Raw genomic sequence first — 60,948 nt, forward strand, 5'->3', positions numbered from 1 at the left:
CTAACCAGGGTCACAGGGATCTGCTGGAGCCTATCCCAGCTCTCTTTAGGTATAAGGCAGAGGTACACCCTGGACAAGTCACCAGTCCATCACAGCCTAGTGAGATTCAATTTTCAAATAAATGTATGTTTTTATTGAACCTACATTACAACAGGTGGTTAGCATCGTTACCTCACAGCAAGAAGTTTCCTGGTTTGAATCCTGGTTGACCCAGGGCCTTTTTATGTGGAGTTTACATGTTCTCACTGTCTCTCTGTGGGTTTTTTGGTACTCTGGCTTCCTCCTCCAGTCCAAAAACATGCAGCTTAGGTTAATTGATCAGTCTATATTGTCTGTAGCTGTGAATATGAACATGACCGGTTGTCTTCCTTTATGTGTCAGTGTTATTCATTTTGTTTTACACAGTAGTAAAGGCTGACCACAGTAGCTTCTCAAATTAAAGAGATAAATTTAGATCAGATTTCCCAGTATTATTTACTCCAGTCATGCCATGGTTTCTGAAGCAAAAACATACATATAATTTGACAGCCTTAGGTGATTTGTAACAGTAAATATTTTCATAGATGCCTAAGTTTTTTACTGAATTATCATCTGTTAATCCAAGTCAAGTCAAGATCTATGTGTTCTCTCTGATAATAGATGAAAGTAGATGAGCTGGGATATTCTAATTCCTCTGGAGAGACATATGGAGATTATTGAAACTGCATCAGAAAATATACGTTTCTGTGGCAAAGGCAACTATGCCAGGGAGCAACTGTTAGCTCTCAAGAGAACAAGTCTGATTCTTGGTATAATATCTGAAGTTCCCCAAGACCTGAGGAGGCGTAGGAGGGGCTGCAGAGCAGGAGTGAAGCATCAAGAAAAACCTAGGAGATTTAAACCACTTCTCCCAAAAATGTGAGGTCACTCTGCAACAAAGTGGATGAACTTTCTGCTTTAGCCAGCAGCCAGCGAGAGTACAGAGAGTGTAGCTTGCTTTGCTTCACCGAGACCTGGCTTCATGAAAATATACCGGACAGCTCGCCTGAACTGCCTGGGTTCTCACTAGTGCGAGTGGACAGAGGGAAACAGAACGACAAGAAAAGAGGAGGTGGTCTCTCTGTTTTTGTTAACTCCAAATGGTGAAACCCTGGACATGTAACAGTGAAGGACTGCATCTGCACTCCAGACATTGAGCTGTTGGTGGTTGGACTGAGGTCATACTACCTGCCCCGTGAGTTTTCACAAGTTATTTAATTAATATAATTTAAATAATATTAAATTTAATTACTTTAAATTAGAATAATTGCTGTAACATTTGAATTTCCCCTTGGTGATTAATAAAGTACTTCTTCTTGTTACTTTCTGATGTGAGTCTGGATACAACAGTTCACATCAGTCAGCTGTGTCATTAGTATAGGTTAATATTTATAATGATCCCAGCTGCTACCTGTTACGTTTTGCCAAGTGTCAGACCCAAGTGCAGTATGGAAACAGACAGGGAGATGAGAAGCAGAGTCAGCAACATGTTTAATACTGGATCAGGAGCGACGTACAAAGCGATTGTGAAGGCAGGACTAAACTAAACACAAGGAAGGTAGGCTATTTCCTGATAACTAAGCAGGACTGATTCACAGGTCGTTCTGATATCCCTGTGTGATGAGGAAACTTCTCACACCTGCTCTCTGTCGTGCCGAGATATAAATGGAGTCAGATGAGTAGCAGGTGGGATCTCAGGTGTTGCTGGTTACCTGATTCAGAGCAGGAAGAGGACACACCCACACACACATGCTCATTCACTCAGGAGGGGAGGAGAAAGAGAGCGCAGAACCTGGACAGACAAGGCTTTAATCATGGCATGACCAGACCCTGACACTACCATATCTAATGTCACATTTGTTTGTCCTGCAGAATTGTTATCTCAGTGGGTTTTCCAATGTCCTTCATGATGAATATTTTTATATCTTCCTATGTTTTGTCTTTATCATGACTGTTATTGGGAATGTTCTTCTTCTGTCAGTGATTTACCTGATCAAGACTCTTCATACTCCTAAATACATGATTGTGTTCAACCTGGCTTTGACAGATTTGTGTGGGAGCACTGCTCTCATCCCAAAAGTCTTAGACACATTTTTGTTTGACAACAGATACATTGTCTATGAGGCTTGTTTAAGTTATATGTTCTTTGTTGGGTTCTTTCTTAGTGTGCAGTCATGGACACTTGTCACTATGGCACATGACAGATTTATAGCAATTTGCTTCTCTTTAAGGTACCATAGTATTGTGACCAAACCAGCTGCAATTGCTGCAATGCTGCTGTTTTCATGTTTTTTATGTTAGGCATAATATCATGCTTGATTGGGTTACTTTTAATTACCTCTTCTTCTGTGGGGCTTCAGTAATAGAAAGCTTTTAATGTAAACATTTTCTTGGTCTGCAATGATTCGTCTTTAAACAGGAAGATGGCATATGTTGTCTTAATTGTAATGTCTTAATTTTCTCCTCCTGTTTTGATAGCAGCAACATATGTTTGCATTTTCATTGCACTTAGCAAACTTACATCAGGAAAGAAATGATTAAACAAACAATGATGCAAAGTGGCTTTTGCATTTTTACCACTCACCAACATAAGCATACTGACCTCCAACATACATCCTAATGCCCAGACCATAAACTCAGCTGTATCAATCACAATACTATCTTTGCTCAGTCCTATTGTTATGCCCTCGGGTATCGGCGGTGCAAGAAAGAGTGGTGAGGACCCAAATGCAGGACACTGCAGGCTTTTATTCCCCCTGGACTGTCCAGGGCTCAGGCAAAACACAAGACACTCTCCGTCACTCGGCGGGCAGGCAGACAGACAGGGAGACAGAAACTAACACAATTCCTCCAACGAATGTAACTAACTAACTAACGAAACTCCTCGAATGACTGTAACTGTCATTGGCATCAGCAAGGTAACTAACTATAGCAGGGGTAACGTAACTAGTGTTCCGGCAGAGAACAAAGGGAACCGGAGAACTTAAATACTAAACACAAGACACAGGTGAAAGCAATCTACTAATGACAACTGAAACATAAAGCCACCTGGAACTAAACACAGAACAGAAACAGGAAACTAACCAAAATAAGACGCCAGGCAGGGCTCAGAACCGGAAACCCGTTTCAGATCCTGACACCTATTACAGTATTGTTCAAAATAGCAGTACAATGTGACTAACCAGAATAATCCAGGTTTTTAGTATATTTTTTATTGCTACAAGGCAAACAAGTTACCAGTAGGTGCAGTAGATTCTCAGAAAAACAAGACCCAGCATTCATGATATGCACGCTCTTAAGGCTGTGCAATTGGGCAATTAGTTGAAAGGGGTGTGTTCAAAAAAATAGCAGTGTGGCATTCAATCAGTGAGGTCATCAATTTTGTGAAAAAACAGGTGTGAATCAGGTAGCCCCTATTTAAGGATGAAGCCAGCACTTGTTGAACATGCATTTGAAAGCCTGAGGAAAATGGGTCGTTCAGAAGAACAGCGTACTTTGAATCAAAAGTGCACTGATTCTCCAATCAAAAAAGTTGATTGGAGAGGGGAAAACCTATAAAGAGGTGCAAAAAATTATAGGCTGTTCAGCTAAAATGATCTCCAATGCCTTAAAATGGAGGGGAAAACCAGAGAGATGTGGAAGAAAACGAAAGACAACCATCAAAATGGACAGTGAACTACCTGTAAGTACTGTGACAGTTAGAAGACGTCTGTGTGAAGCTAATCTATTTTCAAGAATCCCCCGCAAAATCCCTCTTAAAAAAAAAGGCATGTGCAGAAGAGGTTACAATTTGCCAAACACCACATCAACTGGCCTGAAAAGAAATTGAGGAACATTTTGTGGACTGATGAGAGTAAAATTGTTCTTTTTGGGTCCAAGGCCCATAGACAGTTTGTGAGACGACCCCCAAACTCTGAATTCAAGCCACAGTACACAGTGAAGACAGTGAAGCATGGTGGTGCAAGCATCATGATATGGGCATGTTTCTCCTACTCCTGTTGGGCCTATTTATCGCATACCAGGGATCATGGATCAGTTTGCATATGTCAAAATACTGAAGAGGTCATGTTGCCTTATGCTGAAGAGTGTCAGGGTTGGAGGTGTTGGGGAGTTAGAGAAGACAGACCAAACAGTGCCCACTCTGGTACTTCAAATTCAAACAAGTCTTTATTTCAAAATACAGAACTCAAAGAAAGCCAAAGCAGGAACACCGGGAACTAAAGGGACATAGGCAAACAAGCCAAAGGGACAAAACAAGAAGGTCAAGGTCACATTACAACAAATACACAAAGGTCGGAGGTCTGGGATCACACAACTAGGGGACACGCCAGACTTACACAAACTAACGAGGGTCAAAGGTCTGGGATCACACACACACCTTGAGGATACACCAGACTTACATACAACAAGACAAGGTCAAGGGCCTGGGGTCACACACACCTCGGGGACACACCAGACTTACACACAAAGGTCAAAGGTCTGGGATCACACACACCTTGGGGATACACCAGACTTACACACAACGAGGCAAGGTCAAGGGCCTGGGGTCACACACACCTCGGGGACACACCAGACTTACACACAAAGGACAAAGGTCTGGGATCACACACACCTTGGGGATACACCAGACTTACACACAAGGGTCAACAAGGACCAAGCAGAAGACATATGGCAAGACTAAGACATGAGGGAGGCTAAATGTGAACAAGACAAAACGTGAGCACTAGAGGGAACAAGGCATGAACAAGAGGACGAGACATGAAACCACGAAGCTAAACAAGAACATGAAATGACGAGAACACACACACATAACAAAGGCCGAACTTAACTTAAGATTGAAAGAACGAGAGGTAGTCCATAATCAAATCCAAGAACTGAGGGGGAAAAGGCAAAGCAAATCAGGCAACATATCTTGATCAGGGGAGTTAGCGTAGGCTGAACAGGGATCGAGCAAATGATCTGGCAGAAAAGGAGCAGGTCATGAACAGATGATCTAGCAAAGGAATTGTGACTGAACAGAGGTATAAATAGGGAAGAAACACAAACGAGGCAAGGGTGCAAACAATCAACTAATTGGGTCAACGTAAAGTGGAACAAGGGAAAACAAAACCATATCCTAAAGGAACTACAAAATAAAAGCACAAAACAGGAACTCAGAAACAGAGATCCTGACAGAAGAGGACATGCCCTTGAAATGGTCGTTTCAACAAGACAATGACCCCAAACACACTAGTACACGAGCAAAGTCTTGGTTCCAAACCAACAAAATTAATGTTATGGAGAGGCCAGCCCAATCCCCGGACCTTAATCCAATCGAGAACTTGTGGGGTGATATCAAAAATGCTGTTTCTGAAGCAAAACCAAGAAATGTAAATGAATTGTGGAATGTTGTTAAAGAATCATGGAGTGGAATAACAGCTGAAAGGTGCCACAAGTTGGTTGACTCCATGCCACACAGATGTGAAGCAGTTATAAAAAACTGTGGTCATACAACTAAATATTAGTTTAGTGATTCACAGGATTGCTAAATCCTAGAAACAAAAACATTTGTACAAAATAGTTTTGAGTTTGTACAGTCAATGGCAGAATAATAAGTAACTTTTTAATAGTAAGTATCAGAATTTTAGTTTTACAATGGTGGTTATTATCAGGTATTTTGTCTTCAGTGGTTTCTGGTTAAAGACTATTCATACCTACTACATACATTAAATAGGTTAAATCAACTCAGACTGCAATACATGGATCAATAAACTATCCTATTTCTGCATCATTTAAGCAGCATGTTGAAAACCTTGTAACTATGCTTAGTGATGTTTTTTTTTCCCCAACACTGCTTCATTTTCTTCAGAAGTCAGGAAAAGGCTGGTTGCTGCCTTCTTACAGAACGAAAAATGACAGCATGTATTTTGTTCTTGTTAACTGTCACAGTCTCTTCAATGTCAGTCTTTTGTGCCAGAAAATAAAGCAAAAACAAGAAGACATGAAAATGTGTAATAGAGGGGAGATTTTCTTCAATCTAAATCTCAAATCCTAAGTATTCATGTGTCTCAGAAGAGGACAATGGTTTAAATTGAATAGTTTTTACACTGTGCCATAAAAAATTATTCCGTATTCCACTGACAATTGTAACAGCTGAGTCAGAGCTGATTGTATTGAACCACATATTGATGAAAGATACTATGAGGAAGTTTCATATAGAATATTTTAGTATATGATTCCTAATCATGTGATGCAGCTTCCTGCCTTTCTGCTGTCTCTCAATGACAGAAGAAAAGTATAAATGATGAGGCTCTTATAGTACAGCTCATTTTAGGGAACTGCACACTTGATAGTATCTGAAGTGAGTTTGGTTAGAACAGTTTCCATCAGTCAGCTGTGTTATCTCTTATTATAAATTGTATTTGCTCGTTTTACATCTACTCAAAGTGATAATGGTCCCAAAAGTGAAAGCTGCTACCATATCTAATGTCACATTTGTTCGTCCTGCAAAATTTTATTTCAGTGGATTTTCCAACATCCCTCATGTTACATATTTTTTAATCTTCCTGTGTTTTGTCTATATTATGACTGTTGTTGGGAATGTTCTCCTTCTCTCAGTGATTTTCCTGGTCAAGACTCTTCATACTCCTAAATACATGATTGTTTTCAACCTGGCATTGACAGATTTGTGTGGGAGCACTGCTCTCACCCCAAAAGTATTTGAAACGTTTTTGTTTGACAGGACCGACATTGTCTATGAAGCTTGTTTAAGTTATATGTTTTTTGTCTATTTCTTTACAGATGTGCAGTCATGGACACTTGTCATTATGGCATATGACAGATTTATAGCAATTTGCTTCCCTTTAAGGTACCATAGTATTGTGACTAATCCAGCTATTGCTGCAATGCTGCTGTTAGTGTGGGTTGTTATTATGAGTATAACAGCATGTACGGTTGGGCTACTTGATCGTCATTCTTTCTGTGGCTCTTTGGTGATACAAAGCTTTTTCTGTGATTCTGGATTAATATTGGACCTGGCCTGTGGTGACATATTTTTAGATGCAAAATTTCTTTTAGTTTTCTTTTATTTAACTGTCTGTTTACCTCCTGTATTGATAGCATTGACATATATTTGCATTGCCATAGCACTGAGCAGGATTGCATCACGAAAGGAAAGACTGAAAGCTGCGAAAACCTGCACTTCTCATCTGATTCTAGTGGCTATTTGCTTTTCTCCTGTCTTGTTCGTCAACATAGCTTATTTGATTTCTGACATTGATCGTGATAGCAAGATCATAAGCATAACTTTAGCACACATTGTACCACCTTTACTCAATCCTATTTTATACTCTTTAAAGACAGAAGAAGTGCTGAACTCTATCAAAAAACTTTGTAACAATATGCTGAGTAACATAACTATGTCCAAAAAGGTATTCACTGCTATGCTGACAAAGTGGAAAGTGTTAAAATAGCATACAAAGGTTTAGAATGTTTTACTATTGATTTCTTACTAGCCAGTTGCAGTCATGATGTGGTATTTTGTCATTTATTGTATTTTGCTGCTGCAGTGGCCATGTGTTTATCTGTTGTGCAAAATGAAATCAAACATGAATCTGTTAAGTCTGCACTGCTTAAGATATCACATATTTCAGAAACATTCATTTTTACCTTGTCATCATTCACTGTTGTTTAACAATACTTCAACACCAGAGATGTACATATATAAAATATATGAAATATATTTAATCATATATGGTCAACATTTAGAAATTGGTTTTGAGGCATTTTGCCTTTATCTCAGTTGGATATCGACAGGCTGCTATGAAATGCCTCCATGTGCAACTTCCATGTGCATTAACACCTAAATGACACTCCATGACAACAGTCAGCACAGGAAATAAGGCCACACTTCATGTAGCTGAGACAAGGAGAGTGACTTAAATTTAAAGCTGCAAGTGGGAACAAAATATCCAATGAAAAACCACAGTATATTAGGGCTCTGTAGCTGTAGCTGAATTTACCAAGTGCAGGAAGGTAAATCAAGTTTTTCTCAGCCTATAAAGATTTAATTGATTTCTAGTCCTTTCTGGTTTCAGAAATGATAGACAGTAGAAACACAGAATTAATTTTCAGATTCAGCATTTTTGATATTAGAACTACATTGATTCCTCATTTCCTGAAGTGGATCCAGTTTAATTCAGAGCCCCTCTTTCTTGCCTTAACCCCAGGCCTTTATTTCTCCCCCTTTCTGAATCCACACAGTTGTGCAAATGTAAACACCAACTTGTAAAGTGATTGCCTGTACACCCTGTCAAATCAATTTGTTTGTCAACAAAGCTTTTCCGAGCTGGAACCTCAGGACCTTGATTTTGTTGATTGATTGGTGTCGCTGTAATTTTGTGGATCCCAGATGTTTTAGAAGTCATTGTGAGCTATTCTCTTTCTGGAAAACCTTAATGTTAAGTAGACTCATTAATGTTTTTCTCTTCATATGCTAAATATACTCAACATATTTGGTTAATTCTTTTTAATGTACTTATTGCTTTCAGACTGTAGTCGTGTTTCCTTTAACCTTCAAATTGAAACTGTGAATAGAAAAAAAATACATTTTTTCAGAAAAAGCTTTTAGAGAAATGGAGGAGATACAATGTTTTAGTTGCATATCATGACTTAATGGAAACACTGTCATGTCAATATTGTGTTTTATCAACATTTGGAAAATAATAAAGTTTTGCACAAATCTGTGAAAGAAAATGCTTTTAATGAGTGTTTACTACAGTGACCACAACCAACCAAAATGTACATCAGTGGTTTTGTTTGGCAATGCATTTCAAATTTAAAAAATTTAAATCTCTTCAAATTTTGTTTTTCAAAAGAATGTACAGAAAGGTCAAATTAAATTGTTTAGTCAGAATAGGGTTAGGCAAACAGTTGGGTTTTATAATTATAGTTTAGGATTGCACAAGTAAAAAGTAAATAAGTAATTATAATTCATTTGAATGTCTGTGTGTTGTTGTTTAAGCAGCTGTCAGTCTAAACATTTATTAGGGACTGGGGACTATGATGCATAAAACCTGATCAACAGATGTGCTTGAAATCCACAGGTTGAAAGTAAAACATTAGCATTGGAACTAATTTCAACATCTAAATGTAATGAATTTGCATTGTTTTTTAATGACAAGATTGAGGGTATTAAACAAGCAATAAATTGCACAAGGCAGATACCAACTCTGCATCCATCCAGGAGACACTGGATGTGGAACTGACACACTTTACACCTGTAAATGACAAAACAGTTGAAGAGATCATCTCCAGTCTGAATTCATCCACCTGTTGCCTCGAGGTTTTACCCACTAGATTTCTAAAATCAGTACTAAGCTATTTACTACCACAATTCACTCAATTATTTAATAACTCATTATAGTCTGGAATGTTTCCAAGGCCCCTGAAAATTGCTCCTGAAGAAGAGCAGTCTTGATGCTATGGTACTGAACAACTACCAGCCCATATCAAACCTGGCGTTTTTAGGCAAAATCCTTGAAAAAGTTGTTTACCAACAAACTTAACTTTCTCATGCTAAACTACTGCTTTGATGATCTTCAGTCAGGTCTTAGGCCCCATCACAGCACTAAAACTGCACTCATCAAGGTGACAAATGACATTCGTCTGAACACCGACGCTGGCAGAGTCTCTGTCTTAGTACTGTTGGATCGAAGTGCTGCTTTTGACACAGTGGACCATGTGATCCTGCTACAAAGGTTAGAGGACTGTATAGGCATCTCTGATACTGGCCTTGAATGGTTAAGTCCGATCTTGAAGACATTAAGTATTTCATTGAAGTTGGTAACTGTGTCTCAGACCAAATGGCGTTGACATATAGGGTCCCCAGGGGTCCATCTTGGGACCCCTTTTGTTCAATCTTTACATGTTTCCTTTAAGCCAGTTAATATGTAGCAATGTTCGACGTAGAAACATCATTCAAACGCTGCCACGTCCAGCTCGATGAGGAGAGGGTTGCCTTTTCTTTTTTCGGCGATTTCTTTTATAATTCCCGAGATATTCCAGGTTTTGTCGGAATTTTTTCCCATAGAAATGAATGGAGAGAACGTTAAAATCCCCTTCAACTTTGTCCTCTTTCAGCTTTAACTGTGTCAGCATACTTTCAGCTAGAAACACCATTCGACCTTTAAACGGATCAGAAGGCATTAATCTATAAGTCTTGTATTCAGCTTTTTGACATCTATTACAGTTTTTCTTGAATCGTAGTTTATGTTTTATGTTTTTTTCACGCTTTTTCTGAATTTTACATTGGTTTCTATGGGAATGGAATGTTCACATCTAGAGTCGTGACATCATCGCTAGAGTGGGAGAAGCTGTTAAGTTTTTTGAAAATGTTTCTCTAACTCGCCGTCACGGCCGCAATTTTGCCTCTTCATACACCATTTTCTCAAAAGTAGTAGAGATTTTTGTCTTCTTTCAGGTAATGCTGTTCTCATTTTGATAGGACCTATGGTTCTTCCACCGGGTGGCAAAACAGAATGAGAGTGACTGCTCAATCTGTCATTCACTCCCATTATAAAAGATCTCCAGCACTTCTGGTAAAAATCACAAATGAAGGCTGTTTTTAACTTGCCACCAATCCTTCATTTTTTGGAATATCTTCACAAAAAGTGAATCAGTCTATTTGTTCAAGCCTCCCCTTCCCACTCTGGGCTTAGGTCACCATAGCAACAGCTCACAAAGCAATAGCAGAACAACAGCTGTCTGTGGTTGGTAATTAAGAATGACTGGCTGCCTAATGTCCACTGCTGTTACACAGGGGGACCATTCTCATCTATTTAGAGTTTTTATTTACTCTGTGGCTTGTTTTAATATCAGCCATGGTGTCGTTTCCCAGCAGCCCATGTTCAGACTTTCAAAATAAAAGCCTTGAAATAGCATTTTCTCTGCAGAAAAGCCCTGGAACAGCAACTCAATATTAAAACGGATGTTGCCTATTGCCATACGGTTTCAGACACTATGTGAGGCCATTTTCCATGTCAGCCATTGTTTCTGACATGGTCAGACTTTCACAATAAAAGTCTACAGTTATTTATAGGCAGATATTAAATTTTTGTAAATTATAAGGAATATTCAAAATAATGTCCGGATTCTAGTATAAGGTCCCACGAGTATCCTTCAGCACCTTGTCCTTTCAAAATAAAAGCCCTGAAATAGCATTTTCTCAAAATAAAAGCCCTGAAACAGCAACATGCTCTTAAAATGCTTGTATTCAGGCACTAATTGACGTCATTTTTAATGTCAGCCATGGTGTCTGCTCCCAGGACATTGTGAGACTTTTACAATAAGGTGTACAGTTATTTATAGGATGATATTACGTTTTGGTAAAGTTTAAGTAATATTCAAAATAAAGTCCAGATTCTAGTATAAGGTCCCATATGTCTCCTAGAGATCGCTGTCCTTTCAATATAAAAGCCCTGAAAGAGCATTTTCTCAAAATAAAGGCACCCTTGCTACAGTTCGTAGTTCTCGATTATTCCAACTGCGTCAATGCAGTCGATTATTCCAACTGCGTCAAACTGCAATTCCAATTTCAGGAATTGCATCGTTTAGTTAAATTTGTGTTTCCAAATGTAATTGGGGGGAGGGAGGGATATGAGAAGGGGGGCATGGGAAGGGTGTTTTTGCTGGGTGGGATATCTGAAGGTATGTTTTCCATTAATGACGTTTTAAACACTTGGCTGTCATCTGTTGCAATAATGTACTTTTATTATATTGTAAAACGTGATGGCCAAGTGTTTAAAAAGGAATAAATTGGAAACATACATTTTTTTATGTTGTCTCTGTAAAACATAGCCAAAGTTGGTTCATAGGGGGACCCTGAATTGAGGGATGCTATCGGCCTGGAGCACTTCCGTTGTGTTTTCTCTCTTGCGTGTGTTTTGGCCATTGCAGCGCAATGGCCCTTGATGGCCACCGTAAGTTATTATTTACACATGTATCAGTACCATGGTTACAATATTTAACTGAATTAGTTGTTTCAGCACACTGACTATAATGACAATGACTAATTTCTAATTTGTGGTCATGTGACACAGCTACCTTCATTTCTTCTGTCTCACAATGACAGAGGACAAAATATAAACAGTGGGTCTCTCAGAGCACAACTCACTTCAGGGAACTGCACACTGGTTACTGTCTGAGGTGAGTTTGGCTACAACAGTTTGCATCAGTTATCTATGTCATTAGTATACAGTACATTGTGTTAGTGTCTCCTTTTGCATTAAGATAAAATTTTCATAATGGTCCCAGCTGCTACCATATCTAATGTCACATTTGTTCGTCCTGCAAGATTTTATATCAGTGGGTTTACCAACATGTCAAACGTTACATATTTTTATATCTTCCTGTGTTTTGTCTATATCATGACTGTTGTTGGGAATGTTCTCCTTCTCTCAGTGATTTTCCTGGTCAAGACTCTTCATACTCCTAAATACATGATTGTGTTCAACCTGGCTTTGACAAATTTGTGTGGGAGCACTGCTCTCATCCCAAAAGTCTTAGACACATTTTTGTTTGACAACAGATACATTGTCTATGAGGCTTGTTTAAGTTATATGTTCTTTGTTTTATTCTTTGGAAGTGTGCAGTCATGGACACTTGTCACTATGGCATATGACAGATTTATAGCAATTTGCTTCCCTTTAAGGTACCATAGTATTGTGACTAAACCAGCTATTGCTGCAATGCTGCTGTTAGTGTGGGTTGTTTTATTGAGTTTAATATCATGCATGGTTGGGCTACTTGATCGTCTCTCCTTCTGTGGATATTTGGCTGTGCAAGGCTTTTACTGTGATCATGGGCTAATATATCGTCTGGCTTGTAATGACACATCTTTAAATAAGATAATGGCTTATGTTGTGTTTGTTGTAATCATCTGTTTACCTCCTATATTAATAGTACTGACATATGTTTGCATTGCCATAGCACTGAGCAGGATTGCATCAGGGAAAGAAAGACTCAAAGCTCTGAAAACTTGTACTTCTCATCTGATTCTTGTGTCTGTTTTCTTTCTACCATTTTTGGCCACCAACATAGCTTCATTGACCTCCTACCTCCATCCTAATGCCAGGATCATAAACTCTACTTTAACACACACCATACCACCTTTACTCAATCCTATTATATACTCTTTAAAGACAGAAGAAGTGCTGAACTCTATCAAAAAACTTTTCAAAAATAGGCTGAGTAACATTACATCCAGTAAAGTATGCACTGCTATGATGACAAAGTAGGAAGTGCTAAACTAGTGTTTTAGAATGGTTAACTATTAACTAGCAAGTTTTACCATTTTACTCTGCAGTGGCCATGTATAAATCAAACATGAATCTGTTAAGTCTGCACTGCTTAAGATATCACATATTTCAGAAAAATTAATTTTCACCTTGTCATCATTCACTGTTGTTTAACAATACTTCAACACCAGAGATGTACATATATAAAATAGATGAAATATATTTAAGCATATATGGTCAACATTTAGAAATTGGTTTTGAGGCATTTTACCTTTATGCCAGTTGGATATTGACAGGCTGCTATGAAATGCCTCCATGTGCAACTTCAATGTGCATTAACACCTAAATGACACTCCATGACAACAGTCAGCACAGGAAATAAAGCCATAGTTGAAGAATAGCACCACCATTTTACTGTGAAGAAAAGCAGTAAAATCTACTGCAGCTCTAGAAAATGAGAATTTGTTTAGCCTCAAATTTGTTTAGAGCAGCAGGATTTCTTTTATCTGATTTCACCAACACCTCTTGTAGCTGAGACAAAGAGAGTGACTTAAATTTACAGTTGCAAGTGGGATCAAAATATTCAATGAAAACCCACAGTATATTAGGGCTCTGTAGCTGTAGCTGAATTTACCAAGTGCAGGAAGGTAAATCAAGTTTTTCTCAGCCTATAAAGATTTAATTGATTTCTAGTCCTTTCTGGTTTCAGAAATGATTGACAGTGGAAACACAGAATTAAATTTCAGATTCAGCATTTTTGATATTAGAACTACATTGATTCCTCATTTCCTGAAGTGGATCCAGTTTAATTCAGAGCCTGTCTTTCTTGCCTTAACCCCAGGCCTTTATTTCTCCCCCTTTCTGAATCCACACAGTTGTGCAAATGTAAACACCAACTTGTAAAGTGATTGCCTGTACACCCTGTCAAATCAATTTGTTTGTCAACAAAGCTTTTCCAAGATGGAACCTCAGGACCTTGATTTTCTTGATTGATTGGTGTCGCTGTAATTTTGTGGAACCCAGATGTTTTAGAAGTCATTGTGAGCTATTCTCAACATTTGGAAAATAATAAAGTTTTGCACAAATCTGTGAAGGATATGCATTTAATGAGTGTTTACTACAGTGACCACAACCAACCAAAATGTACATCAGTGGTTTTGTTTGGCAATGCATTTCAAATTTAAAAAATTTAAATCTCTTCAAATTTTGTTTTTCAAAAGAATGTACAGAAAGGTCAAATTAAATTGTTTAGTCAGAATAGAGTTAGGCAAACAGTTGGGTTTTATAATTATAGTTTAGGATTACATAAGTTACAACGAGTAAATAAAAAGTAATTATAATTCATTTGTCTGTCTGTGTGTTGTTGTTTAAGCAGCTGTCAGTCTAAACATTTATTAGGGACTGGGGACTATGATGCATAAAATCTGATCAACAGATGTGCTTGATATCCACAGGTTGAAAGTAAAACATTAGCATTGCAACTAATTTCAACATCTAAATGTAATGAATTTACATTATTTTTTAATGACAAGATTGAGGGTATTAAACAAGCAATAAATTGCGCAAGGCAGATACCAACTCTGCATCCATCCAGGAGACACTAGATTTCTAAAATCAGTACTAAGCAGTTTACTACCACAATTCACTCAATTATTTAATAACTCATTATAGTCTGGAATGTTTCCAAAGGCCCTGAAAATTGCTCCTGAAGAAGAGCAGTCTTGATGCTATGGTACTGAACAACTACCGGCCCATATCAAACCGTTTTTAGGCAAAATCCTTGAAAAAGTTGTTTACCAACAAACTTAACTTTCTCATGCTAAACTACTGCTTTGATGGTCTTAGGCCCTTCAGTCAGGTCTTAGGCCCCATCACAGCACTGAAACTTTTACTGTTACAAAGGTTAGAGGACTGTATAGGCATCTCTGATACTGGCCTTGAATGGTTAAGTCCGATCTTGACGACAGGAAGTATTTCATTGAAGTTGGTAACTGTGTCTCAGACCAAATGGCGTTGACATGTAGGGTCCCCCAGGGGTCCATCTTGGGACCCTTTTTGTTCAATCTTTACATGTTTCCTTTAGGCCAGTTAATATGCAGCAATAATGTGTTCTACCATAACTATGCAGATGACACTCACATACATTTCGCTCACAGTAGGTGAATATGGGCCAGTCGATTCACTGTCACTGCACTGAACAGATCACTCTGTGGATGCAAAACAACTCTCTCCAAATAGACAGTGACAAGACTGAAATAATCATCTTTGGAGCACAGAAACAAAGAGAAAGTGTCAGCAGTCACCTTGAGTCTCTTTCTCTAAAATTTAAAAATTAAGTTAGAAATCTAAGGGTAATCATGGACTCAGACATGAATTTTAACAGCCACATTAAATCGATAACATCGTCAGCATTTTACCATCTCAAAAACATTGCTAGAATCAAAGGGATCATGCCTAAACCACATGTAGAGAGACTCATCTATGCATTTATCTCTAGCGGGTTAGATTACTGTAACGGCCTGTTCACGAGGCTTTCAAAAAAAGCTGTAAAGCAGCTACAGTATATTCGGAACACTGCTGCTCGTGCCCAGAGTCAGGACTAAACAGGGAGAAGCAGCATTTCAATTCTATGCAGCTAAAACCTGGAATAATCTTCCTGATGATGTTAGACAAGCGTCATCTATTTTTAACCTGTCTTTTTTTTTTTCTGTAAAGCACTTTGAATTACTCTGTGTATGAATTGCGCCATATAAAGAAACTTGCCTTTCCTAGTTCTACATGTTTGCACCAGGAAACTAGAATTTAGAGTGGATTCATTTTGTATCCTTTTTACAAACACTAATCATACTGTGCAATTTGTACCATTCATTCTAATTTATGTGCAGCCACAAGTGCAACAGAAATATAATTCAGTATTTTGGTGACTAAAGTTAACAAATTCAAATCTATTAGCACATTGACGACATAAACTATGAGGCAGGCAAAAATGGCAGGTTTCTCAGAGTACAGCTGCACACTAGTTACTGTCTGAGGTGAGTGTGGTTACAACATTTCCCATCAGTCAGCTGTGTCATGTTTTTTTATATATTGGGTTATTTTTGCTGGTTTTTCATCTAGAGAAGAAGGTATTCATAATGGCCCCAGCTGCTACCGTATCTGATTTTCCTGTCCAAGACTCTTCATACTCCTAAATACATGATTGTGTTCAACCTGGCTTTGACAAATTTGTGTGGGAGCACTGCTCTCATCCCAAACGTCTTAGACACATTTTTGTTTGACAACAGATACATTGTCTATGAGGCTTGTTTAAGTTATATGTTCTTTGTTTTAGTCTTTGGAAGTGTGCAGTCATGGACACTTGTCACTATGGCATATGACAGATTTATAGCAATTTGCTTCCCTTTAAGGTACCATAGTATTGTGACTAAACCAGCTATTGCTGCAGTTTGTTAAATACAAACACCAAAAGAAAAATGATTATGTTGCATTATGTATTATATTTACTCACCATCTTCACTAAATCCTATTATATACTCTTTAAAGACAGAAAAAGTGATGAACTCTGTCAGCTGTGCAACATAACCTTATCTAAGTGAACTACATAACTGCTGTACTGAGGGATCAAATAGTGTTTAAATTGTGTAAATGTGTTTTATAAAATTTTACTGTGAACTTTTTTGTTTTTAGGTGACGTCATTTAAGTGGTGTCGTATTCTGTTGTGGTAGTAGCTCTATAATCTGCTTTCCAAAATGAAATCAGAGATATGAATATGTTCTGACTCTACATTGCCTAAGACATCAAATATTTGGCAAAAAGCCACCAGCATGAATGATTGTTTTTTCAAGAATTCATGGAGATGTAATTATTAAAGACATCAAATTTTATAATATATTTAATATAACAGTTTGAAATGAAAACATAGTACAAGATGTTGAACACTGGTACATACGTAATACGTCTCATATTTATCATACAGAGAAAGTAATTGAATCAATTTATGGATGAATGAACCAAAATGTAACAATATTATTACTATATAACAGAAAAAACTATGTTGTTAATATTTCATTGTGGTCAGTTGCCTCACAGCAAGAAGGTTTTCAGTTTTAAACCCAGAACCTGTGAATTTGTGTGAAATTCTCCTCAGGTCTGAATGAGTTGTCTGGTTTCTTTTTGTTGTAGTGGGTATATGTACAGGAGCTTGGGCCCGATGTTTTTGATTACAGAGACTCTTTTAATGAAATATCGTAAGAATATTTGGCACAATGAATGTGAAGGCTCAGTATCAGTATTTTCATAGGGGTTGATAATGCGATCGAACACAGTGAAAAAGCACCTGATTCATGCGGCTATTACTAGAGATTAGTTTGGACATAAATTGTGTCTTTCTCGTCCTTACAGCCTTGTGATGTGTAAGGCTATGTCTTAGTTTTTGTAATGAGACCTGGAGCTTGTCCCTTTTCCACTTTCACTCAGCACACTTGCGCCTGAGGCTACGTGTTCAGCCAAGGCTCAGATATAGGTTTGGGGTGCCTGATCGTGAGTGGAGCAATACAATCCAAGATATCAGATCCAAGACACCATTAAAGCGTTCCATTAGCTCATCAGCGCTGGCACCAGAGTAAATCAACCCAGAGTCATTAAAGGCAGCACAAAACTGTGACATAGTTAAAGCACTGACCACGTGCTTGCCCTGTGCTGCTGTAATGGCTGGCATTTGCTCCACTTGATGACACTTTTTTTCCCTTGTGTTTATTTTGTCCTGCTGCTGAAGACAACCGAACAATTACATACAAATTGTCTTCTCAGTCTGCATATCTGACCCTGTCAGCAATGCGTAACAGCACTGTGATCTTTTTATTTATAATAATAATAATTTTATTTCATGGCGCCTTTCAAAGTCTCAAGATCACCTTACAGAGAGATAAAAAAAAACAAAAAACAACATGGCGCATACAGCATGAAATACATAGAGTGATTACAGCAATACATAAACAGAGGGCCAAAATGTAAAGGCAAAGGTGTAGAGTATCTAAGAAGTGGACGATGTACAGTATAAAGTAGATTGAAACACGGAAACCCAGAGGACAGAGCGAGGTTAGTAGAACATCACAGGCTGGAGTTCAACAGATCAGAAGTTGAGAGAGTTAGGTGGAAAACGCTAGATGGAACAGATAAGTTTTGAGTGAAGATTTAAAAGTTGATAAGTCCGGAGACGACTGGCTGCCATAAGGGAGAACGTTCCAAAGGTAGGGCGCAGTGTGGCTGAAGGATGTAGAGCCCATTGTGGCCAGGCACGCAGTAGGGGTGCAGAGGAGAGTGGAACCGGAGGAGCGGATAGTACGAGGCGGAGAATAGATATGTAGTAGATTAGTGATGTATGGTGGAGGGCTTTGTAGGTGAGAAGGTGGATTTTATAGTTTATACAGAAGGACACAGGGAGCCAGTGATGTTGTTTAAGGATAGGGGTGATATGATGTGAGGATGGAGTTCTGGTGATGATACAGGCAGGAGAATTCTGGACAAGTTGGAGTTTGTGAAGTGATTTGAGATGTAGACCAGTGAAGAGTGAGTTACAGTAATCCAAACAAGAGGTGACAAAGACACTAACGAGTATGGCCATGCTGTCAGTGGTGAGTGAAGAACAGATGCGATTTATGTTACGAAGGTGGGAGTAAGCCGACCGGGTAGAAGTATTGATATGTTGAGTGAAGGAGAGAGTACTTTCTAGGATGTGATTTAATGTGGCTCTTAACCCACGAGGAGAATTCAGTTTTACAGGGGTTGAGTTTCAAAAAGTTATGGGTGAACCAGGATTTGATATTATATAAGCTGGTAAGGAGGGAGGCAAGGTGGAAGATGAAGCAGCAGAGTGTAGAGCTGGGTGTCGTCTGCATAGCAATGTAAATCTATGTTATGTTACCTAAAGATATTACCAAGAGGAAGGAGATAGATAATGAAGAGGAGGGGCCCCAGGACAGAGCCTTGAGGCATGCCAGAACTGACAGTAGAGGGAGTGGGAGTGGAAGTTCTGGAGGGGGATGGACTGGGTGCAGTCAGAGAGGTAGGAGGTGAACAATGCAAGAACCTTGCCGATGTAGGCAAGGCGATGGAGTAGAATATTGTGCGAGATGGTGTAGAAAGCTGCAGTTAGGTCATGGAGGATGAGAATGGCCATAAGGCCAGACTCTGCGGCCAATAGGCGATCAATGGTGACCCAGCACCAACAGTGCTGGGTGGAATGATAAAACTCGAGAGCAGGGAAGATATTGATAGACAGGGTAGGGTATAGTGGAGACAGTTCGCAGTATCACAGATGGGGGAAACTGCTGGTGTATATTTTGAATTTTTGATGAGAAGAAATCCAGGAGGTTGTTGTACAAGGTGGTGGAGAGTGAGGGGAAGAGAGGAGTATCAGGAGGGCGCAATAAATTTTTGACAGTGGAGAAGACGGAACGCGTGGAGCCGAAGTGAGGTGTAGTAGTCAGATTTTGCTTGAAAAAAAAAAACTTGTGGTTTAACTATAACTTGTGGTACTTGTGGTTTAAGTATAAGTCCTTGTGGGTGGATAAACCGTTTTTTTTAAATAGACATTCAAGATGACGAGTTGAAAAAATAAAAAAAGTAAATATGGTAAGTTAAATACAATATAAAATCATGTTTAGAATATATAGCTTGATTTTAGCTGCGTCTTTCCACGTTTGAAACCTGTTTTAAATTTTTAAAAACGTTAAACATATTGTCTTAAGTCTAATAACACTGTAATCAGCACAAAATTTGCTACAATAATATGTGAGCAGCAAGTTTATACATGATTATGTTTTGAGAAAAAAGTGTTTATGCATGGTTAGTGAAAAACTACAATTTTTTACTCACTGAAATAAGAGCATAAAACACAAACAGAACATTGGTTCACAAGACTTTGGAGACCTGCATGTTGTAGGCTAAACTGTTTACTTCAGAGTGCTGTGAATGTCATCTTGTTCACACATTCACAGTAAACAATACACTGATTTAAATTTTCTAAGACACTTTTTGTCCAGAAAGGCCATATGCAAGAGGGTGTGTCTGAGGATGAATAGTCATGTGATTTACCTGAGAACACAAAGGACGCACTGAACGACCAGACAAAGACGCGCATAATGAGCCTGTCAGTCAATGTAGATGGGACGGATTAGTGCAGCACAATACAAAACAATGAGGAGCCAAACGATCCTCATTTGAGTTAAAATCAGTGTTTTTACTCTGAGGACAAGCTAAACTCTTTGTCTCTGTGTGTAATACAAGAAGCGCTTCTTCACATCCGTGACGCGCCATCATCCAAATGCGCAGAAAAAGTAAGTAAATTCTATGATGAAGTTTGATATTTTGTGTCATTTCTCGGGGGTGTGCACATATTTACCTGGTTCACCTGAGATTATTTATATGTCAACAGTGGACAGTGTACAAGGCAGGACCGCATTACCTGTAATGAGGTGAGACAGGAAAAAACGGACTTCTCCTTACGTTCATACGGATTAAATAAAAAGTAATGATTTGTTTCAAGCTTTCTAGCCATATCATTCTTATTTTTATGAGCCAAGTATTCGCTGAGATTGTGGTTGTTTTATTTACGCATCTGTGAAGAGAAATGGCAGAGAAGGAAAAGGTCGAGAGTGCACCCTGTCGGCTTTCTTTATTTAAAAAAAGCACAACGTTTTGTTGTTATTATGATGGTATACCACTAAAATTAGACCCTTTGCAGATTTGAATGATATACTTCTTTTATCTGTACGATCAGAATTGACGGAGTAATTTAAGTTTGTTTCGGCCTTATCAGGAAAAGATGCATCAAAACGCGCCAGCGTGTGCGTCGACCCTATAAAATACCCTATAAAATGCTTTATTGACCATGTTAGAGTAAAAAAAAAAAAACAAACACACCGGGTCAACAAGGTCTGCATCAGGTGCTCGGAGACCAGGGCAACCTGATGAGAAATGGGCTATTGGAACAAGACATTCATGGACGAGGGCTGAGAATAGAGAACTGTTGGAATGCTACTACATGAGTAATTCCAGCGATAGGGATTACATGAAGAGGATGTGGGACCTATGTAAACTTCAAAACCCACCATCTATACTAGGGCCAAAACAACTAGTAGCTCAGTGTTCCAACATCCGGAAAAGGCAACTGTTATCACAACTGGAGATTGAAAAGATACAACACAAATGCTATGGCAACGGGGGGGGCAGGATGCTGACCAGGAACCAAGATTGAGGAAGACACAGTATCACAGTATGTTAGATGTTCTTAGCACTGTGCTCTTCTGGACTGAGAGCTCTGATGTTCTTCCTGGGATCTGTTGGAGCCACTCTCCCAGTTTGGGGGTCAGAGCCCTGAGGGTGCCGATTACCACGGGGACCACTGTTGCTTTTACCTTCGACATCTTTTCTAGTTTTTCTTTCAGCCCTTGGTATTTCTCAAGCTTCTCATGTTACTTCTTCCTGATGTTGCCATCACTTGGCATTGCTACAACTACCACTATGGCCTTCTTCTACTGTTTGTCCACCACTACTATGTCCAATTGGTTAGCAATCACCAGTTTGTCGGTCTGTATCTGGGAGTTCCACAGGATCTTAGCTCTGTCATTCTCCACCACCTTTTGGAGGTGTGTCCCATTTTGACCTTGGGACCTCCAGGCCATGCTCGGCACAGATGTCCCTGTACGCTCTCCCGGCCACTTGGTTATGGCGTTCAATGTATGCCCTGCCTGCTAGCATCTTACAACATGCTGTTATGTGCTGGATTGTCGTAGGGGTATCTTTGCACAGCCTGCACCTGGGGTTCTGCCTGTTATGGTAGACCCCAGCCTCTATCGATCTTGTGCTCAGGGCCTGTTCTTGTGCTGCTACGATTAGTACCTCTGTGCTGTCTTTCAGTCCAGCTTTTTCCCAGCCAGTGGTAGGACTTTTCGATATCAGCCACTTCTTGTATCTGTCGGTGGTACATACCGTGCAGGGGTTTGTCCTGCCATGATGGTTCTTGCTCCTCTTCCTCTGCATCAGGCTTCTGTTGCCTGAGATATTCACTAAGTATTCCATCGCTTGGGGCCATCTTCCTTATGTACTCATGCATCTTTGCTGTTTCATCTTCGATGGTGGCTCTGACGCTCACCAGTCCTCGGCCTCCTTCCTTCTTCTTAGTGGAAATTTCTTTAAGTTTGAGAGTTGCTAATTCTCAGAAACAACCACAAGTGTGATGAATCATCTCAGGTTTAATCACAAGCCAGAGAGGAGCCTTTGCAGAAATCCTCTAACTTAGTGCTACAACACCAGGTTTATATACACTTTGTCACAAGGGGTGGCCTCATGTTGGAGAAGACCCTAAATGTTTGTTCAGGTGTCCTCTTCTTCTTCAGGCCTGTGTCATATCTTTAGGCCTCTACCAGAACTAAACAAATTGTTGGCAGTTATTTACAACCCTCTACAACCATAAAACACTAACCCAATAAAAGAGACAGAACCACATACCAGAAATGGGTCAAGCAAACATTCAAGTGACCCCTTGACATGGTGTAAACCCCCCACAGTGTACAGTCTCAGGATGCTGGATTTGGGGTGAAGTCCTCCATGCTTTGTGAAGAGCTTCCTTGTCTTGACATCAGTGGCTTCTATGTCCTCTTTTGGCCAGCTTATTATACCAGCGAGGTATCTCATGACCGGCAGGGCGTAGGTATTGATGGCTTGGACATGGTTCTTCCCATTTAGCTGACTTCTTAGGACTTGCCTTACTTTCTGTAGGTATTTGGCTGTGGCAGCTTTCCTTGCGGCTTCTTCTTGGTTCACATTTGCCTGTGGGATTCCAAGGTACTTGTACAACATCCGCTATGCTGTCTTCTGGCAGTTCAACTCCTTCAATCCTGACAATCTTTGTTATCATTTGACCACACTTATCCAGTCCAAATGACAGTGTCGTTGCTGTATATCCTGGTGGTATCGATCAGTGAGTCGATGTCTCGCTCATTCCTGGCATACAGCTTGATGTCATCCATGTACAGGAGATGGCTGATGGTTGCTCCATTTCATAATCGGTATCCAAAGCCAGTCTTAATGATGATCTGGCTGAGGGGGTTCAGGCCAATGCAGAACAGCAGCGGGGACAGAGCATCGCCTTGGTAGATGCCGCACTTGATGGATACTTGTGCAATTGGCTTGAGGTTGGCCACTAGGGTTGTTTGCCACACCCCCATTTAGTTCCTTATGAAGGTTCTTAGAGTCCTTTTGATGTTGTATAGCAGCTGTATAGGCATTTCAGGATCCATGTGTGAGGCATTGAGTCATAGGCTTTCTTGTAGTTAATCCAGGTGGTGCACAGGTTGGTCTGTCTGGTCTTACAGTCTCAAGTGACTGCTTTATCTACCAGTGGTTGATGTTTTGCTCCGCTGGTGTCCTTACCCATTCCTCTCTGGGCCCTGTTCATGTACTGAGCCATCTGTTTACTTATCTTAGCCACTATGATGCCTGACAGGAACTTCCATGATGTGCAGAGGCAGGTTATCAGGCAGTAGTTGGATGGGACTGCTCCCTTTTGGGGGTCCTTCAGGATCAGAACTGTCCTACCTTCAGTTAGCCACTCTGGGTGAGTCCCATCCATTAGCAGCTGGTTCATGTGAGTTGCCAGGCACTCATGGAGTGCAGTTAGCTTCTTTAGCCAGTAGGTGTGGATCATGTCAGGTCCAGGTGCTGTCCAGTTCTTCGTGTTTGAGACCCTTTCTCGGATATCTGCCGTTGTGATGGTTACTGGTTCCTGTTCACGGTTCAGTGGAGAACATCCTGTTTATTCTCCTTGATTCTATTTCTCTGGTGTACCTCTTCAGGCATGTGGCCAGGGCTGTGAGTTGTTTGGCAGTCTCCAGGGCCTCTGGTATGGACAGCTTGCTGTACTTCTTACCCAACTTCATCCCACTTCTCTGCAGTTCTGATAGTTGGCTAACTACTCTCCGTGTTGCCCTTATTTTTGCCTCTAACCTCCTTCTCCATGCAGGATACTGCTCCTTGGTGGTGGTGTGTATTTTGTGGCCAAGCATCTCAAGGATCACTGTTGCCGTGGTGTATGTCAGCTTGTTGGTCACAGTAGGGATTGTTCGTAATGCTGCATTCACATCTTCTAGTAGACTTTCAGAGGGTACATCATTTAGTCTTGGTAACTGGCTACGGAGGTTGCAGGTGTCCATCTTACTCACGATCTTCACTCTCAGGTCAGCTGCTCTTGTGTTCAGAATGTGGGGGCTTGTTACTGGGACGTCCGAGCTGTTGTGACTCCAGTATACTCCAGTAGAATATATGTGTGTGTGTGTGTGTGTGTGAGGTCATATTGGCAGTATGCAGAAAAATGTGACATACACTGACATAGTAAACACTTTGTAGCTTGATACAGTATATGAGGATAAACAACATATACAGAATTTTCTTTTGGGGATCTGTGAAGTTTATATAATCTTATCTCAAGTATTCAGAATGACCAAAACAGTACAAGACTCCAAAGGGTTAAACTGTAGTTATGTGGTATTTTATAATTTACGCCTCAGAACAAAATCAGGAAGCAGGTCTAAAGCAGCAGTAACTCCTGCTGTTCATAATGCATTACTCCAAGTAATGTAATGTATTCCTTGCATCTGGTTACACTGTGTTTACACCAGTACACAATAGTTGGTTTTTAAAAAAAACTATAGAATATAGGCAGAATTAGTTTCCAGCCTTTTAAAAATCAGTCATGTTAGTCATGTTTGATAACTTGTGACCTTTGATGTCATTTATCTTCTGTTACCACGGATCACTAAAACAGATGTCAGTATACTGGTGACAATGCTTGGTGACAGTGTTTCAGCACGTTGGCAGCATAAACTATGAATGGAATACATGTGTATTCCATTTGTGATCATGTGACCCAGCCAACTCAATTTCTACTGGCACACAATGACAGACAATAAAATATAAATGACAGAGCTCCCACCGTACAGCTCACTTTAGGTAACAGACATGCACACGTTACTGTCTGAGGTGAGTGTGGTTACAACAGTTCCCATCCGTCAGCTGTGTCATCATTTAATATACAGTATATTGTCTTATTTTACAGCCAGATAAGAAGATATTCATAATGGCCCCGGCTTCTACCATATCTAATGTCACATTTGTGAGACCTGCAGAATTTTATCTCAGTGGATTTTACAATGTCCAACGTGCTGAGTATATTTATATCTTCCTGTGTTTTGTCTATATCATGACTGTTGTTGGGAATGTCTTCCTAATGTCAGTGATTTACCTGGTCAAGACTCTTCATACTCCTAAATACATGATTGTGTTCAACCTGGCTTTGACAGATTTGTGTGGGAGCACTGCTCTCATCCCAAAAGTCTTAGACACATTTTTGTCTGACAACAGATACATTGTCTATGAGGCTTGTTTGTGTCAAGTATTCTTTGTTATGTTTTTTGGAAGTGTACAGTCATGGACACTTGTCACTATGGCATATGACAGATTTATAGCAATTTGCTTCCCTTTAAGGTACCATAGTATTGTGACTAAACCAGCTATTGCTGCAATGCTGTTATTTGCATGGGCTGTTTTATTGAGTCTAATATCATGCCTGGTTGGGCTACTTGATCGTCTCTCCTTCTGTGGATCTTTGGTGATACAAAGCTTTTACTGTGATCATGGACCAACATATCAGCTGGCCTGTAACGATAAGTCTTTAAATCGTGCAATTGTATTTGTTTTTGTCATAACAGTCTTCTCTTTTCCTCTCATATTGATAGCAGCAACATATGTTTGCATTGCCATAGCACTGAGCAGGATTGCATCAAGAGAGGAAAGAGTCAAAGCATTGAAAACTTGTACTTCTCACCTGATTCTTGTGGCTATTTTTTTCCTACCATTTCTGGGCACCAACATAGCTGCACTGACCTCCAACCTCAATCCTAATGCCAGAATGATAAACTCTACTTTGACAAACATCATACCAGCTTTACTAAATCCTATTATATACTCTTTAAAGTCAGAGGAAGTGCTGAGCTCTATCAAGAAACTTTGCAAAAACAATAAGCTGAGAAACGTAATCTTTTCCAAAAAGATTACTTCTTTATGACTGTTCTGCTGACATTTACAAAGTGGTAACATTTTATAAATATGTTTACAATGAAAATATAAGCATAGTAGTGTTTCCATGTGTTTTCAAATCTTGGACATAGTTGCCAAAAAGACACCATCATCATTAATTGTTCTATAATACTTTAACATCTATTGTCTATACCTTCTTATTCCTAACCATGGGCACAGGGATCTTCTGGAGCCTGTCTCAGCTCTCTCTGGGTGAAAGGCAGGGGCACACCCTGGACAGGTCACCAGTCCTTCACATGGCCACATAGAGACAAACAACCACACACACTCACATTCATTCTATGGGCAATTTAGAGTCACCAATCGACCTGACATACATGTTTTTAGACTATGGGAGGAAACTGGAGTACCTGGAGTAAACACGGAGAACATGTAAACTCCACACAGAAAAGTCCCTGGTGGATTGAAAACCCAGGCCCTTCTTGCAGTGAGGCAACAGTGCTAACCATTTAACCACTATAATGCCCCTACTTAACATAGATATGTAAATATTGAAGATATAATTAAAATATCATGTACCAGTTTAAAAAGAAAATACATCCCGTGACATTAAGCATGGCTGTTTAAACATAAATCAAAATGGATCATCGTTTTTAACAAACAGTACTGTACTATGTTAATGTATAAATGTTAATAGTATAAATGGGAACTTCTTGTTAACAATCTTTTTTCAAGAAAGAGCTTACCAGAAGAGCATCTTTATAATTTTCAGACAGGACAATAACACAATAACTAACACATAAGTAAAACAAAATAAAAATCAGTGAGAGCACATGTGGATGGTCAAAATGAATATGATCAGAGAAGTACCATTAGTGTATTTTGCTATATACTTTATACTTTAGTAACGTATTTCTCCTAGTTTTTAAAATTTATATCTACAAACTGTTCCAAGATGTGGCTTCTCTTGTGGCTATTTTCCCCTACCTCTCTTGGGCAGCAACATACAGTAGCTGCACTAACCTCCAACATTTATCTTAATGCCAAGATCATAAACTCTACTTTAACACAGATCATACCATGTTGCTAAATCTTAATATACACTCTCTAAAGACAGAAGAAGTGTTTAACTCTATGAACAAACTTTGCAAAAACAATAGGCTGATCAACAACTAGTCTCAGATCTGGCAGGAATTGTCCACCTTCAACACCACAACTGAGGTGAGACCCTTGATCAAGGCAAAGGGTCCATCACCACAGCAAAAAAGAAGGGGCTCAAAGCTGATGCTTGGTGCAGTCCCAAGTCCCAGTACCTCAACTGCCTCAACCCTGGGCGCCGCAGCAATGGTTGTCCACTGCTCCGCGTGTGTGCACTTTGGGTGAGTTAAAGGCAGAGCACAAATTCCGAGTATCGGTCACCATACTTGGCCACAAAAGTCACTTTCACTTCTACTTCCAGTTATCTTGACTTCACAGAGCCTGTTTCAATTCCTCCCTGAAAGCCACACAACACTCTTCCTTTTTCAACTTCCACCACTTGGTCCTCTGCTCTGCCCTTGTCCTCTTCATCTTCCTCACCACCAGAGTCATCCTACACACCACCATCCTATGCTGTTTGGCTACACTCTCCCCAGTCACTACTTTGCAGTCACTGATCTCTTTCAGGTTGAAATGTCTGCACAAGATGTAATCAACTTGTGTGCTCCTGCCTCCACTCTCATATGTCACCCTATGCTTCTCCCTTTTCTGGAAAAATGTGTTCACTACAGCCATTTCCATCCTTTTTGCGAAGTCTACCACCATCTGTCCTTCTGCATTCCTGTCCTGCATACCAAACTTACCCATCACTTCCTCATCACCTCTGTTTCCCTCAGCAACATGTCCATTGAAGACTGCCCCAATCACCACTCTCTCACCACTAGGGATACCCTGAATCACCTCATCCATCTCCCCTGCAGAATTTCTTCTCCTCTTCTAACTCACACCCTATCTGTGGGGCATAACCAGTGACAACATTCAACATCACACCTTCAACTTCCAGATTCAGACTCATCACCCTATCTGACACACTCTTCACCTCCAGAACATTCCTAGCAAAATCCTCCTTCAGGATAACTCCTACTCCATTCCTCTTTCCATCCACACCATGATAAACAGCTTGAACCCTGCTCCTAATCTCTAGGCCTTGCTACCTTTCCACCTGGTCTCCTGAACACACAAGATATCCACCTTTCTTCTCTCCATCATATCAGCCAACTCTCTAGTTTTCCCTGACAAAGTCCCTACATTCAAAGTCCCTACTCTAAGTCCTACACTCCTGCCCTTTCTCTTCTCTCTTTGCCCACGAACACGCCTTCCTCCTCTCCTTCTTAGTCCAATTTCCACTGGCACCCTGTAAGTCAGCAGCACCAGTGGCAGTCGTTGTTAACCCGGGCCGCGACCAATCCGGTATGGAAGACATATTTGTGATTTGCATGTTTGATTTGGCTTAAATTTTACGTCGGATGCCCTTCCTTGTCTTGCTTATAATGATACATCTTGAAATAGCGTTATGACATATGTTACCTTATTAACTATAGTCATAACTAGTCGTCTCATATTAATAATCATATTGCCATAAACTGATGGGATTACATTAAGAGAGGAAAGACTCAAAGCATTGAAAACTTGGCTATTTTTTACTTATGACTCTTGGGCACAAATACAGCTGGATTGACCTCTTATCCTAATGAAACGATCATACAATCTACTTTGACACACACTATACCAGCTTTACTAAATCCTATTATATACTCTTTAAAGACAGAAAAATATTAACTATATGAAGAAACTTTCCAAAAACACCAGCCTGTGCACCAGCCCCCCATGACTCTGGATAGCAAGAATAAGTGGCAGATAATGGATGGATTTTTATAAAAACTGTGGAATTTAGGATGTATTTATGTATCACAATATTAAGTTATTACACTTAGGGATATTTTTTCTACTTTTTTTTCCTTTCCTACATGTAAATTAAAAATATATCAGTAGTTAACTGAATCAGTTCAAGTGTTTCAGCACATTGCAACATCACTTATGAGACATTTACAATGAAACACATCACTATCAAATTGGTGATCATGTGACACAGCTACCTCCATTTTTACTGGCTCACAATGACAGAAAATACAATATAAATAGCAGCTCTCACAGCACAGCTTACTTTAGGGAAGTGCACAACTGTTACAGTCTGAAGTGAGTCAGCTGTGTCCTCCTTGTGTTATTTTATCATTTTATATTGAGATAAAAAGAAATTCATAATGTCCACAGCTTCTACCATATCTAATGTCACATTTATGAAGCCTGAAAAATTTTATCTCAGTGGATTTTACAATGTCCCACGTGTTGAGTATATTTATATCTTCCTGTGTTTTGTCTATATCATGACTGTTGTTGGGAATGTCTTCCTAATGTCAGTGATTTACCTGGTCAAGACTCTTCATACTCCTAAATACATGATTGTGTTCAACCTGGCTTTGACAGATTTGTGTGGGAGCACTGCTCTCATCCCAAAAGTCTTAGACACATTTTTGTTTGACAACAGATACATTGTCTATGAGGCTTGTTTGTGTCAAGTATTCTTTGTTATGTTTTTTGGAAGTGTACAGTCATGGACACTTGTCACTATGGCATATGACAGATTTATAGCAATTTGCTTCCCTTTAAGGTACCATAGTATTGTGACTAAACCAGCTATTGCTGCAATGCTGTTATTTGCATGGGCTGTTTTATTGAGTCTAATATCATGCATGGTTGGGCTACTTGATCGTCTCTCCTTCTGTGGATCTTTGGTGATACAAAGCTTTTTCTGTGATCATGGAGCACTATATCAACTGCCTTGTAATGACAAGTCTATAAATCGCAATATTGTGTTTCTTTATGTTACAATAGTTTTCCTTTTTCCTTTCATATTAATAGCACTGACATATGTTTGCATTGCCATAGCACTGAGCAGGATTGCATCACATAAAGAAAGAGTCAAAGCATTGAAAACTTGTACTTCTCACCTGATTCTTGTGGCTATTTTTTACTTCCCACTCCTGGGCACCAGTGCGACTGTACTGACCTCCTCCCTCCATCCTAATGCCAGAATGGTAAACTCCACTTTAACACACGTCATACCAGCTTTGCTAAATCCTATTATATACTCTTTAAAGTCAGAAGAAGTGTTGAACTCTATCAAGAAACTTTGCAAAAACAATAAGCTGAGAAACGTAATCCTGTCCAAAAAGGTAACCTCTTTTTGACTATTCTGCTGACATTTACCAATTGTTAAAATTTTATAAATGTGTAAATAGTTTAGGTCTTTACAATCAAAATATAGACATAGTTTTGTTTGCAGGTTGTGGACATATTTGCCAAGAAGTCACCTTCATCATTAATTGCTGTCATAGGATATCTTACTATGGAATTGTAAATATTAAAAACATATTAAAGTTTCATGTACCAATTTAAAAAGAAGCTACATCCTGAGACATGCATGGCTGTTGAAACAGAAATTATAAGTGAATCAAGAAATCTTCCTCTTTACCAAAATGTACTGTAATCAGGACAGCGTCATTATAATTGTCAGACAGGACACTATCACATCTAAGGCTGAAATAAAACAAAATGAATATCAATATCAAATAGAACATGTTCTGAGAAGTATCATAAGTGTAATTTGCCATATACTTTTTACTATGATAAAATATTTTTTTTCACATTGGACTCATATCATGTCAGACACAAAAATCTGTCTTGCTTTGAACCCAAAGACAGTTTAGGTTAAGTGACTTTTCCACAGCAGGAGGTTAAATTAACTCCCCAGTTGATGTGATTGAGAAAATCAGTGAACCACACCTAATACACATCTTTGAAATTTAGCAAAGCACAAGCACTTTGGTTGACCATTATCAGAAGAGCAAGCTGCACAAGTTGGAACACTGCCAGTTTGTAATGGCAATAAATACTTCATCACCTTTTGTTGGCTGCAAAATTTCCCTGAAGTCTGTAACAATTCAAAACTTTGTGTTTGAATTTATAATCGCCAGATGCTCATCTGACAAGTTGTCTTACCATCTTCTGGTTAAAAATGAAAATTATACTCTCCTTAATCAATCACCAATAAAACCTTAAAACTATTAATTTGTATAAACTCAACATAATTGCTACAATCCAGGATGCATGTGTTTATAGTCCATTACCTCTAACTTGTGCTTACATCAAATTGCTGACAAAACGTTTACTTGTTTGTAAAAGATTGTTTAGATGCCTATGTACTGTATTTAAACTCTGTGTTATAAAACTTTGTCTCATTTTGTAATTACATTAATGTGGTCTGTGATGGAGATTATATTTTTATATATAAAAATTATGTAAAAACATAAAGTCCTTGAACACTCGATTGCGCATCAATTTTTGAGTAGCGCTTATCTAACCCCAATGCCAGATTCTGCTTGTTGTTTAACCCTCAGAGTCATTGGGTTTTATTGATTGTATTATTCTTTTCTTATTTTTTTTATTTCTCCCCTTTTCTGAATCCACATACTCCTGCAAATAGTCTCCATCTTCTTACAAAGGTGCACACTCCTGTAACCTACCTCCAATTCTGCCAACTGTGGAAGTTGGAGTCAATTCATTTTATGCTTTTTAAATCACTGATCACTCTTTAGAAAAATGTCCATTATATCAGCACATTAATGACAAAATTATGAGGCAGTTACACTTTGAAGCATATTAATCTTATATTTGTGATCAAGTGACCCATTTGCCTTTATTTTATTGTGTGACAATGACAGAGGATACAATAAATGACAGGTCTCTCACAGTACAGTTCACTTTAGAGAAGTGCACACTTGTCTGAGGTGAGCTTGACAGTTCCCATCAGTCAGCTGTGTCATCCTTACTATATTTTAGTTTCTTTTGTAATCTAGGTAAGAAGGTATTCAGTGGCCCCGCCTGCTGCCATATCTAATGTCACATTTGTTCATCCAGGAAAATTTTATCTTAGTGGATTTTCCAGCATCCCTCATGTTAGAAATAGAAGTCTTGATTTAATTCTTGATGGAGTTTTTTTTTTTTTTTTTTTTTTGATCTGGGTGCCCAAAATCCATGTCAGTACAACATAATCAATCTCCCAGACACCTTACACTGTTGCAATCAAGGTTGTCATTTAACCGGACACATTTTATAACTGTTTCATTTGCATTACGTATGGTTATTTAACCTTATTTGGTTAACAGTGATTCTGTAAGTACAAAATAAACATTTCAATGAAGCACAAAAAATAAGAATTTATCTATGACTCATTTGATTTGATTACACATTTTAATGTAAAAACTGTAAACATTTGCCCTTTTGAGTACAGTTTTAATATTCTTAAATGTCTCAGTGCAGTAAACTAAAATTAGTGGTTAAGACATTAACAAAAAGCACACACATACATAAGTTCTAAGTAAGACGTCGATCATGTGACAACTATTTCTACTGTCCCATAATGAAAGGGAACAATATATATAAATGACAGGTCTCTCAGTACAACTCACTTCAGGGAGCTACACACTTGTTACAGCTTGTTACAGCAGTTCCCATCAGCCAGGTGTGTCATCTTTTATTATATTGTGTATTTGTGTCATTTTATATATGTACATTTAGTGAAAGAAATCATGAAAGCTGCTACCATATCTAATGTCACATTTGTTCGTCCTGCAAAATTTTATCTCAGTGGATTTTCCAACATCCTTCATGTTACATATTTTTATATCTTCCTGTGTTTTGTCTATATCATGACTGTTGTTGGGAATGTTCTCCTTCTCTCAGTGATTTTCCTGGTCAAGACTCTTCATACTCCTAAATACATGATTGTGTTCAACCTGGCTTTGACAGATTTGTGTGGGAGCACTGCTCTCATCCCAAAAGTCTTAGACACATTTTTGTTTGACAACAGATACATTGTCTATGAGGCTTGTTTAAGTTATATGTTCTTTGTTGGGTTCTTTCTAAGTGTGCAGTCATGGACACTTGTCATTATGGCATATGACAGATTTATAGCAATTTGCTTCCCTTTAAGGTACCATAGTATTGTGACTAAACCAGCTATTGCTGCAATGCTGCTGTTAGTGTGGGTTGCTATATTGAGTCTAATATCATGCATGGTTGGGCTACTTGATCGTCTCTCCTTCTGTGGATCTTTGGTGATACAAAGCTTTTACTGTGATCATGGACCAACATATCGTCTGGCTTGTAATGACACATCTTTAAATTACACAGTAGCAGTAGTTGGTTTTATTGTTGTCATTTGTTTACCTCCTACATTAATAGCATTGACATATGTTTGCATTGCCATAGCTCTGACCAGAATAGCATCAGCAAAAGAAAGAGTGAAAGCATTGAAAACTTGTACTTCTCACCTGATTCTTGTGGCTATTTTTTACTTACCATTTCTGGGCACCAACATAGCTGCAGTGACCTCCTACCTCCACCCTAATGCCAGGATCATAAACTCTACTTTAACACACAACATACCAGCTTTGCTCAATCCTATTATATGATGAGTTGGGTTTTTCTAATTCCTGTGGAGAGACATATGGAGATCATGGAAACTGCATCAGAAAATATACGTTTCTGTGGCAACGGCATCTATACAAGGGAGCAACTGCTAGCTCTCAAGGGAACAAGTCTGCTTCTTGGTATAAAACCTGAAATCCCCCAAGACCTGAGGAGGCGCAGGAGGGGCTGCAGATCAGGAGTGAAGCATCGAGAAAAAAGTAGATTTAAACCATTTCTCCCAAAAATTATTTTGGGGAATGTGAGGTCACTCTGCAACAAAGTGGATGAACTTACAGCTTTACAGCCAGCGAGAGTACAGAGAGTGTAGCTTGCTTTGCCTCACCGAGACCTGGCTGAATAAAAATATACCGGACAGCTTGCTTGAACTGCCTGGGTTCTCACTAGTGCGAGCGGACAGAGGCAAACAGAGCGGCAAGAAAAGAGGAGGTGGTCTCGCAGTTTTTGTTAACTCTAAATGGTGCAACCCTGGACATGTAACAGTGAAAGACTGTATCTGCACTCCAGACATTGAGCTGTTGGTGGTTGGACTGAGGCCATACTACCTGCCCCGTGTGTTTTCACACGCCATTGTTGTGACTGTTTACATTCCTCCATCAGCTGCAGCACAGAGTGCATGTGACAGCATCCACACAGTTGTCGCTGGTCTCCAGACAAAACACCCCAGTGCCCTTATACTGATTAATGGGGATTTTAACCATGTCAGTATTTCGGGAACTCTGATCAACTTCAAACAGTATGTGGACTGTGCAACACGAGAAAATAAGATTCTTGATCTCCTTCATGTCAATGTGAAGGAGGCATACAGCTCTTCAGCCCTCCCTCCACTTGGTGGATCAGACCACAACTTAATATATCTAGTACCAACATACAAGCCCATAGTAAGACAACAGTCTGCTACCAAGAGGTATGTGAAAGTTTGGTCAAAGGATGCTGAGGAGGCCCTGCAGGAGTGCTTCAGGGTTACAAACTGGGACCTTTTCATGGATGCTCATGGTGAGGACATCGAAGGCATCTCTCACTGCATCACAGATTACATCCACTTCTGTGAGGACAATATTGTTCCATCCAAAAAAGTTCGTTGTTCCCCCAATAATAAGCCATGGATAAATACGGACGTTAAAGGCCTCCTCAATAAGAAGAAGAGGGCGTTCATGGCAAGAGACAGGGAGGAACTCCAGGCAGTGCAGAAACAACTCAAGAGGAAGCTGAGGAAGGCAAAGCAGCACTATAGAGACAGAGTAGAGCACAAGTTGAGACAGAATAATATCAAAGAATGAGGTGAAAATAATGACTGGCTATAAGAAGTCACACACTGCTGTGGAAGGAGACTCAAAGTTTACTAATGAACTTAACCTGTTCTTTAATAGATTTGACACTGCCTCTGTTTCTTACTCTGACCCAGTGTCCTCACACACCATCCCTCCTCCCTCCACCACCTTAGCTGATGCCTTGGGGTCTCTTCACATCCCTCCACCCAACATCTCTGCCAATGCTGCCTCCCCATTGCCCACTGATGCCATCTCCTCTACCAGCAGCCATACAACATTGAAGTATACCTCACCTCCCATACCTCCTCCCCTGCCCTCACCATCTGACCCCTCATCAACACAATACACAGGCCCAGCCTTTGCCACAGAACAGGTGAGAAAGGAACTAGGTAAACTAAAGGCCAACAAAGCAAAAGAACCAGATGAGGTCAGTCCCAGAGTACTTAAGGTGTGTGCTGGACAGCTTGCAGAGGTTTTTCAGAAACTCTACAACCTCTCTCTCAGGCTCAAAAAGGTGCCTAAGTTATGGAAAACTTCCTGTATTGTCCCATTACCAAAAATAACTCATCCCAGTATCCTTAGTGACTTCAGACCAGTAGCGCTAACATCACATGTCATGAAAGTGTTTGAGAGACTGGTCCTACAACACCTGAGGTCTCAAGTGTCTGCATTTTTGGACCCCCTGCAGTTTGCATATCAGGAAAACATCGGAGTGGAAGATGCCATCATCTTCTTAATGCACAGAGCATATTCCCATCTGGAGAGGCAGGGCAACACTGTGAGAGTCATGTTCTTTGACTTTTCAAGTGCTTCCAACACTATTCATCCCTCCTGCTAAGGGCAAAGATCCAGGATATGGAAGTTCCTGCAGACATGGTGGAGTGGATCAAAGACTACCTCACTGAGCGGCCACAGTTTGTTCGCTTAGATTGCTGTATATCTGATGTGGTGATGAGCAGCACCGGTGCACCCCAAGAAACTGTACTGGCACCATATCTCAGACTTCCGCTAGAACTCAGGAACCTGTCACCTCCAGAAGTTCTCTGATGACGCTTCAATCATTGGATGCATCAATAATGATAACGATAAGAAATACAGACACTTGATAAAACGCTTTGTTGATTGGTGTAACAACAACTGTCTAAAGCTCAATATCAAGAAAACCAGAGAAATGGTGGTGGACTTTAGGAGGAGCAGGAAGACCCCAGTCCCTGTCTCCATCCTTGGAGATGAAGTAGATATTGTGGACTCCTACAAATACCTTGGAGTCCACATTAACAACAAACTGGACTGGTCAAACAATACAGATGCACTCTTCAAGAAAGGACAGAGCAGACTGTTCGTCCTCAGGAGACTCTGTTCCTTTGGCGTGTGAAACAAGCTACTAAAGATGTTCTATCAGTTTGTAATAGTGAGTGCATTGTTCTTTGAGGTTGTGTGCTGGGGAAGTGGCAATCAAGGCCAAGACTGAGAGATTCAGGAAGTCTTTTGTGTCCTTCTTCTTCCTCACTTCTTCTTGAAGTGAGTCTGGATACGACAGTTCGCATCAGTCAGCTGTGTCATTAATATAGGTTAATATTTATAATGGTCCCAGCTGCTACCATATCGAATGTCACATTTCTTCATCCTGCAGAATTTTATCTCAGTGGGTTTTCCAACATCCCTTATGTTACATATTTTTATATCTTCCTGCGTTTTGTTTATATCATGACTGTTGTTGGGAATGTTCTCCTTCTCTCAGTGATTTTCCTGGTCAAGACTCTTCATACTCCTAAATACATGATTGTGTTCAACCTGGCTTTGACAGATTTGTGTGGGAGCACTGCTCTCATCCCAAAAGTCTTAGACACATTTTTGTTTGACAACAGATACATTGTCTATGAGGCTTGTTTAAGTTATATGTTCTTTGTTTGGTTTTTTGGAGGTGTGCAGTCATGGACACTTGTTATTTTGGCATATGACAGATTTATAGCAATTTGCTTCCCTTTAATGTACCATAGTATTGTGACTAAACCAGTTATTGCTGCAATGCTGCTGTTAGTGTGGGTTGTCATGCTGAGTGTAGTATCATGCATGGTTGGGCTACTTGATCATCTCTCCTTCTGTGGATCTTTTGGTCATACATCTTTGTTTTTATATTTTTTATATTAGGCATAATAACATGCTTGATTGGGCTACTTTTAATTACCTCTCTCTCTGTGGGGCTTCAGTAATAGAAAGCTTTTAATGTAAACATCTTCTGGTCTGTAATGATTCATCTTTAAACAGGAAGATGGCATATGTTGTCTTAATTGTAATGTCTTAATTTTCTCCTCCTGTTTTGATAGCAGCAAAATATGTTTGCATTTTCATTGCACTTAGCAAACTTACATCAGGACAGAAATGATTCAAAGCATTGAAAACTTGGACTTAATACCTGCTTCTTGTGGCTATTGCATTTTTACCACTCTTAGTCACCAACATAAGTATATTGACCTCCAACATCCATCCTAATGACCGGACCATAAACTCAGCTGTGTCAATCACAATACAATCTTTGCTCAGTCCAATTATATACTCAATAAACACAGAAGAAATTCTGAGCTCAATAAAGAGACTTTGTAAAAACCATCGGCTGATCAACATAATTTTCTGCACCAAGGTGACCTCTATATTCACTGCAAAGCAGAGTGTTAAAATAGCATAATACTAATTTGTAATTTTTTTTATTAATAAGTAACTTTTTAATATTAAGTATCAGAGATTTAGTTTTATAATGGTGGTTATTATGAGGTATTTTGTCTTCAGTGCTTTCTGGTTAAAGACTATTCCTACCTACTACATACATTAAACAGGTTTAAATCAACTTATATTGCAATACATGGGTCAATAAACTATCCTATTTCTGAATCATTTAAGCAGCATGTTGAAAACCTTGTAACTTTGCTTAGTGATGTTTTTTTTTTCCAACACAGCTGAATTTTCTTCAGAAGTCAGGAAAAGGCTGGTTGCTGCCTTCTTACAGAACGAAAAATCACACCATGTATTTTGTTCTTATTGACTGTCACAGTGTCTTCAATGTCAGTCTTTTGTGTCAGAAAATAAAGCAAAAACAAGAAGACATGAAAATGTGTAATAGAGGGGAGATTTTCTTCAATCTAAATCTCAAATCCTACTAAGTATTCATGTGTCTCAGAAGAGGACAATGGTTTAAATTGAATAGTTTTTACACTGTGCCATAAAGAATTATTCTGTATTCCACTGACAATCGTAAAAGCTGAGTCAGAGCCGATTGTATTGAACCACATATTGATGAAAGATACTATGAGGAAGTTTCATATAGAATATATTAGTATATGATTCCTAATCATGTGATGCAGCTTCCTGCCTTTCTGCTGTCTCTCAATGACAAAAGAAAAGTATAAATGATGAGGCTCTTATAGTACAGCTCATTTTAGGGAACTGCACACTTGATAGTATCTGAGGTGAGTTTGGTTAGAACAGTTTCCATCAGTCAGCTGTGTTATCTCTGATTATAGATTGTATTTGCTCTTTTTACATCTACTCAAAGTGATAATGGTCCCAAAAGTGAAAGCTGCTACCATATCTAATGTCACATTTGTTCGTCCTGCAAAATTTTATTTCAGTGGATTTTCCAACATCCCTCATGTTACATATTTTTATATCTTCCTGTGTTTTGCCTATATCATGACTGTTGTTGGGAATGTCTTCCTAATGTCAGTGATTTACCTGGTCAAGACTCTTCATACTCCTAAATACATGATTGTGTTCAACCTGGCTTTGACAGATTTGTGTGGGAGCACTGCTTTCACCCCAAAAGTATTTGAAATATTTTTGTTTGACAGGACTGACATTGTCTATGAGGCTTGTTTGAGTTATATGTTTTTTGTCTATTTCTTTACAGACGTGCAGTCATGGACACTTGTCATTATGGCATATGACAGATTTATAGCTATTTGCTTCCCTTTAAGGTACCATAGTATTGTGACTAAACCAGCTATTGCTGCAATGCTGCTGTTAGTGTGGGTTGTTATTATGAGTATAACAGCATGTACGGTTGGGCTACTTGATCGTCATTCTTTCTGTGGCTCTTTGTTGATAAAAAGCTTTTTCTGTGATTCCGGATTAATATTGGACCTGGCCTGTGGTGACATATTTTTAGATGCAAAATTTCTTTTAGTTAGCTTTTATTTAAGTGTCATTTTACCTCCTGTATTGATAGCATTGACATATATTTGCATTGCCATAGCACTGACCAGGATTGCATCACGAAAGGAAAGACTAAAAGCTCTGAAAACCTGCACTTCTCATCTGATTCTAGTGGCTATTTGCTTTTCTCCTGTCTTGTACATCACCACAGCTTATTTGATTTCCGATGTTGATCGTGATGGCAGGATCATAAGCATGACTTTAGCACACATCGTACCACCTTTACTCAATCCTATTTTATACTCTTTAAAGACAGAAGAAGTGCTGAACTCTATCAAAAAACTTTGTAACAATATGCTGAGTAACATAACTATGTCCAAAAAGGTATTCACTGCTATGCTGACAAAGTGGAAAGTGTTAAAATAGCATACAAAGGTTTAGAATGTTTTACTATTGATTTCTTACTAGCCAGTTGCAGTCATGATGTGGTGTTTTGTCATTTATTGTATTTTGCTGCTGCAGTGGCCATGTGTTTATCTGTTGTGCAAAATGAAATCAAACATGAACCTGTTAAATCTGCACTGCTTAAGATATCACATATTTCAGAAAAATTCATTTTTACCTTCTCATCATTCACTGTTGTTTAACAATACTTCAACACTAGAGATGTACATATATAAAATATATGAAATATATTTAAACATATGTGGTCAACATTTAGAAATTGGTTTTGAGGCATTTTGCCTTTATCTCAGTTGGATATTGACAGGCTGCTATGAAATGCCTCCATGTGCAACTTCCATGTGCATTAACACCTAAATGACACTCCATGACAACAGTCAGCACAGGAAATAAGGCCATAGTTGAAGAATAGCACCACCATTTTACTGTGAAGAAAAGCAGTAAAATCTACTGCAGCTTTTAGAAAGTGAGACTCAAAATTGTTTAGACCAGCAGGATTTCTTTTATCTGATTTCACCAACACTTCATGTAGCTGAGACAAGGAGAGTGACTTAAATTTAAAGCTGCTGTTAGTGTGGGTTGTTTTATTGGGCTTAATTTCAATTCAGCATTTTCATTTCGGCAACTTGATTGTCTCTCCTTCTGTGGATCTTTGGTCAAACAAAGCTTTTTCTGTGATCACGGACCAACATATCTCGCTTGTAATGATACTTCTTTAAAGGCACGTTTTACATGTTATATCTATAGTCATGTGTTTACTTTTACAATTAAAATCTATGCCTTGATATTTTACCAACAATTTTTATAAAAAATGTTTTTAACAGCTTAGCTCCAGATGTATTGCAGATTGTCAATAGTTCTCTTCAGTCTGGGCAGTTTCCCCAGGCCTTAAAAACTGCTGTTATAAAACCTCTTCTTAAAAAGTCTAATCTAGATGGTTCAGCAGTAAGTAACTACAGGCCAATATCAAATCTTCCATTTTTGGGAAAAATAATTGAAAAAGTAGTTTCTCAAAAAATTCACAGATTTATGGTGCAAAACAATCTTTTTAATGCACTTCAGTCTGGATTTCGCGCACACCACAGCCCCGAGACTGCACTTATTAAAATTTTAAATGATTTACATTTAAATAATGATGAATCCAAAACCTCTGTTTTAGTACTACTGGATCTCAGTGCTGCATTTGACACAGTTGATCATGATGTGCTGCTTGATAGACTGTATGAAAGGTGCAATACAAATAAATTTGCCTTTGCCCTTGCCTTTACCTCCTCTATTAATAGCACTGACATATTTACATTGCCATAGTGAGCTCAGTGAGCAGGATTGTATCACAAAAAGAAAGAGTCAAAGCATTGAAAACTTGTACTTCTCACCTGATTCTTGTTGCACCAACGTAGCTGCAGTGACCTCCTACCTCCATCCTAATGCCAGGATCATAAACTCTACCTTAACACACACCATACCAGCTTTGCTCAATCCTATTATATACCCTTTAAAGACAGAACAAGTGCTGAACTCTATCAAGAAACCTTGTAAAACCAATAGGCTGAACAACATAACCTTATTGAACAAGGTGACGTCATAATAACTGCTGTACTGACATAACAGTGTTACAATTGCATGAATGTGAATGAAGTTATGACTATACACTGCTTATGATGGCAAAATGTAATTATTTAAGCCATATAAAAATATTACATTATTTTAAACATAACGGTTTTAATTGAAATGAAAAAACAGTACAAAAACTTTTGGAAATTTCATACTGGCAAATTTTTAATAGCTCTATTCTCCTTTGTCTCACAAAGTAAACATGGCTGAATCAACTTCTATCAGAATAAATGGATCAATGAATTATACCCTCTTTACAAAATTTAATGTTATTAATATTGTTCAAAGGGACAAAACTACTTTGATCATATCTGATTGTGCTTCACACTGTTACAACAAGAAGGTTTAATATCTGAATGCCTGAACCTTTGTGTGGGCAGTTTGCATGTCCTCTCCATATCTGAGTGAGTTTTCTCATGTCACCTCAGTTTGCACCCACAGTTCCCATGTTTGTTGCCATGTGTCTGTCCTGTGTTTTTCTGACAAACTCTCCAGGGTGTACCCTGCCTCTGAGACTGTACAGCATGAAATGGAGACTGTATTCTGTAAAGTGTAAGATGAGCTCATTAGATTTTGTGTACTCAGTCCTAACTTAGAGATAATTAGCAAACCAGTTTGCTGTTCGGTCAGACCAATTTACATCAAGAAACCTTTGCTGTAACAGGGTATGATCCATGTAATCAAAGGCTTCAGACAAATTAATAAATACAGCTGTACAGCTTCATTTTGACAGGAAATGATATTCAGAACTTCGATTGTAGCAGTAACAGTAACCGCAGCAGCTTAAAGGTTGAATATGTAATGTTTGGAGTGATTTATCAACAGAAAATAAATATGATGGAGTAAAATATCATTAATGTGTAATCACTGGAAAATTCCAAACATTGCATTATCTTAATCTTTGAAAGAACCTTACAAATCTACATAGGTAGCGTAAACAAATGTCTCGGTTAGATTTAGACATCAAAATGAAAAAACATAAAAACATACATTTATGTCAGTTGCTATTGCTGATCGCCACTCACTGTCATTGCCTCCAGTAGGTGAGGTAGGATCCTACTGACCTATACATATATATTATATATATATTAGAATGCTACTACATGAGTAACCCCAGCGATAGGGGCTAAATGAAGAGGATGTGGGACCTATGGAAACTCCGAAACCCACCATCCACACTAGGGCCAAAGCATCTAGTAGCTCAGTGTTCCAACATCCGCCGTTCCAACGGCAGCTGCTATCACAACTAGAGATTGAAGAAATACAACACAAATGCTATGGCAAGGGGGAGCCAGGACGCCAGGTCAGAGGGGAAACAATACCACCCTCGGTATCAAGATTGGGTATCAAGCCCCAATGACAAGCCCTGACACGCTCAACAGAAGAGCAGCTGACCTGAGAGTGAAGATTGTAGACAAGATGGTCATCTGGAACCTCCGCAGCCGGTTACCAAGACTAAGTGAAGTACTCTCTGAAAGTCCACTAGAAGATGTGAATGCAGCATTACGAACAATCCCCACTGTGACCATCACCGAGACCAACAAGCTGATATACACCACGGCAACAGTGATCCTTGAGATGCTTGGCCACAAAATCCATTCCACCACCAAGGAGCAGTACCCTGCGTGGAGAAGGAGGTTAGAGGCAAAAATAAGGGCAACACGGAGAGAAGTTAGCCAACTATCAGAATTGCAGAGAAGGGGGATGGAGTTGGGTAAGAAATACAGCAGGCTGTCCATACCTGAGGCCCTGGAGACTGCCAAACAACGACTCACAGCCCTGGCCACACTCCTGAAGAGGTACACCAGAGAAATAGAAGCACGGAGAATAAACAGGATGTTCTCCACCGAACCATCCAAAGTGTACTCTCAGTGGGGGGGCAGTAACACGAGAGCAGACCCACCAAGGCTGGAGACTGAACAATACTGGGAAAACATATGGGAGAGGGAGGCATCACATAACACCAATGCCCAGTGGCTGGCAGACCTGAGAGCAGACCACAGCAACCTCCCTGAACAGGAACCAGTAACCATCGCAACGGCAGATATCCGAGAAACGGTCTCAAACATGAAGAACTGGACAGCACCGGGGCCTGACATGATCCACACCTACTGGCTAAAGAAGCTAACTGCCCTCCATGAGCGCCTGGCAGCTCAAATGAACCAGCTGCTAATGGATGGGACTCACCCAGAGTGGCTAACTGAAGGCAGGACAGTCCTGATCCTGAAGGACCACCAAAAGGGAGCAGTCCCATCCAACTACTGTCCGATAACCTGCCTCTGTACAACATGGAAGCTCCTGTCGGGCATCATAGCGGCTAAGATGGGTAGGCACATGGCTCGATACATGAACGGGGCCCAGAAAGGAATGGGTAAGGACACCAGGGGAGCAAAACATCAACTACTGGTGGATAAAGCGGTCGCTCGAGACTGTAAGACCAGACAGACCAACCTGTGCACCGCCTGGATTGACTACAAGAAAACCTACGACTCAGTGCCTCACACATGGATCCTGGAATGCCTGGAGCTGTACAACATCAATAGGACCCTAAGAACCTTCATAAGGAACTCAATGGGACAACAACCCTAGTAGCCAACCTCAAGCCGATAGCACAAGTCTCCATCAAGTGCAGCATCTACCAAGGAGATACTCTGTCCCACTGCTGTTCTGCATAGGCCTGAACCCCCTCAGCCAGATCATCACTAAGACTGGCTTTGGATACCGACTGCGAAATGGGGCAACCATCAGCCACCTCCTGTACATGGATGACATCAAGCTGTATGCCAGGACCGAGCGAGACATCGACTCACTGATCCACACCAACAGGATATACAGCAACAACATTGGAATGTCATTCGGACTGGACAAGTGTGGTCGGATGATAACAAAGAGAGGGAAGGTTGTCAGGACTGAAGGAGTTGAACTCCCAGAAGGCAGCATAGCGGATGTTGAGGGGAGCTACAAGTACCTTGGAATCCCACAGGCAAATGGGAACCAAGAAGAAGCCGCAAGGAAAGCAGCCACAGCCAAATACCTACAGAGAGTAAGGCAAGTCCTAAGAAGTCAGCTAAATGGGAAGAACAAGGTCCAAGCCATCAACACCTACGCCCTGCCGGTCATCAGATACCCCGCTGGCATAATAAGCTGGCCAAAAGAGGACATAGAAGCCACTGATGTCAAGGAAGCTCTTCACAATGCATGGAGGACTTCACCCCAAATCCAGCATCCTGAGACTGTACGCTAAGAGGAAGGAAGGAGGCCGGAGACTGGTGAGCATCAGAGCCACCATCCAAGATGAAACAGCCAAGATCCATGAGTACATCAGGAAGATGGCACCAAGCGATGGAATACTGAATATCTCAGGCAACAGAAGCCCGATGCAGAAGAAGAAGAGCAAGAACCATCATGGCAGGACAAACCCCTGCACGGCATGTACCACCGACAGATACAAGAAGTGGCTGATATCAAAAAGTCCTACCGATGGCTGGAAAAACCTGGACTGAAAGACAGCACAGAGGCACTGATCAAGAACGGCCCTGAGCACAAGATCGACAGAGGCCGGGGTCTACCACACCAGGCAGGACCCGAGGTGCAGGCTGTGCAAATATGCTCCTGAGACAATCCAGCACATAACAGCAGGTTGTAAGATGCTAGCAGGCAGAGCGTACATGGAACGTCATAACCAAGTGGCCGGCATAGTGTACAGGAACATCTGTGCCAAGTATGGGCTGGAGGTCCCAAGGTCAAAATGGGACACACCTCCAAAGGTGAGGGAGAATGACCGAGCTAAGATCCTGTGGGACTTCCAGATACAGACCTACAAACAGGTGATGGCTAACCAACCGGACATAGTAGTGGTGGACAAACAACAGAAGAAAGCCGTAGTGGTAGATGTAGCGATCCCAAGTGACAGCAACATCAGAAAGAAGGAACATGAGAAGCTGGAGAAATACCAAGGGCTTAAAGAAGAGCTAGAAAAGATGTGGAAGGTGAAGGCAACAGTGGCCCCCGTGGTAATCGGCACCCTCGGGGCTATGACCACCAAACTGAGAGAGTGGCTCCAACAGATCCCAGGAACAACATCAGAGATCTCAGTCCAGAAGAGCGCAGTGCTAGGAACAGCTAAGGTACTGCGAAGAACCCTCAAACTCCCAGGCCTCTGTTAGAGGACCCGAGATTGAGGAAGACACACATACCACCCATACGGGTGAGACGGGAATTTTTTTTTTAATTATATATATATATATATGTATATATATATATATAATTAAAATATATATATATATATATATATATATATATATATATGTGTGTGTGTAGGACTGAGGTACACTGATAACACTTATTCAATAGTAAAACAACAGTCAAATCAGCTGGAATTCTGCTCACTGGGTCTACAACCTAAAGGCATTTTTTAAACCCTGTAGATTTTAAATGGCGCGAGAGTCGTCAGACCCACATTCCTAAGTTGGTTTCACTTCACACCTGGCCTGAATAGGCTCATTAGGTGAACAATGGAAGTGAGCACAGGTGAGTGTCATTAGGATCTAATGGTAGACTCATGTGACCCCTTTGATCCACCATGGCTGCAGAGTGTGTCCTCCCTGAAGGACATGTGATGTGTTCCTTAACCTCCGGGGAACAGATGAAAGGGCAGCCTGGTAAATTGAAGGTAAGTTATATCTGAACCCTCCACCCCTGTTATGGGAGGGTTTTTCCACCTAAACATGTATGACTTCCCTGATGCCTCTTTCAAACCTCTCTATCTTCTCTGTCCAAAATATGTACATCACTGTCTTCACGAGTGTCCTGTTTCCTTTAAATGGAGGTGCACAGCTGACTGTGGCCTGTTAAGTGGTTGTTTGGTTTTTCCAATGTAGAGTTCTGAGCATTCTTCCCTACACTGGACAGCATACAGTACATTGCTCCTCTTTTGTTGTATCTTTAGTGGGAACCAGTGTCTGTGTGTTGGTGGCTCTGAAGTGAACCCGTATGTGATTCTTCCCAAAAATCCTTTTAAGACTCTCTGAAACACCTACTACATAAGGAATTACCAGGTTTTTTTCTCTGTGGATGTCAAGTTTCAGCTTTGTCACTTATTTGCCTTCCTGATGTGGATGACGCCTTAGCCCACTTAGCGTTGTCACATGTTTTGAGGGCTGTCTTCAAATGTGCATCCTCCTCCTTCTTCTCCTCCATAGAGGTAGGGATGTTGCTCTGTGGACCAAAGTCCTGATGACTCCTAGTTTGTGTTGCAATAGGTGATGGGAGTCAAATAGCAGGTATTGGTCCATGTTTGTGGTTTTCCTGTAGACTTCTATTTCTAGATGACAACCTCACAGTCCAAAAAGGCTAGCCTGTTCTATTTTGCGTCCTCTCTGGGGAATATGATGTTTGTGTCTACTGCATTGATGTGATCTGAGAAGGCTTGAATTTCCTGGGTCTTGATTTTCACCCATGGCACATCCATGTTTCTGTCTGTAAATTCACCTCTGTGTGAGAAGTAAGTGGTGTTCAGACATAGATCCAGAAGCAGGCAAATTTGGTCTGCCTTGAGGCTGCTCCTGGTCGAGACGGTGCTGTTTTTTAGTCTTCTCCTAATAGATGTTAGAGCATTGGTGTTGAGGATGCTAGTGAAGAGGAATGTAATATCAAGGATACCATTGTTTCATCTGTATCCAGTTTTAGATGTCTGACTTTGGAGGCCAATTCCTCTGAATTCTGGATGTGGTGGTCTGTGTGACATACCAGTGGTGCTAAGATGGTGGCAAGGTGTTTGGCAATGTTTTATGTCACTGAGTTTATGCTGCTGATGATGGATCTGAGGGGGGCTTCTTCTTTGTGTATCTTGGGGAGCCAAGATACACAAAAAAAAGCCTTACCAAACCAATAACCTTACCAAACAAGCTAACCTCTTTATAACTGTACTGACATAACTGTGTAGTAAATAGTGTGTTTCATAAGATTTTACTGTCAACCTTTTACAGTCAAGTGCTACATTTTTTACTTTAAAACTGTGATTATTAAGTGGTGTTCCAGTCATTGTATTTTGCTGTTGCAGTAGCTCTATAATGATCTTTGCAAAATGAAATCAGAGATATGAATATGTTATGGCTCTACACTGCTTAAGACATCAACTATTTGGCAAGAAGAAATCATCATGCAGAACTTTTGTTTTTCAGTGATTCATTCCAGTGTAATTATTAAAGGCATATAAAGATATTACATTATATTAAATATAACAATTTGGAATGGAAATACAGTGCAAGCTTTGTGTTTGACAAACTGTCCTAGGTATCTAGTGTCACCTGGGCTTGGCTCCACCCCTGTTATTAGCTTTGCTGTTTGGTCTGTGTGGGAATGCAGACACACTCTGTGACTAGTATTGCAGTATAGTGTAATCTTATATGTTTAGACACGTGATAGGGTCACCGCTCTTCACTATGTCTTTACTATGAGGGAAGGTAAAGGGAATAACAACTCCATATATGGTAATGGTCCGAATTCCTTTTGTGGAAAAGTACTGGTATGTAGGGCGGTGACCAAGTTACAATGTATATACATTCTATAGATTTCGCCTAGAGCTCAGATCGCTCCGTGTGTCCCATGAGGGTTGATCTCCAGAGCACTCTGTATAGTTTGAATTAAACCTATAATCAGCTGAACCACCCGAGCCGCCTCTATGTACTTCCTCATCAACGGACCTGTGTAAAACATGTGAGTATTCAACAGTCTGACACATTTCTGATTGCATCAGCACTTTGATGACAAACAATATAAGGAATCTCTAGAATATCAACATCTAATTCAAGATCATGTGATTTTTTTTTACCGTCTTACAATGAAATGAAAAAATACAAACGCCAGGTGTCACACCAAAACTCACTTCAGAAAACTGCATACTGTTACTGTAGTTTATCACAGTATTCAAAAGCACTGTAAGCACACAGACAAATGGTAGAAGGATGAAGTAGACAGTGATGTGGTGAAATGTCTGAAATGTGATGCTATAGAAGTCTGGATGTTGAATGATGACAGAGCCCTGAGAAAAAACAAAACTCCACCATGGCTGTACCCACCATTGAGGACACTGAGGTCATGACATCTGTATTTTTTCCAAGGCACATACAACTGATGTTGTGAAATATTTGCCTTAAATAACTTTGACTTCCGTAAATACATTGTACTGCGTCAAAATAACCGACTTTATTGACTGAGCGCTGGAAAATCTCTTTACATGAAGAGAATAATTTCAGCAGCCTCCAGATTCGTTCATTTACAAACTAACGATAATAAAATTCTCCTGACGGGGGAGTAGGGGAGTGATAAGCTGCAAAATTGAACCTGTGTAAAAGCAAAACCTAAAGAAGAAGAGGGCTTAACTAAAGACTGTGGACTGGCCCTTCGAATCATAAGGCTTTCAGATTGCAAAAATGAAGAGACTTTGCCAGATGAGGCTAAACTTTTGAAAATGTGGAGAGGCTACTGCGAGAAAAAGAAAGAGGTGATGGAGGTAGGCTAACATGCATAGCATAGCCATAATAACAACGACCCCCCTGACAAAAGGCAAAAATAAAAATATAAAATACATATCCCAAAATATAAATATGTATTACAACAGAACAAACAAGAGTCAGCACTCAAAACAATCAAAATATTGCACATTATTGTATCAAACACATTTTTTCTTGGGCCATGTTTACCGTCTTCATTTAGCCTATATAATTCTCTGCTCTCTGATAAGGTCAAGCTCCCTGTAGACTGGCTTAAAGTTGTTAGTATAAGTGTGTCAAATATAATCATCTCTTCGGGTTTTTTCATAATAGGCTGTATTATATAATAATAATGCATACAATATGTAGTATATTTTTGAGTCTTAATTTGGCCCTGAACTACACAGATTGTGTTTTAGAGAACAGCCTCTGTGTAAAAGCTCTGCAGTCTGGAAAAAAAGGGACTCATATCACATTATAGGATGCCTGAAGGGTGCATGTGCATTATAATGACATCATGATTACATTTAAACAGATTGTAGTACAGTGGGAAGATATACTTTCTTTTTTGGCTGCAGATAATTCTGGTCAAACATATATTGCATTTAAAACAAACATCTAGATAATCTTTTGAATTATCATTTAATGATTTTGATTATATCACATTCCTCCTTTGCTAAAGGCTGTGACATTGTGCATGAAATCTCATTATATATTAAGAGTTCAAAAGGTCATACTTGCTTTGGGAGTTAAGCCTTTACAATTTTTTTGTTAATTCTTAAATCATTTATAAGGCTTTTTCATTGCTGATATTTGGTGTTGATGGTCCAGTTTCTGTATTGTCCCAATTACAGAGTGTTAGGTAAATCCTTTAACAAATAGACTCAGAGGACGAACATCGGTAAGATTATATAGAAGTTTTACTTGCAAGGAGTAACAGTCACACAGCACCTTGGTACAGCATGAGGATCACTGGCTGCTTGCAGCCCAACACATCAGTTTTCATGGTAACACAAAAGGGAGGTGATTTCCCACAAAAAGACATCTGGGCCCTTATCAAATTGTCAAGGTTAGAGCAAACTGTGCTCACTGAGAGCAAAAACTATATTTCTACAATACACAATAGGCCCTATTCAGAAGTGTTTCAGTTATACTAAAGTAAGGTGGATCAGGTCACTTGAGGGTAAACATTTTAATCTCTCTAACATACAGCAATTCAAAATGTTCCTGACAATTTTTAATGGAGTCAGTTGCATCAAAATCAGACAGTTACACATTGAAAAACATCAAAGTGTAATTCATGATCATGTGACAGTGACCTCCATTTCTGCTATCTCACAATGACAGAGGACACAATATAAATGGCAGGTCTGTCACAGTACAACTCACTTCAGGAAATTGCACACTTGTTACTGTCTGAGGTGAGTTTGTTTACAGCAGTTCCCATCAGTCAGCTGTGTCATCTTTTATTATATATTGTGTAATTTTCTCTATTTACACTTAGTGAAAGAAATAATGGCTCCAGACAAGAAAGCTGCTACCATATCTAATGTCACATTTGTTCGTCCTGTAAAATTTTATCTCAGTGGATTTTCCAACATCCCTCATGTTACATATTTTTATATCTTCCTGTGTTTTGTCTATATCATAACTGTTGTTGGGAATGTTCTCCTTCTCTCAGTGATTTTCCTGGTCAAGACTCTTCATACTCCTAAATACATGATTGTGTTCAACCTGGCTTTGACAGATTTGTGTGGGAGCACTGCTCTCATCCCAAAACTCTTAGACACATTTTTGTTTGACAACAGATACATTGTCTATGAGGCTTGTTTATGTCAAATATTCTTTGTTTGGTTCTTTCTAAGTGTACAGTCATGGACACTTGTTATTATGGCATATGACAGATTTATAGCCATTTGCTTCCCTTTAAGGTACCATAGTATTGTGACTAAACCAGCTATAGCTGCAATGCTGCTGTTAGTGTGGGTTGTTTTATTGAGTCTAATGTCATGCTTGGTTGGGCTACTTGATCGTCTCTCCTTCTGTGGATCTTTGGTGATACAAAACTTTTTCTGTGATCATGGACCAACATTTCGTCTGGCCTGTAATGACACATCTTTAAATTTCATAATTGCAGGTGTTGTGTTAGCAGTAGTATTTTTTTTACCTCCTATATTAATAGCACTGACATATGTTTGCATTGCCATAGCACTGAGCAGGATTGCATCACATAAAGAAAGAGACAAAGCATTGAAAACTTGTACTTCTCACCTGATTCTTGTGGCTATTTTTTACTTCCCACTCCTGGGCACCAATATAGCTGCAGTGACCTCCTCCCTCCATCCTAATTCCAGGATGATAAACTCTGCTTTAACACACACCATACCATCTTTGTTAAATCCTATTATATACTCTTTAAAGACAGAAGAAGTGCTGAACTCTATCAAGAAACTTTACAAAAACAATAGGCTGAGAAAGATAACTGTATCAAGCAAAGGGAGCCCTTCATAACTGCTGAACTAGCACATAACATAGTGTTAAAACTTTATTGTGTTTGTATGTTTTTTATCAACTTTTACTAGCAAGTACTACAGTTTTACTATACTTTTTACAATAAAGTTATTAAGTGGTGTATCAGTCATTGTATTTTGCTGTTGCAGGAGCTCTATAATGATCTTCTTTTCAAAATGAAATCAGAGATATGAGTATGTTATGGCTCTAATACGCTTTAAGACATATATTTGGCAAAAATACACCATCATGAGTAACTATTGATTTTCAATCCTTTATTCAGCTGTAATTTTAAAGGCATATAAAATATTCAATTATATTAAAAATAACCATCTGAACTTAAAATGCAGTACAAAATTTAGAACTGGTGGAAATTTCACTGTTAAATATTTAATATCTCATATGTTATATGTGTTATACAGAGACAAAAAGCATGGCTGAAATAACTTTTGTCAGAATAAATAGATGAACCAATTATGCCATCTTTACAAACTTTAATAATATTAATACTTTAAAAAGAGACAAAGCCTGTTTGGTAATATCTGACTGTAGAAATTGCTGTTGCTTTGATATTTGTTTGTCACCATGTGTCTGCTTTGTCTTCGGATGATAAACTGTCCAGGGTGTACCCTGCCTCTTGGACAGTGTCACCTGGGATCGGCTCCAAACTTGACCCTGGATGGTAGGAATTAGCACTATAGATAATGGATGAATATTTTGTCTTCATTCAGTACAAAATGGAGCTGAATGTGCAGAGACTGTAGAACATAAAACGAAGACTGTAGTTTGTAAAGTTTATGAGGGGCCCATTAGCTTTTGCGTGTTGAATATTACCTCAGACATAATGAGTAAAGCAGTCTGCTATTTGGTCAGACAAGATAATATCTACAGCTGCACAGCTCTGCTTTTGATTTCAAATAATATCACTCACAGCTTTGATTGTAGCAGTAGCAGCATTGCTAAGCTGCTTCCAAAATCCAGACTGATGCTCAGACAAACTAGCATCAACATGTAAAACCTTTTTCAAATGGCTGCTCACAAGTATTTGCAGAATTTTCACATGCACATAAAACAGAGCTATAATTATTTAAATAAGTGTTGCAACCTTTAACATCAGTGGAACCAAAGCTGATTTCAAGGCTTCACAAATCTCACTGTGTCAAGAATAACATCAAAAATGTGTCTCGGATTAAAAACAAGAAAAATCTTCAGCAGCTTAAAAAAATAAGACTGTTAATATTTTGGAGCAGCTGGTGTCTGACCTCATTCAGCTCAGACCAGGTCAATGGCTTAAACTGTTGAAATCATTTAAATTATTACAGTACATCTAAGTAGAAACTGTTGTATTTTCTCTACATTTGCTAAGATTGATGATAAATACTTGATTTCTAGGGTCAACCTGGTGGGGCAGTGGTTAGCAGGTGTCTCACAGCAAGGGGTTTATGGGTTTGAAACCCTGATCCAGGACCTTTCTGTGCTGTTTTATGTTCTCCCTGTGTCTGTGTAGGTTTTATCTGAGTAACCAGACTTCAGTTCAAGTAATAACATGCAGTCAGGTGAGCTTAAATGGTGACTCTAAATCATCTATAGGTGTGAACATGAGTATGAGTGTTTCTCAGTGTGTCAGCCATGTAAAAGACTGATGATGAATTCAGGACGTAAGCTGAGGACCATTGTCAGCTGGACTTGACTGCAGCCCCTGCGACCCTGGATAGCAGTAACAAGTGGTAGATAACAGATGTCTGGATTAAAACTTTACAATTTCTTAAATCACTAATTATAGTTTAGAATTTCAGGGATTTGTTGATATTTTTCATGTTTATGTACTAAGCAATTAAAAAACAGTCAGTATCATTGTGACAACAATTGAGTGATGTTGATGACGTGTCTAATTTATGATCATGTGACACGTCTACCCTCATTTCTATTGTGTCACAGTGACAGAGGATATAATATAAATGACAGCTCTCACAATACAACTCACTTCAGGGAACTGCACACTTGTTACTGTCTGAGGTGAGTTTACTTACAACAGTTCCCATCAGTCAGTTGTGTTATCCTTTATTATGTACTATATAATTTTTTCTATTTACACTTAGAGAAAGAAATAATGGCCCCAGACAAGAAAGCTGCTACCATATCTAATGTCACATTTGTTCGTCCTGCTAAATTTTATCTCAGTGGATTTTCCAACATCCCTCATGTTACATATTTTTATATCTTCCTGTGTTTTGTCTATATCATGACTGTTGTTGGGAATATTCTCCTTCTCTTAATGATTTTCCTGGTCAAGACTCTTCATACTCCTAAATACATGATTGTGTTCAACCTGGCTTTGACAGATTTGTGTGGGAGCACTGCTCTCATCCCAAAAGTCTTAGACACATTTTTGTTTGACAACAGATACATTGTCTATGAGGCTTGTTTATGTCAAATATTCTTTGTTTGGTTCTTTCTAAGTGTACAGTCATGGACACTTGTTATTATGGCATATGACAGATTTATAGCAATTTGCTTCCCTTTAAGGTACCATAGTATTGTGACTAAACCAGCTATTGCTGCAATGCTGCTGTTAGTGTGGATTGTCATGTTGAGTCTAATATCATGCATGGTTGGGCTACTTGATCGTCTCTCCTTCTGTGGATCTTTGGTGATACAAAGCTTTTTCTGTGATCATGGACCAACATTTCGTCTGGCCTGTAATGACACGTCTTTAAATTTCATAATTGCAGGTGTTGTGTTTGCAGTAGTAATTTGTTTACCTCCTATATTAATAGCACTGACATATGTTTGCATTGCCATAGCACTGAGCAGGATTGCATCACATAAAGAAAGAGTCAAAGCATTGAAAACTTGTACTTCTCACATGATTCTCGTGGCTATTTTTTACTTACCATATTTGGGCACCAACATAGCTGCACTGACCTCCTCCCTCCATCCTAATGCCAGGATCATAAACTCTTTTTTGTCACACACCGCACCAGCTTTACTAAATCCTATCATATACTCTTTAAAGACAGAAGAAGTGCTGAACTCTATCAAGAAACTTTGTAAAAACAATAGGCTGATCAACCTAACAAGGTGACGTCTCAACTGCTAAACTGACATTTAGTGTTAAAATTGTATCATGTGTATTATATGTATTTTATCATCAGCTTTTTGTATTAAGTTTTGGTTTTAAATTTTATTTTTTTGTGTTATTTCATCAACCATTGTGTTTTGCTGTTTCAGTAGACATATAATGACTCTATGACTCTACACTACATAAAACATCACATGTGGCAAAAAGACATGATTTTAATCTGTTGGTTCTCATAACTTTGTGTAATTATTAAAGGCCTTTGAAAATATTACATCATATTAAGTATGGTAGTTTTATAAATAGTACAACATTTTCAACTCCTGGAAATTAAGCAGTAGTAAATATTTCATAGTTCATGTGTCATATCTCTCATATAGAAACATTAAGCACACCACAACACCACAGCCCCAGCCTAGGCCTCAGCCCCATATTACGCCAGAGCCCCAGCCTATGGCCGTCTTCCAGCATGGCCTCAGTTTTCTGCTAACCCAGTGTTCAGCTTTTCTTAGAGACTTCCCACCAGTATGGACCCTCATCCTTGCTTGCTTTTTGGTGGATCCCCCCAGACTCTCCTTTTCTGCCCTCATGCCCACTCCTTCACCTCACTTCCTGGTTAGTGATTTTTTTCCCTTGTGTGTTCTGTAGCTGTATTCTGTTGTATTCCCTGTTAGTTTAATAAAATTCACTTCACTGGTCTGTCTTGCCCTGACTCCCTGGTTCTTTGTCTGCACATGTCCTTACATTGCTTATACGCTGACAGTGACCCTGTTTACATTATTTCTTAAATCACTAATAATGCTTTACAATTTCAGGGATTTTTCAATTCTTTTTCTTGTTTGTATCATGCAATTAAAGAATAAATCATTATTCTGGTGACTTTAGTTAACTGAGCTGATTGCATCAACATGTTCATGACATATGCTCTAAGATAGTTATACAATATCAATCTCTAATTCATGATCATGTGACACTGCATTTTCTCCTGTGCCACAAAGAAAAGAAAATGTAAATGGCAGGTCTGTCACAGTACATCTCACTTCAGGGAGCTGCACACTTGTTACTGTCTGAGGTGAGTTTGTTTGCAACAGTTCCCATCAGTCAGCTGTGTCATCTTTTATTATATATTGTGTAATTTTCTCTATTTACACTTAGTGAAAGAAATAATGGCCCCAGACAAGAAAGCTGCTACCATATCTAATGTCACATTTGTTCGTCCTGCAAAAATTTATCTCAGTGGATTTTCCAACATGCCTCATGTTACATATTTTTATATCTTCCTGTGTTTTGTCTATATCATGACTGTTTTTGGGAATGTTCTTCTTCTCTCAGTGATTTTCCTGGTCAAGACTCTTCATACTCCTAAATACATGATTGTGTTCAACCTGGCTTTGACAGATTTGTGTGGGAGCACTGCTCTCATCCCAAAAGTCTTAGACACATTTTTGTTTGACAACAGATACATTGTCTATGAGGCTTGTTTAAGTTATATGTTCTTTGTTTGGTTCTTTGCAAGTGTGCAGTCATGGACACTTGTCACTATGGCATATGACAGATTTATAGCAATTTGCTTCCCTTTAAGGTACCATAGTATTGTGACTAAACCTGCTGTTGCTGCAATGCTGTTATTTGCATGGGTTTCTATATTGAGTATAATATCATGCATGGTTGGGTTACTTTTAATTACCTCTCTTTCTGTGGGGCTTCAGTAATAGAAAGCCTTTAATGTAAACATCTTCTGGTCTGTAATGATTCATCTTTAAACAGGAAGATGGCATATGTTGTCTTAATTGTAATGTCTTAATTTTCTCCTCCTGTTTTGATAGCAGCAAAATATGTTTGCATTTTCATTGCACTTAGCAAACTTGGACTTTATACCTGATTCTTGTGGCTATTGCATTTTTACGACTCTTAGTCACCAACATAAGTATATTGACCTCCAACATCCATCCTAATGACCGGACCATAAACTCAGCTGTGTCAATCACAATACTATCTTTGCTCAGTCCTATTATATACTCAATAAACACAGAAGAAATTTGAGCTCAATCAAGAGACTTTGTAAAAACCATCGGCTGATCAACATAACTTTCTGCACCAAGGTGACCTCTATATTCAATGCAAAGCAGAGTGTTAAAATAGCATTATACTAATTTGTAATTTCTTTTATTAATAAGTAAGTTTAATATTAAGTATCAGAGTTTTAGTTTTACAATAGTGGTTATTATGAGGTATTTTGTCTTTACTGGTTTCTGGTTAATGACTATTCATACCTACTACATACATTAAACAGGTTAAATCAACTCAGATTGCAATACATGGATCAATAAACTATCCTATTTCTGCATCATTTAAGCAGCATGTTGAAAACCTTGTGATGTTTTTTTTTCCCAACACTGCTGAGTTTTCTTCAGAAGTCAGGAAAAGGCTTGTTGCTGCCTTCTTACAGAACAAAAAATGACAGCATGTATTTTGTTCTTGTTAACTGTCACAGTGTCTTCAATGTCAGTCTTTTGTGTCTGAAAATAAAGCAAAAACAAGAAGACATGAAAATGTGTAATAGAGGGGAGATTTTCTTCAATCTAAATCTCAAATCCTACTAAGTATTCATGTCTCTCAGAAGAGGACAATGGTTTAAATTGAATAGTTTTTACACTGTGCCATAAAGAATTATTCTGTATTCCACTGACAATCGTAACAGCTGAGTCAGAGCTGATTGTATTGAACCACATATTGATGAAAGATACTATGAGGAAGTTTCATATAGAATATATTAGTATATGATTCCTAATCATGTGATGCAGCTTCCTGCCTTTCTGCTGTCTCTCAATGACAGAAGAAAAGTATAAATGATGAGGCTCTTATAGTACAGCTCATTTTAGGGAACTGCACACTTGATAGTATCTGAGGTGAGTTTGGTTAGAACAGTTTCCATCAGTCAGCTGTGTTATGTGTTATTATAAATTGCATTTGCTCTTTTTACATCTACTCAAAGTGATAATGGTCCCAAAAGTGAAAGCTGCTACCATATCTAATGTCACATTTGTTCGTCCTGCAAAATTTTATTTCAGTGGATTTTCCAATATCCCTCATGTTACATATTTTTTAATCTTCCTGTGTTTTGCCTATATCATGACTGTTGTTGGGAATGTCTTCCTAATGTCAGTGATTTACCTGGTCAGGACTCTTCATACTCCTAAATACATGATTGTGTTCAACCTGGCTTTAGCAGATTTGTGTGGGAGCACTGCTCTCACCCCAAAAGTATTTGAAACATTTTTGTTTGACAGGACCGACATTTTTTTTTGAGGCTTGTTTAAGTTATATGTTTTTTGTCTATTTGTTTACAGACGTGCAGTCATGGACACTTGTCATTATGGCATATGACAGATTTATAGCAATTTGCTTCCCTTTAAGGTACCATAGTATTGTGACTAAACCAGCTATTGCTGCAATGCTGCTGTTAGTGTGGGTTGTTTTATTGAGTGTATCAGCAAGTATGGTTGGGCTACTTGATCGTCTTTCTTTCTGTGGCTCTTTGGTGATACAAAGCTTTTTCTGTAATCATGGATTGATAATGGACCTGTCCTCTGGTGACTCATCTTTAAGTTACAATATTTCAATGGTTGGCCTTGCTATAAATCCCATTTTACCTCCTATATTGATAACATTGACATATATTTACATTGCCATAGCACTTACCAGGATTGCATCACGAAAGGAAAGACTAAAAGCTTTGAAAACCTGCACTTCTCATTTAATTCTAGTGGTTATTTGCTTTTTTCCCATTTTGTACATCAGCGTAGTTAATTTGATTTCCGAAGTTGATCGTGATAGCAGGATCATAAGCATGACTTTATCATACATCGTACCACCTTTACTCAATCCTATTTTATACTCTTTAAAGACAGAAGAAGTGCTGAACTCTATCAAAAAACAATGTAACAGTATGCTGAGTAACATAACTATGTCCAAGAAGGTATTTACTGCTATGCTGACAAAGTGGAAAGTGTTAAAATAGCATACAAAGGTTTAGAATGTTTTACTATTGATTTCTTACTAGCCATTTATCTGTTGTGCAAAATGAAATCAAACATGAATCTGTTAAGTCTGCACTGCTTAAGATATCACATATTTCAGAAAAATTAATTTTTACCTTCTCATCATTCACTGTTGTTTAACAATACTTCAACACCAGAGATGTACATATATAAAATAGATGAAATATATTTAAACATATGTGGTCAACATTTAGAAATTGGTTTTGAGGCATTTTGCCTTTATCTCAGTTGGATATTGACAGGCTGCTATGAAATGCCTCCATGTGCAACTTCCATGTGCATTAACACCTAAATGACACTCCATGACAACAGTCAGCACAGGAAATAAGGCCATAGTTGAAGAACAGCACCACCATTTTACTGTGAAGAAAAGCAGTAAAATCTACTGTAGCTTTTAGAAAATGAGACTCAAAATTGTTTAGAGCAGCAGGATTTCTTTTATCTGATTTCACCAACACTTCATGTAGCTGAGACAAGGAGAGTGACTTAAATTTAAAGTTGCAAGTGGGAACTAAATATTCAATGAAAAACCACAGTATATTAGGGCTCTGTAGCTGTAGCTGAATTTACCAAGTGCAGGAAGGTAAATCAATAAAAGTTTTTCTCAGCCTATAAAGATTTAATTGATTTCTAGTCCTTTCTGGTTTCAGAAATGATTGACAGTGGAAGTACAGAATTAAATTTGAGATTCAGCATTTTTGATATTAGAACTACATTGATTCCTCATTTCCTGAAGTGGATCCAGTTTAATTCAGAGCCCGTCTTTCTTGCCTTAATTTGCTTTTCCAAGCTGGAACCTCAGGACCTTGATTTTCTTGATTGATTGGTGTTGCTGTAATTTTGTGGATCCCAGATGTTTTAGAAGTCATTGTGAGCTATTCTCTTTCTGGAAAACCTTAATGTTAAGTAGACTCATTAATGTTTTTCTCTTCATATGCTAAAAATACTCAACATATTTGGTTAAATCTTTTTAATGTACTTATTGCTTTCAGACTGTGGTCGTGTTTCCTTTACCTTCAAATTTAAACTACAAATGGGAAAGAAACATTTTTTCAGAAAAAAGTTTTTGCACTTATATGAGGTGGTATTTCAGGACTATGATGCATAAAACCTGATCAACAGATGTGCTTGACATCCACAGTCTGAAAGTAAAACAGAAAAGTGTATAGTTCTACATGTTTTGCACCAGTTATTACTTTGATATATTACTTTACTAAAGAACAAGTTTATCATTTTAAGGTATTTCTTAACACAGTGCTGTTTTTCGTCTAGAAAAGAAGGAATTCATAATGGCCCCAGCTGCTGCCATATCTGATTTTCCTGGTCAAGACTCTTCATACTCCTAAATACATGATTGTGTTCAACCTGGCTTTGACAGATTTGTGTGGGAGCACTGCTCTCATCCCAAAAGTCTTAGACACATTTTTGTTTGACAACAGATACATTGTCTATGAGGCTTGTTTAAGTTATATGTTCTTTGTTTTATTCTTTGGAAGTGTGCAGTCATGGACACTTGTCACTATGGCATATGACAGATTTATAGCAATTTGCTTCCCTTTAAGGAACAATAGTATTGTGACTAAACCAGCTATTGCTGCAATGCTGTTATTTGCATGGGTTGTTTTATTGAGTCTAATATCATGCATGGTTGGGCTACTTGATCGTCTCTCCTTCTGTGGATCTTTGGTGATACGAAGCTTTTTCTGTGATCATGGACCAATATATTGTCTAGCCTGTCATGACAAGTCATTAAATTACATATTTATATTTATTTTTGTCATAACAGTCTTCTCTTTTCCTCTCATATTAATATGCTTGACATATGTTTGCATTGCCATAGCTCTGACCAGAATTGCAACAGCAAAAGAAAGAGTGAAAGCACTGAAAACTTGTACTTCTCACCTGATTCTTGTGGCTATTTTTTACTTACCATTTCTGGGCACCAACATAGCTGTACTGACCTCCTCCCTCCATCCTAATGCCAGGATCATAAACTCTAATTTGACACACACCATACCAGCTTTACTAAATCCTATTATATACTCTTTAAAGACAGAAGAAGTGCTGAACTCTATCAAGAAACTTTGTAAAATCAATAGGCTGAACAACATAACCTTATCGAACAAGGTGACCTCATTATAACTGCTGTACTGACGTAACAGTGTTAAAACTGCATGAATGTGTTTCATAAGATTTTACTGTCATCTTTTTACTAGCAAGTAATGCATGTTTGCTTTTATATTGTACTTTTTATATGGTGTTACTGTATCGACCATTGTGCTTTGCTGTTGGAGTGGCTGTATAATGATCTGCTCGGCAACATGAAATCAGAG

General features: G+C 39.0%; 7 protein-coding genes across 7 annotated transcripts; all 7 read left to right on the forward strand.

Annotated features, from left to right (window-relative positions):
* Positions 1-6,554: 6,554 nt before the first annotated feature.
* LOC113142559 (olfactory receptor 7G3-like) lies at positions 6,555-7,382 on the forward strand (the record flags this gene model as incomplete). The annotated part of the gene is made up of 3 exons (XM_026327597.1): positions 6,555-6,614; positions 6,813-6,878; positions 7,290-7,382. Coding segments are annotated over 3 exons (219 nt in total), but the record flags the coding sequence as incomplete, so codon positions are not given.
* A 4,917-nt stretch (positions 7,383-12,299) lies between these two features.
* LOC113142560 (olfactory receptor 1-like) lies at positions 12,300-13,292 on the forward strand. Its single transcript, XM_026327598.1, has one exon. It carries the CDS (start codon positions 12,300-12,302, stop codon positions 13,290-13,292), a length of 993 nt encoding a protein of 330 aa, XP_026183383.1.
* A 12,137-nt stretch (positions 13,293-25,429) lies between these two features.
* LOC113142561 (olfactory receptor 5K4-like) lies at positions 25,430-26,416 on the forward strand. The gene has a single exon (XM_026327599.1). It carries the CDS (start codon positions 25,430-25,432, stop codon positions 26,414-26,416), a length of 987 nt encoding a protein of 328 aa, XP_026183384.1.
* Positions 26,417-29,687: 3,271 nt separating this feature from the next.
* On the forward strand, positions 29,688-30,674 carry LOC113142562 (olfactory receptor 1-like). Its single transcript, XM_026327600.1, has one exon. It carries the CDS (start codon positions 29,688-29,690, stop codon positions 30,672-30,674), a length of 987 nt encoding a protein of 328 aa, XP_026183385.1.
* Positions 30,675-33,167: 2,493 nt separating this feature from the next.
* Positions 33,168-33,959, forward strand: LOC113143406 (olfactory receptor 1-like; the record flags this gene model as incomplete). The annotated part of the gene is made up of 1 exon (XM_026329004.1): positions 33,168-33,959. A coding segment is annotated over one exon (792 nt), but the record flags the coding sequence as incomplete, so codon positions are not given.
* A 16,520-nt stretch (positions 33,960-50,479) lies between these two features.
* LOC113142563 (olfactory receptor 1-like) lies at positions 50,480-59,271 on the forward strand. Its single transcript, XM_033325539.1, has 3 exons — positions 50,480-51,455; positions 58,250-58,356; positions 59,266-59,271. Exons 1-3 carry the CDS (start codon positions 50,480-50,482, stop codon positions 59,269-59,271), a joined length of 1,089 nt encoding a protein of 362 aa, XP_033181430.1.
* LOC113142962 (olfactory receptor 1-like) lies at positions 53,586-54,560 on the forward strand. Its single transcript, XM_026328349.1, has one exon. It carries the CDS (start codon positions 53,586-53,588, stop codon positions 54,558-54,560), a length of 975 nt encoding a protein of 324 aa, XP_026184134.1.
* Positions 59,272-60,948: the final 1,677 nt, after the last annotated feature.

Source organism: Mastacembelus armatus, chromosome 14 (assembly GCF_900324485.2).
Source record: "Mastacembelus armatus chromosome 14, fMasArm1.2, whole genome shotgun sequence".
Taxonomy (NCBI): domain Eukaryota; kingdom Metazoa; phylum Chordata; class Actinopteri; order Synbranchiformes; family Mastacembelidae; genus Mastacembelus; species Mastacembelus armatus.

Coding starts and splice junctions, on each gene's coding strand:
- LOC113142562 (XM_026327600.1), top strand. CDS start 29,688: ATGTCCACAGCTTCTACCATATCTAATGTCACATTTATGAAGCCTGAA.
- LOC113142962 (XM_026328349.1), top strand. CDS start 53,586: ATGGCCCCAGACAAGAAAGCTGCTACCATATCTAATGTCACATTTGTT.
- LOC113142561 (XM_026327599.1), top strand. CDS start 25,430: ATGGCCCCGGCTTCTACCATATCTAATGTCACATTTGTGAGACCTGCA.
- LOC113142563 (XM_033325539.1), top strand. CDS start 50,480: ATGGCTCCAGACAAGAAAGCTGCTACCATATCTAATGTCACATTTGTT. Junction 51,456..58,249: donor GAGAAAGATAACTGTATCAA/GCAAAGGGAGCC, acceptor ACATTGCCATAG/CACTTACCAGGATTGCATCA.
- LOC113142560 (XM_026327598.1), top strand. CDS start 12,300: ATGGTCCCAGCTGCTACCATATCTAATGTCACATTTGTTCGTCCTGCA.